The sequence below is a fragment of the Equus przewalskii genome, chromosome 1 (genome assembly GCF_037783145.1).
Source record: "Equus przewalskii isolate Varuska chromosome 1, EquPr2, whole genome shotgun sequence".
In the NCBI taxonomy this organism is placed as follows: Eukaryota; Metazoa; Chordata; class Mammalia; order Perissodactyla; family Equidae; genus Equus; species Equus przewalskii.
In genome coordinates, this window is record NC_091831.1 from 156,810,709 (window position 1) to 156,873,917 (window position 63,209).

A 63,209-nucleotide genomic window follows, 5' to 3' on the forward strand; every position below is an offset into this window, starting at 1 on the left:
AGCCTGAGGAAGTCTGTGCAAAGATAGGGACCTGGGTGCCTCGGGCCATACTGCCCAAAGCAGAGCCTGGCCCAGCACAGCCCTTGTGGTTTAGCTGCTATATAGTCCACAACATCCTGCCTGACAAACAGAAGGCCTGGGAAGGTCAGATTTACCCCCAGGTCACCACTGTCTGCCAGTGGCTTTCGGGTCCAGTGTTGATTTTTTCCCAGAGTTTAAATCCAGAAACCTAATCGGGACCTGGTTTTCCCTGGGTATTCCTAACTTAAGCAATGACTTCCAGGCCTGAAAGACATCTTCTCTTCAGCAGTAAAATGAATTGTTTGACTTAAGCTTAGCATTGTCCTCAAATATCCAAACTGGCATGGTTTGTTCACCCCGAGAACCATCCACTGACAGCCTGAGTAGGGCAAGAGAGGCAGTGAGCTCATTGGTGATATCACAGAGCCTCAGTTGCCATGGCACCAATTCTAGGAAGAAAACACAGACAAAGGGAGTCAGAGAATGGAAAGAAAAGAAAAAAAATGGAATAATAATGAAGAGTAAGAAAAAAATTATGGATTCAAATTTACATTTAAGGAATTTCTCTGAAACTGAAGCATCTAGAACAATTCATTTTTTTTCAGAATGACTGTCTTTCTTGGGGCAAGTGACATGTCAGGACTGGTTTCTGAGGTACTTCTGAAATTAAAAATTAAAAGAACTAATTTGGAAAGTTATGTCATACCTCTGTGTTCAAAGGAATTAAGCTTGGAGAAGAGAGAAGGAGCATAACACAAGTTATAGACAGTCTAAAAGAAGAAGGTAACATCAGAAACGGGTCTGGATCCCATCTTCCCATGAACCACACCCAAGAGTTCAAATGTACCTCACTGTCAGTATAAGACTACCATGCATCCACTTAAGCAGCAAAGAATAAAAAGGACCTAAAGTTTTGTCCTTGCACAATATTTTGGTTGGAACTTTTTCCAAGGTAGTTCATTCCCCTGAAGGCTCCTTGTGGGCAATGATTGTTTGGAATAAATCTTTGTTCACAGTGGGCACTCATTTTTCAGTGAAATTTGTTACACCAAGATAAACAGGAAGTCAAGCCATAGAGAACAACTTATGAATAATCTTATAAAGTATAGTGTTTGAAGTAAAAATGTTTAAGAAAAGAAGTCAAAATAATAATGTTAATAGCAGTTTCTCAGAGTGACCAAAAGGCATAAGAAGAACAGGCAGATGCCATAAGCAGATTAGATATATTTTTTCACTTCAGGCATACTATTTGTGGAAAGAAAATGAACCAACTTGAATTACAGCCAAATCTAAACTCTTACTCTCTGTAGTCTTCTGTTTAATCGTTTTAAATGGTAAGATTGCCTTCAGAGTATTATTTATTAGATAATGCATGTGAAATTTGCTGGCATGATAATTGGCAAATAGCAGGTACTAAAAACTATCATCTAAGCATGATACAAAGCTGGGTAGAGTGATTATATCCTTTGAGGTAGGAGAAAGAGAATTCAAAAATATTAAAAGATGTAGAATCCCTGGGGTTGAGGGTATGAGAGGAGACTCTGAGGTTAAATGAGACCCCAGGTTTTCTTACACTCATGAAGTCTGAAAGCCACTGGACAGTCCAGCAGGCATCAGTCTCTGCAGCCAGGAGTTTGCAGGGGGAGTAGAGACCAACTTTTAATATCTCTATACCAAGTGATAAAGATGGGCAGGGAGGTTACTTTTAGTGGGTTATTGGAAAGATACTCAGGATTTGGGGATTTCTTAAAGTGAACTTTAAATGTCACTTGAAGAAGTATATATGAAGGAAAGGTTGCCCCAGAGCGTTGAAGCAACTGATGACATCCAATATGAGGATGGTTTTTAAAATCCAGAACCAATCTGGAGGTGCCAGGTGAGCAGAAAACCAAAGGGCCATTACCAGGTGACAGTTTTACCAATGGATTCAGGGAGGCCCTTCATCTTTGAGCTCACCACTGAAAGTAAAAGACACCTGGGGATTGAGTGATGCACTCTGATTGTCCCTGCTTCTCCTGAGGGGTGGCCTCCAGGGGCAATATGTGGCCAGAAGGGGATGCAAAATAAAAGAATGGGAGAGTTGCCTGGCACTCTACTTCTTTTTGTATAAGGCTATAGAGGATCCTTTGTGAGACTCAGACTGTGGCAGAGGGTCACCAGGCATCCAAAACCCTGTACACCCAGGATCCCTAAAAGGGCACAGGTGGGAGCCCCTCGACTGCCTGCTGCAATGTCACTGTGTGTAATGCTGCTACAAAAAGAGGGCTGTGAATTTTCTTTTGTATTTTTATCTATAAATATATTCTATGTTATAGATAAAGTAGCATATAAAATAATACATAATTTTTTTACAAAGCCTTCGTTCTTTCGTGCAGGGACTCTCAAATGTCTATCCAGGATATATTTGTTTAATAATCCCAGCAGGAAAATCTGAGCTGACACTTCTCTTTTGCATTATCTTTCAGATAAAAAGATAACAGAAACCTGTGGGCTTTATATCTCTTCAGAGGAAATAAAACATTTGTAAGTGACAGGTATCTACTCTCATTAAGTATAATTAAGATGTAAGAATTCCCATATTTGCCACAAAAGGAAAAATCAACATGTAATCCCAAGTAGAATCCACAAGGACCCAAGGCAGGGAGAGAAGGAGCATCGGTGCTCGGCGTGTTAAATTTAGAGCACTGAGGCAGGAACAGAGGCGTTCTCAGGAAGCCCAAGAAGTCTGCTCCTGAATTGGGAAAGGAAGGAAGGACATTCAGAACTATTCCAAGTTGATTTTCAGATAAGAATTTGAAGGAAAATCTGCTGCTTCTTTCTCTTTCTGGACATTTGCTTTTCTCTTTCTTCAAATTTTGATGAGCAACTGCTAATCCCAGAGCCACCCTCAACACAGCAAAGGCTTCTTCTCAAGGGCTCTCTATTCTCACCTTAATTTTGAGGTGACTTTACACTGATTCTAGCCAAGAGTGAAAGAGATATTTCTCACCCAAAGACAACAACCCTGAAATATATCTTCCCTCCACTCTTGTTCTTTCCTTTCCATGTTTCTTTGCCCTATTTACATGCAGTCTTACCCAGCATAGTCAGTTCAACTGCGTAAGTAAAATTGTGGTCACACTGAAGAGCATGGGGCACTTACTACACACACTTCAGTTAAATCTCAAATATAGAAAATTTAGGTTGTCTAGTTCTAGTTTAAAGCATCCCTTCCAAGCACTGAATTTCCAGTCCAAAGCCTCCTCCATTGAGCCCATAACCTTGGATTTATAGTTTATAGTTTCTCATTTCAACTCACCAGTCTGTATGCCATGTTTAGTCTCTGAAGGGACAGAAAAATCTTTTCCTATTTGGCTTCCCTTTGGTATTTGATGGAAACTACTGACCTGGAAGATATCTGCCTCACCAGAGAGAAAATGGCTAATACAATGGTCTGTATTGCTCATTCCTTTCATAGATTAGAAGAATGCGTATCTCAGAAGCCAGTAATATCTCTGGGTCTGTGAGTGAGTTCATCCTCCTGGGCTTCCCCTGCCGCAGGGAGATCCAGATCCTCCTCTCTGTCATCTTCTCCCTCATCTACCTTCTGACCCTCCTGGGGAACACATCCATTATCTGTGCCGTGTGGTCAAGCCAGAAACTCCACACACCCATGTACATCCTCCTGGCCAACTTCTCCTTCCTTGAGATCTGCTATGTCAGTTCTGATGTGCCCAAAATGTTGGCCAACATCATCTCCCAGACCAAGAGCATCTCCTACACTGGCTGCCTGCTCCAGTTCTACTTCTTCTTCTCCATGTGTGCTGCTGAGGGCTACTTTCTGTCTGCAATGTCCTTTGATCGGTTCCTTGCCATCTGTCGACCTTTGCATTACCCCACCATCATGACTCACCATCTCTGTGCCCACTTAGTGGTTTTCTGCTGGGCAGGTGGCTTTCTATCCATACTGATGCCTGCAGTTCTTATGTCCCAGGTGTCCTTCTGTGGCCCTAACATCATTGACCATTTTTTCTGTGACCTGGGGCCACTGCTGGCACTGTCCTGTGCCCCAGTTCCAAAAACTACTCTAACTTGTGCTACTGTAAGCTCTCTTATCATCTTTATCACCTTCCTCTACATCCTGGGATCCTATACTTTAGTTTTGCCAGCTGTACTTCGGGTCCCAGCTGGCTCAGGCAGGAACAAAGCTTTTTCTACATGTGCCTCCCATTTCTTGGTGGTTTCTCTGTTCTATGGCTCAGTCATGGTCATGTATGTGAGTCCAGGCTCCAGGAGCCATCCTGGGACACAGAAATTTGTGACCTTGTTTTACTGCATGGCAACCCCATTCTTTAATCCTCTGATCTACAGTCTGCGGAACAAAGATATGAAAGATGCACTAAAGAAAGTCCTGGGAGCACCATCAAAAGAAATTCCTAAAAATATAGAGAAATGATATAAATTTTTCTTTCAGGAATATAGACTTTCTCTCATTAAAAAGAAAACTATTTTCTGGGCATGTCTAAGTGTTTGATTTCTTACTCTCATAAAAGTGTGACTCATTACATGCAAAGAACCCAAATCCTATCTCAAAAGGAAATAATCATAACCCTAACAGTCCATTGTAGGAATTTTCTGTACAGTTTCCATTCCCCAATGGATAATTTTTCTGTTCTGGAGATTTTTTGATGTCTTAAAACTAATATAATCAAGTTGGTATGTACAAATCTAAGATTCGTGTTTCCAACTCGTATCCCGGCGTTTATTCTAATACTATTTTATGTGTTTCAAATTTATCAACTATTTTTTCCTTTCCAATTACAGGTTTTTCCAAAGGGATACAGCATCTACTCACTGTACCACAAAAATTTCATTGCTTTATTTATAAGATCAAAGACCTAATGCCTGTCACTAAAACAGTAGCGTTTTTTCATTTGTATTTTCCTTACTACCAAGCATCAGTAAAGTGTCCATGGTGTGCAGCAAATGAAAAGAGGATATGGTATAGTTTCTTCTTAAGGGAAATTCTCAGTCCAACTTTGAAGAGGATACACTGAAGGACATGCACACATTCAAAGAAGCCAAATCACTAAGTATTCCTTACCCAAACCTGGATTTTTGCACCTTCTGAGCTTTTAGTAGAGGAGCATTTACTGTTACAGAAAATAAATATGAGAACCCAGGGAACAGACTCTGCCAACCAAAATATAAACTGCTTAGAGGCAGTTAGCACTTAACATAAACATTTTGACTTGACCTGATGATCTGTCTGTACTCTGAAATCTTCATACCTTAAACTATGGCACAAAATTTCCTTTTCTGGAGGAGGAAGTCATTTGTGAAGTTGTCATCTATATGTTGAAGAAAAAGCTAATGATTGGACTGACAATATCCAGTCCAGATCAGACCTCAATTCCAGTTGTCCATATAAAAATAGACATCTTAAAGTCCTCTTCCAAGTTATTCTGGATTTGGGGATATTTCCTGTAATAGAATATGCTTAGTGATGAAGCTTCCTGGATCACTTTAAAACTAGAGGGGAATTCAAGGCAACCTATAATCCTGAAAGGTTAGTTTCTCCTTGCCCTCTGCAGATTACTGGGATTGCACCTACCTGAGATAAATCTACTCTGATGTAATTATAACAGGGTTCTTACTTGCATATAACAGAAGTTAACTCCGGCAGATTAGGCATGACAATGGAAAATATTTATTGATGGGATATCAGGAATCTCAAAGAATCAATTAAAACTGAAGAAACAGAGTTGAGTCTCAGATTTAAAGATCAATGTGCAAACCCCAGTGGAACTGCTCTGATGAGAAATCACTATCACTACAGCCACACCACTGCCAGTGGCCACCAGATGCCACAGTTTCAACCACTGTCAATTCTGGGCTAGGAATTTTTCTTTCCTGCAATAATTGTGCTACGTGCTTCATTGCTATTTTTATGTCAATATTTCACCACTGCTTTCCCACCCTCACCCCACTTCTGCTTCTTACATCACTAGCTCCTGCATCAAAGTCTGATGTAGCTGTGTGGGCTTGGTGGAACCAATAATACATCCCTATGCTGTAGCTGCAAGAGAGGCTAGGAGAGCTGGTACCTGGCAATCAGAACTCCAATTATGCAAAGATAAGCTCCAAGCTTGATAGTAATGTGATTCTTCAAGCCGTGAAAAAGGATTGAGATACTAGGCAGCCAAAAGAAACAGACAAAAAATATCAACTATAATGTCCCAATCATATTGATTCCCCAATAATATCCTTGGGCTACGTTCAATCTAGACATTACATAGGATAGACTTTAGTTAAATGACCCACTCATCAATAGCAGTGAAGTAGAAGCAGGATGAGAAATGGGAATAAATTTCCCTAGGGTAGTTGAGGGCTTGTCTATCTCATGATAAGTGCTGTAAGAATATGTCATGATGCTTATTAGTTGTTGCTGTACTATCTGTAGTTCTGAGAGACAGAAGTTTACCTAAAGGGAAGGAAATCATCCATCATCTGGAAAAGTCTGTATTAGCTGCAGTGAAATTTAATGCTTCCCACTCTCTTTTCTTAGAACTGAAAAGGAGTAGATAAAGATGATTCATCACCTACTCTTTCTCTTTGAGCCAAAAATTTTTAGCCTGGGAGTCAATGGACCACAATTCACCACATAACCTAGATCCTCACTTATATCTAGGTGTTCGTAGAGTCTGGAAAAGATATTTATATATAAAACTAAGCTTTTCAAAATTTAGATTTGGCCTAAATATTGTATACATAGAATTTTCAATAACCAAGGCTTGCTTATGTACACTGGGATGAATTATATTCCATTTTCTATTTTTTTTAATTACACAAGTAATATATTTTAAAATGGATAAGTTTTCATTGTCAAAGACAAAATACTACAAAATAACAATAATCCTCATATCTCCATACTTCTGTACACCTGCTTGTCTCCCAGCAATGTGTCCAGTTTGATAGGTATACTTCTAGGCCTTTTTGGGTGAATTTATATGTAAAACTATAAATTCTGGGTTTTGAATGAGTATACAAATTGGATTACACGAAAGTATTGCTCTATAACTGTCTACCACACCCATCCACTATTCTCACTTAAAAAGCAAGTCTGAGAGGGGGCTGGCCCCGTGGCCGAGTGGTTAAGTTCGTGCGCTCCACTGCAGGTGGCCCAGCGTTTCGTTGGTTTGAATCCTGGGTGCGGACATGGCACTGCTCATCAAACCACGCTGAGGCAGCGTCTCACATACCACAACTAGAAGGACCCACAACGAAGAATATACGACTGTGTACCAGGGGGCTTTGGGGAGAAAAAGGAAAAAATAAAATCTGAAAAAGAAAAAAAAAAAGCAAGTCTGAGAGGGGAATTTCATCCAGATTCTGCCACAACTTCTGTCAGTCTGGAAGAAGTTAGGACTATGAAGCTGAAGATACAATTCTTCAGGAAAGACTCCTTACCAGGAGGTGGTGCATGGATGTGTGAGAGAACTACTCCCATGACACGGTGAACTCAGTGGGTTTTTTCACCACAAAATTAAGGTTTTGAATCAGGAAAACCTATGAAATAGGAGAATACTTCTAGGCAAAGAAACTTTAATCTGAAAAATAAAGACAATTCAATTATTTGTTTAGCCTCAACACTTTCTGAGCTCTGTATTTAGTCCTCAGACTTCTCTATCTATACCTGCACTAAACTACAATAGCCATGACCTACATGTGGCTACTGATCATTTGAAATGTGACTAGTCCTAATTGAGAAGTGCTATAAGTATAAAATTACGTAATAATTTTGAAGACTTAGTGTAATAAAATAATGTAAATATCTTATTAATAATGTTTATGTTGATTATATGTTGAAATGATACTATTTTGAATAAATTGGGCCAAATAAAATATATTATTAAAGTTGATTTCATCTATTTCTTTTTATCTTTATTAAAGTAGCTAATAGAATATTTAAAATTATATATGTGGTTCACACCTGAGGCTTGTGTTATATCTCTATTAGACAGCACAGATTTAGAGTGATCTCAAAGAATCTAACAGCCTTAAATGCCATTGATATGTTGATAATTCTCAGGTTTTTATCTCCACTCCCAACCTCGTTACATACCTCCAGACTTGCACATACAATTGCCTACTTGAATCTCCACTTGGATGTTTATTAGTTAATTTCTAAGTATGCACACATACAAAAATAACTGAAACAGGAGTTTCTTAGAATAATAATACCCTTATTACAAATTATGCCATACTATCCTCTTCTATTCCATTCCATTTTGTTTCTAAAGACACATCTTATAAAGCCCCAAGATGAATACGTGGTTGGGTGATGTCATTTCCTCTTGGTAGGCTGACAATATGTGTGGTCTCTGTAATTCAACTAACTCTTTTCTCGTCACCAGACTGGAAGAGATTATTTACATAGCCTTTGGGGGAAAATGGCTAAATTAGTTAGAGATGTCCTTTGGAAGACAATATTCACAGAAACTAGGACTCAAACAGCTTTTTCTCTTTAGTGTTTTCTCTTCCAAATTGTTTTCCTCATCATTGAACTCATAGGTGTCATTTTATTGGCAAATGCTATTTGTTCAGTATTATTCCAATCATCATTAGAACAGTTCATTATTATTCAAATTTAGTTGTACCAATTGTTTATAAAACATTATTATAATCAACAAAAATTGATTTTAAGTCGTTAGTCAATAAACCTCTCAGTCTATTTGCCATTAATCAGATTTATAAATGTGATAGCTTCTTGAAAGTTGGTATGCTTGTCTTCTTCAGCTTTTTCACACTTGTCAAAGGTCAGTGTTCTCAGTTGTTTAAGTTTCATTACATCTAAGGTGATTGGAGAAACTCTGCAGAGCCCTCTGTGGCAGGGACTGCTATTACCCACCCAGAGTGCATTCCTCTTTTCCTTAGTAAAAGAATCCTGATTTTATTCAGAGTAGCAATGAGTTCAGCTAAAAACACTTGCTTCTTCAGCCTCACTTGCATCTAGCTAGGTTGGTCACATGACATAGCTCTGGCCAATGAGACACAAATTGAGGATTTCTGGGAAGCCAGTTGCTTTCCTGAAACAAGAACTGCTGCTTCATGCTCCTCCAGACTGGAACATGGAAAATACCTGGATGTTTAGCAACCATCTTGCAAGTGTGAGCTAACAAATATAAGAAAGAGGATCTACAAGCTAAATGTCACAGATCCAGCACAGAATAGTGGTTAAGAATATGATGTGAGGAAAATATTAAGCCCCTAAGTAGATATACATGATAGATAGATCATGGTATATTATATATATATAAAGATATATATAAATATTATATATAAAATATATATAAATTATTTATTTTTTTATTGTTACATATAAACAATTTTTATATAAATATGCAAAATATTTATATAAATATTTATATAAATATATATAATATATATATTTTAGACTTTATTTTTTAAAAGAGTTGTTTTAGGTTCACAGCAATTTCTCATATGCCCACTGACCCCATACATGCATAGCCTCACCCATTATCAACATCCCTCACCAGAGTGGCATATTTGTTACAATTGATGAACCTACATTGACACATAATCATCATTCAGAGTTCATAGTTTACTTTAGGGTTCACTCTTGGTGTTGTATATTCTGTGGGTTTGAAAAAAATTTAAATGACATTTATCCACAAAAAAAGAAAAAGAATTTTGAATTTATCCAGTGTGTAAGTAGAGAGGAAATAAGTGTGGGGACTGAGGGAAAAGAGGTTTAAGATGATAATTCTAGAATTTGACATGGGAGATGTCAGAAACAGAACATTTATGAAGTTATTATGCCTTCATGGAATGCTAGAACCTGGACAAAAAATGATGAGTAAAGATGACAAAGCATCATAGGGAAGATGACACAGAATTTAATGACAGTAGGATTGGGTATGAGAAGGTGAGAAATTATAAAAGTTATGATTTTAAGTACAGATTATAGATCAGTGGATCCATTGGCAAATAAGGATGGTTAGAGCTAATTTAAAAGGAGATGAGCCAATTTAGACATAGACATTTGAATTTAAAGTAGATCTTCATGTAAAAATATCCAGCAGGAGGTTGCAGATGTTTGACTAGGGTTTGGAAGTAAAGTTAGCGCTGGAGTTATCCCAGAACAAAGTTTTAGCCCAAGGTTTCCTCATGAAGTGCAATACTGTAAATTATATTACTAGTCTAGAAAACAAGAAATTACAGAGTAGAAATTATCTCTGAGGGACATTTAGCCAGAATTTTACAGAGAAATACATGAAAATAAGTACAGCTTAGACCTAAATACTAGTGATTCACCAAGTCTATAGGTCTTTGTCTTACACTGAGTATGAGCTAAACTTCATGTGGCTGCATATAGAAGCTTTGGACCTACCTCCTAAAGTGACAGCCTTGGTAAAATGTGAGGAATCAGTCAAATCAACATAACTTTACTGAGGACCCATGTTGTTGCCCAAAACCATACTTGGAATTATGGAATATATAAAAGTAGTGCTTTAAATTTGTCCCTGAGGTTGAGAGTTTTTTTTTAATCTGGTTATCTAAAAGACTGTTGGTTAAATATTTGTGTGTTTGCAATACATTCAACATTTGCTATGCTCTGAAAAAGAACTGGATTTGATGAAGGCAGATTTTGAGGGTGTTGAAATACATCAAGTAGTATGTAATGAAAATCGAAACAGAAAATAGAAACTCAATTATAGAGAAATATATGAAAATCTTATTGTTGGATTTCAAAATAAACAAGTCTATCTAAGGTACAGAAATATCTGGAACATAACAGTAATAACTTCCTAAGACTTAAATTATAAATATAGTGAGTTTTTAAAAATCATCTGCCCAATATATAAAAATAAAAGAAAATGAAGAGAAAAAAAGCCTGATCTCATTTGTATCATGATCTTCCATCCTCCTGAACATTAATGATGCATTATATTAAATTTGACTTTTGAATCCTTTAGAGATTTTCCATAACAACACATTCAGAATTTTCCTTAGTTCCTCCTTCATATCTTTGTTCCGAAAGTTGTAGATCAAGGGATTAAAGAATGGGGTTGCTAAAGCATAGAACAGGGTCACAAATTTCTGTATCCCAGGATAGTCCCCAGAACCTGGGCTAACGTACATCACCATCACTGAGCCATAGAACAGAGACACCACAGCAAGGTGGGAGGCACAAGTAGAGAAAGCCTTATGCCTTCCTGAGCCTGAGGGCATCTGTAGCCCCACACTCAGAACACAGAAGTAAGTGCCAAGGATGTACAGGAAGGTGAGAAAGATGATTAAAGAGCTAATGATTCCACAGATCAGAGTAATTCCAGGTACTGGAGCACAGGACAATGCCAGCAAAGGTGCCAGGTCGCAGAGAAAATGGTCAATGGTGTTGGGACCACAGAAGGGCACTTGAGATATTAGAGTTAAAGGAGTCAGTAACCAGAGAAAACCACCAGCCCAGCAGAAAACCATTAACCTAGCACATAGGCGATAGGTCATTACAGTGGGATACTGCAAAGGTCTACAAATGGCAAGAAATCGATCAAAAGACATCACTGACAGAAATAAGCCCTCAGCAGCACACATGGAGAAGAAGAAGTAGAACTGGAGCAGGCAGCCAGTGTAGGAGATGCTCTTGGTTTGGGAGATGATGTTGGTCAACATTTTGGGCACATCAGAACTGACATAGCAGATCTCCAAGAAAGAAAAGTTGGCCAGGAGGATGTACATGGGTGTGTGGAGTTTCTGGCTTGACCACACAGCATAGATGACGGATGCGTTGCCCATGAGAGTCAGAAGGTAGATGAAGGAGAAGAGCACAAAGAGGAGGATCTGGATGTCTCTGTCACATGGAAAGCCCAGGAGAATGAACTCACTCACAAACCCAGAGATATTAGTAGTCTCCAAGGTCCTCATGAGTCAGACCTGTGGAAGTGACAGAGACAGTAAGAGCCACAGAAATAGTTGCACTATTTTTCTTCTTCTTGGTAAAGAGATATATGTTTATTTCCTCAATTTGGTTTTGCGATATTACTACTTCCCTTTGGAAGGGTGAGTTGTTCTTTCCTCTTTGTCTCCTTTCCTCCCTCATTTATTCAATAAACATTTATTTTGCACATATCCTTGTCACTGTTCTAGGAGATAGGGAAAGAATAATGAATAAAAAAAGGCAGAGTCCCTGCTCTTGTGGAGCTTATGTCAAATATCTTTTTCCAAAGCAACTTCAAACAATACATTATGGCTCTAGAATTTCTATAGAGAGGGAGTTTAGGAGCTTAAATCTGATTGGAAGAGATCTAAGGAGATTTACCTCAGGACCTAATTTGCATAGCAAGGAAACTAGTTTTACTTAGATTGTATGTTTATTTGTGGAACTTCATGGGAAACTGATACAGAATATGGAGTGGATGTTAGCATCCCTCTACCTAGAACATGGTGCTGCCACTGACACGGTAACAATGGGATATGACAAATCAAAATAAAATTTTTTGTTGTCATGTGAGACTTGAAGATTATGACCAGTTGGAAAAAATAAGGAAAGGCATTTGGGAGGGAGAAGGACCTTGGCAAAAGGCAGAATGTTCCAAGGGCAATGATGGAAGCAAAACATTAATAGCATATAACAGTAATGTGAAAAGATTTGGATACAAGACATTATGTTGAGAGAAGAGTCCAAAAGAATGGAAGTTAGAGTACTTGTAAAGGAATGATGAGATATAAGGTCCAAAAGCTGGGGCCACGTGGCAGAGCACTCACCGCCAGTCTGACTACTTCACGCTTAATTTTGTAGTCAGTGGAAAACAACTGGAGCTGGTCTAGCAGAAGAATAAAATGATCAAAGATTTATGGAAAGCTGCATTTGCAAGACAATTTTCCAGACAGTTACAGGGTAATGAAATTAGCAAGAAACTATTAGAAAGTCCAAGAAAAAGTATGAAGAGCCTGACGTAGGGTAATGTCTAAGCGAAAAGACACCAGGGATGGGTTTAAGGGATGTGCAATGGTAGAAACCTAATCTCCTGGTCTTTAAAATCAGCAGAGGCAATTAAATGCTGCTCAAGGAGTACAGAAGGAAGATACAGAAAAGAGAGAGCTCACTTTCCATGATTGCTCTTTCACCTGGAATGACTCACAATAGTCCCACTCTAAGGGCCTTTCTATTCCCACATAAACATACTGAAGCGTCATGCTGTTTTCCTTGCCATAGGGTATCTCTCAGCTCCCTTTTGATTCCTCAGTCCCCTGTTTTCTTTTGACTCTTTTGCATCTGAGTATTATTTCATTAAGTAAATTAGCTTCTACTTATGAAGTTTTCCCCTCCTACAAGCCACACACAATGGGTGTTGATTTGCTATGCTGTCATCTGTGTGAAAGAGAACAGTAAACAAGACAGTCATATAAATTACTGACAAAATCTTAAAGAAAAACTTTCCCATTTTCCTGTCTGCTAAGAATACAATTCTTTTGAAGATAACTCACAAAGACAAAATGTTTTATAGAAAACATTTCCTTAATCCTATGTCTAATAAGTTTTGTAAAATAGGAACTATGTTTGTAAAGGAAAATAATCATGAAAATGTATGCTCTTTTTCTCATATCAATGTATAAAATCAAATGGACATTGAGACATAGGAAAGAAGTTACTGTTCCATGTGCATATACCCACTTATTTTAATGCAGTCCAGGAGTCTAAGGTGTCTGCCCCTTGGTGAAACACCTTTTGGTTTCTTTCTTCACAAAGATCCCTTTCAGGATTTTTTACTACTCAAACAATAGAACATGTCACAAATCTCTCCATTCCCCATTACTTATCCCTTTCAGACTCTGAAGTCTGTCTCTGGAGACCTGAACCCCAGGAGTAATGGAGGCAATTAACATGCATCATACAGACTTGGGTAGGTTTCATCTTCAGTGATTCTCATACTGGAGAACTACATGACTGTGCACACACTCACATGTACACTCACACACAAACACACACATACACTCATGCACATACACACATATATTCCAGGCTAACAGAGTATTGTTCCCTCCAGAGTTGCCTCTCCTAAACTTAATAAATTACTTCTTAGCTAACAAATTTTTTGACATGAGATGCATCATTACCTTCAAACTTCATTAGACCTAGAGTCTTCCATGCCTGCTATGCAAAGGGCAGTTTAAAGATCTCATCCACTGTGTCCATCCCCAGATATTCACAGAGCTACCTATCTCCATTCTCTACATATATCTCCTTGTCTCCACATATAGATCAGACAGGATAGATGTTGGTCAACCAAGAAGTTAGGACATTAATTATGTGACAAAGACTAATCCATTTCCTCTTCTTCAAATCAAGACTACATTTATTCTAAGCCTTCCTTGCAGCTAGCTGTGCTCATGTGACTGAGTTCTAGTGAGTAGAATGGAATTAAAACTGAGGTGCGGGACTCCAGGCCTTTCCCATGCATGGTCCTTGATGATTTCTGACGTAATTAAGCATGTTGACCTAGCAAGTCAAGTTGTGAAGATGGTAAAGCCAAAAATGGAAAAAGCCTGAGTTCCAGAATCATCACTTGAAGAACAATCACTTGTCGATCAGGAACACCCATCCGGATTTTAAGTGAGCAGTAAATAAATGCCTTTCATATCTGATTCATTAAAAAAGAAGGTTATTTGGAGAACAACAATGTGACTAATTGAATAAAATATTTACATTTTGTTAAATGTATAAATAAAACAATGTGTGGGTGAGTATATCAAAACGTATATATTTACAGGCTTATTCTGTTTAGTTTTCTAATTCCAAAATAGCTGGGAGAAATTAAAGAAACAATATTTATGAAGGACAAATCCTGAGAAATGAAAATATTGAGCCATAGAATGGGTGTCTTTTAAATTTTGGCAGTGTGGCCTCATTTCCTTCCAAAGAGGTTTCAGACCTTTCTTCATACTGTTACTTTTCTCTCTATCCTTACCAGCAATGCCTAGCTTTTCATACTGTGCTGCTGGCCTAGTTCTTCAAACTGGGCTCATAAATGAATATAGCAACACTATTTGGTGCCTCTATTATGATGGCATACGTCAGTGTCAATTGAGAGCACATGGAATATATCCTTAAGTTTAAGAGTTTCTTAACAATCTGTATTTCATGGACTATGAGGCTGGAGAGGTAGGCAGGATCAGATCATCTAGATCTTCTAGGCGACAATAAAGAACGTTTCCTCTGAACTCCTGGGGAAGCCTTCTCAATACTACATACTAAGAGGAAGGCTTAATAAAAACCTTACCTTAATAAAATCCAGACCATCATAAGCTTTGCTTATCTTAGAGTTACTTACTCTATGTTCATATATATGTGCCTTTATTACACTATATTCCACCTTGTTCCATTAAGAATCTGAGATACCCCAAAAAGTGCACTAAAGAAAGAATAAGAGAAACATGAATTGAAAACAAAAAAACAGAATGATGACTTATAGATTACAAGATCTTATGCTGGTTAAAGTCACGCCTCTAAATATATTAACTCTCTTTAAAACAAAGTGAAGAATGGGGAAACATCTGTTATATGAGTTTCATTAAATGTCAGAAGAAAACAAGTGGGTTCACAGGGAAAGCTAAATTACTGGCTCCTAGTCCTATAACAATTTCTTTCACAGGGATTCACATTAAACCAAGAGACAAAGTGAACAGTGTTCCCCCAAAATATCTATTATATATTTATATCTAATTCAATACAGTTTAATTTTATAGCATTTCTCAATAAAATTCAAAGTCACTATATAGAAGTATAACTCAATAGAAGCAATTCTTCCCAGATCTAAGAATTGTAGTCCAAATAGCAGCTTTCTGATCATTTGTCTTAACCCAAAAGTCTGACCCCAAATATCCTAAGAATAAAATTTACAGCTAATTACATGTTCACCCAAGGCAAAGATTAATAACTCCTCAAGGGGCCAATCCGGTGGCACAGTGGTTGGGTTCGCAGTTCTGCTTCCGTAGCCCGGGGTTCGCCAGTTTTGATCCCGTGTGTGGACATGGCACCACTTGGAAAGCCATGCTGTGGTAGGCATCCCACATATAAAGTAGAGGAAGATGGGCACGGATGTTAGCTCAGGGCCAGTCTTCCTCAGCAAAAAGAGGAGGATTGGCAGCAGATGTGAGCTTGAGGCTAATCTTCCTCAAAAAAATAAATAAATAACCCCTTACATTTGGATACCAAAGTTCTCTTCTGTTATGCAGAAGTTTCCTTTGGAGGAGTGTTCACAAGAAGGGAAAGAATTGTTGATATGACAATATCTGTCTTAAAAAGTTTATTAGATTCTTTCTAGAATTAGATTCTTTATAAATTACCAGAAGCAATTTACCCGTACGGGGCTCCCACGTCTGCTCTTCAAATAAAAGTGAGAGGCTGAAGGAAAGGGTGACCCAGAACTGAAAGAGAAGTGGGAAGTTTGGGGACTATTCCTGACATGACTGAAGAAATAAGGGGGTGGAGGAGGGTACACGGAGAATGGAAAATGAATCCAGTAAACTATACTATTCAAACAAACTTCCAGGTAGATATTTTAATGTTCTTAGGATAAAATATTTGTATTTTGAATAAATGCTTTTTTCTTTTGTATGTTTTCTTTTTTCCTTATAAATTTTCCTTTTAAATGTATGCCATTATACACTGTCTGAAACAAGGCGAGAGGAGATTTTTTTTCCATAACTTGATCCTAATAGGGTACTGAGAAGAATTTGCAGGACACTAGAGATCAGATATTAAGGTGAGTGGCAGTGTGAGTGAAGTGCTCGCAGGATCCTGGAAGCAGAGAGAGAGAGAGAGAGATTAAAACGTAGCAAGTCGATACTCAGCAGCCCCAGGGACCAATTTCTTCCCACTTGTGTTTTCTCTCACCCAGTTTGGAGGGAACAAGTCAGCCCCGAGAGCAGAGGTAGCCTCTACAGGTGAATAGAAATCTCATGGGTGATGTGAGAGTGCATCCTGGCAAAGTGAACCATCTTCAGACCACACGCCAGAGGCTGTTAATACCTGCATTGTTGATAGTGTATAGATTCACCCTCTGTCTTCTGTAAGGAAACACAGATTTCATTGGCACGACCAGCGTATGCTGCCAAGAGAACACCAGGTGTAGAGAAAGAGGCTTTATTCTATCAGGCCCTTCTTAGGGCTTATTTATTGCTGATGTTTCTGTGATATTTCCTTTAAAATGAAACATTAATACAGCAAACTCTCAAATGACAATTAAAATGTAAGTTAAGGGCAAAACTTTTCTCAGAACTGGGTTGTTTGAAACTAAACATTAGTTTTCCCGTTTAAACTCTGATAGATAATGTAGTTAAATGCCTATGTTGGCACATAAACATCTAGGTAATACAAAATGTACCTGTACATATGCAACTATATTCTAACCAACATCCATTCCTGATCAAAGTTCTTAACAAACTGCAGACAGACAGAAACTTCCTTGATCTGTAAAGAATATTTTCAAAAACCTGTATCTAACATCACACTTAATGGTGAAAATGAATGCTTTCCCTCTAAAGTCAGAAACAAAACAAGGATGTCTGCTTTCATCACTTCTATTCAACATTGTAATGGAAGTGTTAGTGCAATCAAGCAAAAAAAAAGAAAGAAACGGCATCTCAATTGAAAGAAAGACTGTCTTTAATTAGAGATGACATGGTCGTCTATGTAGGAAATCCAAAGGAATCAGCAAAAAGGCTACTGGAACTAATAACAGAGTTTTGCGAGATTTCAAGATATATATACAAAAGATATATATATATTTCCAGATCCATATACAAATATGTATTGTATTTCTATAAGCAGATACTAGCAACAATCAGAAATTGACATTTAAAAAAAATGCCGTTTACAATAGCATCAAAAAGTATTAAATAGAGATAAATATGATATAGGATGTGAAAGACTTATACAATGAAAACCACAAAACATAGCAGAAGGAAGTTAAAGATGTAAATAATTGTAAAAATATAACTTGTTCATGGGTTGGAAAACTCAGTATTGCTAAGAAATCAAATCTTCCCAAAATGAGCTATGGATTCAATGTAATCCACATCAAAATCCCGGGAGACTTTTTTGGTAGAAATCGGCAAGCTAATTTTCAAAGTCCTATGGAAATGCAGAAGACTTAGACTAAACAAAAAAAAAAGTTGAATGAATAGCACTATCTGATTTTAAGACACACAAAGTTACGATGATCAAAACAACGTGGCATTGACATTAAGTTAAACAAATAGATCAATGGAACAAAATAGAGTCCAGAAATAGCCCTCTATTCATGGCAAACATTTTCAACAAACATGCCAAAACAATTTATTGGAGAAAGGAGAGTATTTTTAATAAATGGTGCTGGAATAGTTGGATATCTATATAAAAAAATTAACTTCAATATTTCAACACCTCATAAAATACACAAAAATTAAATTGAAATGGGTGATAGGTTATAAAGCCTAAAACTATAAAACATCTGAAAGAAAAAATAGAGGAAAATCCTTGTGACCCTGGCTTGGGCAAAGATTTCTTAAATACAACACCAAAAGCACCATCTATAAAAGAAGAAATTGGTAAACTGAACTCCACCAAAATTAAAAATACCTGCTCCTGGAAAGACACTATTAAGAGAATGAAAAGACAGGGGCCGACCCCGTGGTGGAGTGGTTAGGTTCACGTGATCCACTTCGGCCGCCCAGGGTTTCACCGGTTGGGATCCTAGGCACAGACATGGCACCACTCATCAGGCCATGCTGAGGCAGCGTCCCACATAGTACAACCAGAAGGACCTACAACTAGAATCTGCAACTATGTACTGGGGGGCTTTGGGGAGAAGAAGAGGAAAAAGAAAGGACATTGGCAACAGATGTTAGCTCAGGTGCCAATCTTTAGGGAAAAAAAAAGAGAATGAAAAGACAGTCCACAGACTAGGAGAAAATACTGGCAAAGCATATATCATTTAAAGGAATTGCATCGAGAATATATATATGAAGAACACTCAAAAATCAATAATAAAAAATCAATTAAAAATGGAGAAAATATTTGAACAGAATTGAACAGAACATATATGGATGGCAAATAAATGAAAATATTTTCAACATCACTAGTCAATAGAAAAATACAAATTAAAACCACAATGAGATATTGAAACCACTGTATGCATACCAGAAGGACTAAAATTAACACTGTCCATGCAAATGTTGTTGATGATATAAAGAAATTTGAACTCTCATACACTGCTGGTGCAAATGTAAAACGGTACAAGCACTTTGGAAAGCAGCTGGCAGTTAAGCATGTATCTACCACTTGAGAAAGCTATTTCACCCCTAGCTATTTACCCAGGAGGAAAAAAAGCATACGCCACATTAAGTCTTATACACAAATATTCCTAGCAGGTTTATTTATAATAACACAAAACTGGAAAGAATCCAAATATCCATCAACAGGCGAATGGATAAACAAATCTTGGTATGTCTATATAACAGAATATTACGCAGCAATAAAAAGGAATGATCTACTGATACACGCAACACCATGGATGGACCTCAAAATAATTGTGCTGAGTGAAAGAAGCTAGACCAAAAGAAAGAGTACATATGGTATGATTCCATTTATATAAAGCTGAAGAAAATTGAAACTCATCTATAGTGAGAGAAAGATCAGTGGTTCCCTGGGGAGTGAGGTCAGAGATGGGTAGGCGGGAGAGATTGCAAAGGGGCATGATGATTGGAGATGATGATTATGTTTACTATCTTGATTATGGAGATGGTGTCACAGGTGTATATATATTTGTGTGAAAATTATCAAATTACACACTTTGTATACAATATTGTATGTCAGTTATACCACCCTAAAACTGTTTAAAAAATAAAAAGTATTCTCAGATCAAGCCCAGAGATGGGAAAGTGATATGAAAAGGACAGAAAAGAGGCAGAGTAGAACAGACACTCTTGAACTCTATTAATTGATCAATCCTCCACACCTGCTTTTCTAGGTCATTTTCTACATAGGGCTTGACTCTCCCACTGCAAGTGAGTCACAGTAGGTACTATTTTTTCCAGAGGGTAAAATTACTCCTTCAAACCCTCATAGACTGCTGGTGGGAATGCAAACCGGTGCAGCCACTATGGAAAACAGTATGGAGATTTCTCAAAAAATTAAAAATAGAAATACCATATGACCCAGCCATCCCACTACTGAGTATCTATCCAAAGAACTTGAAATTAGCAGTTCCAAAAGTTGCATGCACCCCTATGTTCATTGCAGCATTATTTACAATAGCCGAGACATGGAAGCAACCTAAGTGCCCAGCAACTGATGATTGGATAAAGAAGATATGGTGTGTGTGTGTGTGTGTGTGTATATATATATATATATATATATATATACACAATGGAATACTACTCAGCCATAAAAAAGGATAAAATCGTCCCATTCACAACAACATGGATGGACCTTGAGGGTATTATGTTAAGTAAAATAAGCCAGATAGAGAAAGACAATCTCTGTATGACTCCACTTATATGTGGATGTTAAACACGTAGACAAAGAGAACAGATTAGTCGTTACTGGGGGAAACGGTGTGTGGGGGGTGGGCACAAAGGGTGAAGTGGTACAACTACAACATGACTGTCTAACAATAATGTACAACTGAAATTTCACAAGGTTTTAAACTATCATAGTCTCAATAAAAAGTTTTTAAAAATGCAAAAAAAACCTACTCCTTCAACACATTTTTTTTATGCTGTCACTGTGTACCTGAGGGGTTTGGTTTCACCAAGACAGAGACATCTGCAAGAAACTCTGGAAAGTAGGACATAAAAGTGAAAGAGTTTTCCTCCTAGAGTGCCCTGTTTGCCAGGATATGGATTCTGCAATATTTTGAAATATAAATGGTGGCCAAACAGGGAAGCAAGCTGAACTCATCAGTGTTTTAGACAAAAATTTCTGCCACACTAGAAAGGATGGAGAGATAGGAGATCAGCTGTGTTCAAAGATCTGCCCCTCTGTTGAGGTAAGTAAACCTTGGAGCCCACCTCCCAGCTGCAGTTGGTCAGAGAGCAGCTGCAGAATGACCCTGCTCTGACTAACCTTAGCCAAGAACATCCTTGGACCAGGAAAGTGTCCTTAGATGCAGCTGTCTTCTTAAAGATGTCCACATAATGTCTCATGGAGAAACTTCCCGTTTCACAGCCAACTTATTATATGTTAGTTTTGTTGATGCCCTTTGGCCAAAGACCACAGGAATACCTATAGACGAATGAGTTGGGTTTGTTACTCATTATAGCAGGGGACAACATACACCAGGAGAGAACCTTGGGATGTCTCAGTAAGACAGTGTTACAAGGAACCTATTATAGGACTGGTGCTTTGGTTGAGTGATCTTGGAGAGAATCTGAGAAGATGATTTGCTCCAAATTGGATGTTGTCAAAGCAAGGACAATTCTATGAGTAGGTATTTCAACAAATCTATCTATAGAGAGGACAGACAAAAAAGGAGAGTAAAGCTGTAATTGGCTTTTTTTTAAAAAGTAGAAGTCATTCATTTTAGCCAAGACAGGAAAATATTTGATATTGTATGGGTGGCACAGTGACTTTGTTTTTTCTGTGCTTAGACAAAATTATGAAGTAGCCTTGTTTTGTCCTGTTTTATCATGGTCTCTTAGTAACCTTGACTGAAGTTGTATTTTGTTGGATGGTTTATGTCCAATAACAGAATAGCACGGTATAGCTGAGAGTGTCAGGTCAGCTTGCAATAACTGAGGTCTGGTTGTGAATGTCAGATCAGTTATGGCCATCTGGGGCTGCTTTTATCCCCTTCAGGCTTGTAAGATTTTTCATTGGCCACGTGGTAGGCACACTTAGGGGAGCAAGAGACAGACTTATTGGTTGATTAATTAATCAAACAATCAATTGATTTGTTAAGATTTCATTATACCTGAGAGAGTTTTAAAGCAAAGAAAAGATATTATTTCAACTAGCACAGAAAAAAAACCCAACAGAAATTAAGGCAGGTCCCGAGGGAAGTGAATAACAAGCATATAAATAGATGTCTCTTGACACTGTTTTCCTGTTAGAAGCAGTAAACAGATCCTCAGGATCAGGAAAAAACAGGGCTTACTCCACGGCAGGCTCTGTTTATAACCCCTCCATCTCTCAGCAAATACAAAGATCCTCATCACAACCATTTGCACCTCTTTTCTTCTCTCTGGTTATCGCCAAGACTATGTCTCTTCTCTAAGAAAATAAAAAAAATAAACTTTTGAGAAGCTTCAGTTTGGAATTCCTTTGCTGATGCAGGTATTAAGATTATATACTGTTTAGAAGAGTAAAGAATCATAATCTGCCAGCTTTTACTCACAGCTCTCTTCGAAGTTGCTATAGCCATACACATACAACTAATATCTCTTAAGCTCTTACTGGTGAGGCAATGGTCGAGGTATTTACAGAAATTTGTCTCATTCAGTAATCTTTATAATAGCCCTTTAAAGAAGGCATAATTATGCCCATTTAATACCTAGGGAAATTGAGAATTAATTTCCTATAACTAGTAAAAGAAGCTTTTGACTCTAAATCCAATGCTTTTCTGGTATACACAGCTGCCTACCACTCATCCCAATCTGGAAAATTATCCTTACTTTTAAGTACTTTCCAGGAACAGATTACCCAATGTGACAGATGTGGCAGCCCCTCGCTGAAACTATACAATGTTTGTAAATCAGGGAACTGGGTTGTCACGAGACGTCTCTGGACTGGCTGTGGACAGAGGGCCAACAAATGGAGGTACCAAACTTCTACTGTACTGAGCTTTGAGGGAAAATTAAAATATCAGGGAATGTCTTCCTCACACTGTGTATGGCACAGCCTTGTTCCCTCAGCCATAGTCTATCTCAGCCTCTCCAGGGTTGATTAATTTAACAGGTAAACCAAAAAAAGTTGATTGTTGTCAATTAACTCGGTCCAAGCAGCCTGGGTACACAAACACAGAAATCGTTATACCAATGTTCACAGCGCCCTCTGCAGCCGATGCAGGGTGAATCCAGCAGCCTTTCTTTTCTTTTCTCTCTCTCTCTTTTTTTTTTTTTTTGACAGCTCCAGCTCAGACTTGTGGAGATAAACTTCATAGTTTCTTCCGTACAGAGGAGCTAAGTAATAAAAGGTGAGTGACAGTACAGTCTGGTTAAATATATTAGATTAAGCATAAAATTGTGGTGGTCATTTCTGTTATCTAGAACACCTTCCTGTTTTCTACAACAGCTTTGTGAAACTTCCAGACAGAATTGCTCTGAGAGTGAATGGTTTTGTTCAGAAATCTATAATGGTAGGTTTTTCCATTTTTAAAGAGTGCTCTGCAGCTACTTGGAAAATGGAGGGTTTAGTTACAAAAGTAGAAGTGAGGAGCTCTGTTAGGATGGTGCTGCAGAAGTCCAAGGAAGAAAGTATGAAAATTTGAACTTGGGAGATGAGAGGGAAGACAAAGGAAAGATATGAGCTGTATTTCAGAAACAGAAGCATCTTGCTAATGAATTGGATGTGAGGCATAAAAGAAAAGAAGACATGTAACATTAAAATAGACTAGACCAGGAAAAGTAAGTTCTTGAACATTAACTAAGTCATTCAAAGCGCAGAAAATATTTTGAGAAAATGAACAAAGTGATTATCACAAAAAATAACCTTTCAGAAATATCCTGCAAAACACTTTAATTAAAAATGCCCCAACCACAATTAGTAACAAATTATTTTGACCTATTGAAAACTCAGCGACTTTTTTCTAAGTTGGTATTACACCTGTAGGCCTATAAAGGACGTTTTTTAACTTCATGGAATTTAAAGTCCAAAAGCGACCTTTACATGTCATAGCAAATTTTCTTTTGAGTCACTCCTTCCATTCACCAGCAGTTAATGTATTCTCATGGCTCCAACATTTGTTAACAGCCCCTTTCAAAGAACAGGGCATTTGGAAAAGTGATGGCTTCAGAAACGACCACATTCTGAATATTTTCATCCTGAATGAGAACAGTGCATGTAAAGTAATGCAAACATATATTAGATATTTAATGTCTGGTTTAAGTTTACCTACAAATGATGACTATATAGTATCTGAAATTTAGTCTCAGTCCTTAGTCACACATCCTTAAAATCAGAGAGGAAAGGGTATTCATAAGTTTATGGTACAAGAACAAGAATCTATACCTTCCACAGCTGAGGCACTAAAAGACCAGAGGTAATATAAGTTAAGACATAAACTATCAGGATCTTGGGAAATTTTCTTGACCACATGAGTCCCCCAGGTCATGAAAATCAGATAAAATCCAGAACTAGATCTATCTCAGAGAGGGAAGCTTTCATACACATTTTATAAGCTCCAAAATATTAATCAGTTTGCTAGTCCCCCATCACAAACTTTCTTCCTCTCCAAAAACAAAACAAAAATATATTGTAATCAACCACCTTTTCCCTGACACCTTCTGCCTTTTATCCATGGATGTCTTACTGTTTTTGAATATTCCAAATAGAATATTTGAATATTCCAAATAGAACATTTGAATATTCCAAATGGAACATTGTCAGACTCCTTGGATAATTATGCCAACTCTCAAAAATAAGATCATTGCTTGATTGATTGATGCTGTATTCCAGATAATGGAAAATACATATTTTTTTGTGTTCCTTATGCATACCTTATTTACAGAGCCCACAATAACCAAGTACAAGATCCGAGTGCAGGATCATTTAACAAAGATTTCTGTCTGTTTTTTTCAACTCAGAAAAACATAAAGCCATTATGCAAATATATAACCGTCCAAAGTCATTCTGCCTTGAGATGCTCCCAAGGAGTTACTGGGAGAGGGAGCAAAACTTTAAAGTTTTCCCTGCTTTTCAACTTTCCAGCTACATCTACCTTAACATAAGATCAATAATATCAGGTTGCAGAGTTTATATAACTGGAAAGGAAACAATGGATTTTGCAGAGTCATATTCCCAACACAGACAATCAAGGACTTGTTTCAACAAGAGCAGATTAATGCTGATCCTATCCCTAGGCTGGATCTGCCATGGATGGCTGGGGAACTGTATTAACAGAAGTGAGCTGCAGCTATTTCCTGCAATTAATTTGAATGTTTTACTCCTCACATTGGTAGATTGCATTACCAAACAGAATCCACAAAGGAGTTAACCACCTCAAAAGAGAAAAGTGATTCTGGTTTTCCCAAGTGTCTCTTCTTCCAGAGCCACACAATCTAAGTCAGCTTTGCCCACAAGTGGCTCTGTTGATGTGCTCTCCTTCTGGTAACTGAAAAAGTGTATTTATTCATTCATTTTATAAATATTTATTAAAATCTATGGAATTACAAAGCATTATGCTAATTCCCAATCACTTCTGGTAAAGTAACTGAGATAAATTGTTTTCAAGTCTATGATGAAGTTCTGTTTGAAACTTCTTGCTCAGGAAGATGCTCCTGAGTGAGCCACTTCAAAGAATTCTCTCTTGGGAGAGTCATATAGGAAAGTAGGAAATACAGTGAAGAAACATCTTGTTTAAATCACAAGGCTGATCATGACTCAAAGCTCATATAACATGCATAATGAACTTCACAGAAGTGGCTGTAAATTACTTCATGCATTAAAATGTTCTCCTAAACTAAATTTGGGGACAGTTTTCTTTTTCATTTCCAGAATACTCTCTCTTGAGAGCAGAGTAGTTCTGATATAACCACCTACTCTGAAAAAAAGTACTGCCAAGGAGAACACTGCCTAGTTTGATATTACCAGAAGGAAAAAAATAAAAAGAGCTGCTGGTAAAACGCAGTCTACATATCATTCCCCAGGCTCTGACAAATAAAGACCTTAACATTAAAAAAGAATGCTGTCAATCAGAGCTCTCATATATCATCAGTGGGAATAAAAAATAGTGCAATAGTCATGGAACACTGTTTAGCTTAATCTACTGAAGTTGAAGATACACACACCCTATGATCCAGCCTACAGATACTCACGCACGTGTGAACCAAGATAAATAAACAATACGTTCATAGTAGCATTACTCCTGATTGCCCCAAACCAGAAATAACCAAGATACTCATCTATAGTAGAATACTTAAAAAAGTACTGGTTTATTCATAGAATGTAATAGCATAGAGTGCAGTAAAAATGGACAAGCTACAGATCCATGCAACAACATGAATTTCACAAACTTACTATTGAACAAAAGAAGCCATCCAAAAGTACTACATATAACATGATTTCATTTATATAAAGCACAAAAACAAAACTAAATACTTTTTTTAGGAATGCATACTTTGTTATTAAAATAAAGAAAATAAGAGTTGATTACCACAAGAAAAGGAGAATGTTAAAACTGGAGGGTCAGAGAGAGGTAGAGGATAGTGATTGGGATGGAGCATGAGGGAAAGTTCTAGGATGCAAGTGATATTGTATTTCTTGACTTCAGTGGGAGTTACAGTGGAGTTTTATTTATAATGATTTCATAAGCTGTATGTTCTATATTAAGCATTTTTCCATACATTTCTCAACAAAGGAATGTCTCTGCCTATCCACTGATATTCACTAACTTCTAGTGTTTTTACAGTCCAACAACTAACCCAGGACAGCATTGTAGGATCAGACAAAAATAGTAACTATTGATATATAAGTGTTTATTGCATTCCCCAGGTTGGCTTCAATACATATCAGGGTTCCCATCTGTCTTCACATAGTCGTTCAATAATTTGATGGTGTTTTTACAGCTCATAGATCCATGAAAATCTCCAACACCCCCAATAACTCCAACGCCATCACTGGCTTCATCCTCCTGGGCTTCCCTTGCCCCAGGGAGGGGCAGATCCTCCTCTTTGTGCTCTTCTCTATTGTCTACCTCCTGACCCTCATGGGCAATGGTTCCATCATCTGTGCTGTGCGCTGGGATCAGAGACTCCACACCCCCATGTACATCCTGCTCGCCAACTTCTCCTTCCTGGAGATCTGCTACGTCACCTCCACTGTCCCCAACATGTTGGCCAACTTCCTCTCTGACACCAAGGTGATCTCCTTCTCGGGGTGCTTTCTCCAGTTCTACTTTTTCTTCTCCTTGGGTTCTACAGAATGCTTTTTCTTGGCTATTATGGCATTTGATCGATACCTTGCCATCTGCTGGCCTCTCCATTACCCCATTCTTATGACTAGATGTCTCTGCACCAATCTCGTGGTCAGCTGCTGGATACTTGGTTTTCTCTGGTTTCTGATTCCTATCATTGTTATTTCCCAAATATCTTTCTGTGGATCCAGGATCATTGACCACTTCCTGTGTGATCCAGGTCCTCTGTTGGCCCTCACCTGTACCAGAGCCGCTGCAATAGAGTTAACTAGCTCCATCTTAAGTTCTCTGCTCTTATTTGTTCCCTTTCTCTTCATCATGGTGTCCTATGCTCTGGTCCTGACAGCTGTGTTGAGGGTCCCTTCAGCAGCTGGGAGAAGAAAGGCTTTCTCCACCTGTGGGTCTCATCTGGCTGTGGTTTCTCTTTTTTATGGCTCAGTGATGGTCATGTATGTGAGCCCGACATCTGAGCATGAAGCTGGAATGCAGAAGATAGTGACTCTGTTTTATTCTGTAGTTACTCCACTCCTTAACCCTGTGATATACAGTCTGAGGAACAAAGATATGAAACATTCTATGAAGAAATTATTGAGAACATAAAAGTAAGAGTCTTGGTTTAAAAGATTTTAGGGGGCAGAATCTGTTTTTAATTTCATGGCTAAAAAGGAAACTGACATCATTTAGAAAATTGTTCATATTTTTTTGAACTTTACACACCATAGTGATTTTTTTTATCTCATAGAACTTATAGGGTTATACAGGATCTCAAAAAGATGCATCTCCCTAATTTTACAAATCATAGAGCTATAGATTGAAAAACTGAGTTGAGTTTGTTCGTGAAATATAATTAAAAACAAATCTCCTGCCAACTCAGAAAATCTCTCTATTTGTAGTTGCCCTTACAAATTACACGAAGTTATAACCGTAGGGAAAAACTTAAAGTTTTCTTTTACTCTTCAACAGCAACAAATTGTCTTTGCTCTTCTAGTTGAGCTTTGTCCTCCAAAACATCTGTCATGGTAGCATCAATTATAGACAAAAAGATTAATATATTTGAGAGGGATATGTATATAAATATCTTCAGATCAATAAGAAAAATAGCATTAGCAAACATATGAAAAAAGTAAATAGGAAAGGCTTTTAAATATCTGAAAAGACATTCTATTTTATTCAGAATTAGATAAATACAAAGAAAAATGTATTAAATGTACTTATTTTGCCCCTAAATTGACAAAGATCAAAAATGATGTTGGGGAAAAAAGCGATCGCATCCTTTGCTAGTAGAGCATAAATTGGTACTATATCTATGGAGGACAGTTTGCCAAAAACTATCAAAATTTAAAGGGCATTCACTTTGACTCAGCAATTCCACTCCTAGATATTTATCTGACTACTATACTTACACACAAAAAAATGGCATATGTACAAGAATACAACTACTGTTCCTACTAGTAAAACATCGGAATAACTTAAATTACCATTCATTAAGGACTGATTAGATAAATTATTGTACATCCATAGAATAGATATAGTATATATCTGTTAAAAATGAAGATCTGTACCTGTCTATGGATCTAAAACTATCCTCGAAATATATCATTAAATGAAAGGCAAGATGAAAGAGATCTGTATCTTGGGCTATCTTTAATGTGAAAAAAGATCATATAGATATGCATATATTTATGTTCATTATTACATTCTATGCTTCTTGAAGGAGAAAGAAGAAACTAGTAACAGTTATTGCTTTTGAAAAGGAGAATTGGGTGTCTGGGGACAGGGAGAGGAGACATTTTCACTCTATATGCCTTTGTATTTTTAAAATTTTGTGCTATATGTATGTATTGCATTGAAACAACATTTAATGCTAACATTAATAAATAAATTTTAATAACTATTTCACTATGAAGTTAGAACCAGAGAAACATTTCTTCATAATTCTTTGATTCTTTTGGAAACTAGGAAGAGGACTGATTGTTGATGGAAAATGAAAAAGAAGAATTCTGACAACCTCTTGACGTCATCTCACTAAAATTATTTGTATCTGTTAGAACAAAATAAGAAGTGTCTTCCTCTTCTGAGGAACTAAGAGAATAAATATACCGTGAAAAATTGAAAGTATTTTTTATATAATTGTTAATTGCTGTATCATCTTCCTCCATGGTCACTTAATTATTAAAACAATTAAACACATTCAATATGCTAGGCACTGATCTAGAAGGTAAACCATATACAGAAGTGAATAAGACACATTTCCCTCTTGTGGGGCTCATAAACAAGTGTTAAATGGAGCAAGGTGTGTTATAACCAAGGGAATTGCAAGTTTCTATGGGAGCAAGTGAAAGAACAGCAAAGATAAAAGCCAGGAGTATTAAGGGATGAGAAAGCATGGTAAGTTCTGAACAGTGCATGTAACCATTTACAGATCACCGTCTATTTACAAGTATACCACAACACACAGAAAAGAAGCGTTTCTAGAACAGGTGTCCATGGGGCATTTATTACCCATCATAATTTATAATTGGCCACACGTTGATATATTAATGAGCTTCCTTGATCAAAATAAATATGGCTCCAAGAGGTAATATAATTCACAATTCAACAAACAATAATAGATATAGCTAGAGAGCTGTAAAAAGAAATGGAAAGCAGTAAAGAAATATATCATTTGGGAAAACAAAATTTCAACAAGATACATATATGAACTCCCATGTTTATCACAGCATTATTTACAATAGCCAAGATGTGGAAACAACCAAAATGGCCATCAACAAATGAATGGAGAAAAAAGATGTGTACATATACACAATGGAATATTATTCAGCCATGAGAAAGGAAGATACCCTCCCATTTGTGACAACATGGATGGACCTTGGGCATATTATTCTAAGTGAGATAAGTTAGACAGAAAAAGACAAGTATGGTATGACATCACTTATGTGTGGAATCCAAAAAAGTTAAACCTGTAAAAAACAGAGAGTAAAATGGTGGTTACCAAGGGACAGGGGGCAAGGGATAAGATTAATGATATTTAAGCATACAAGCTTGTAATGAGTAGTAAATAAGCTATACAGATCTAAAACACAGTATAATGAATATAGACAATAATATTGTACTACAATTATGTTACGTGATAAATATCACTACAATATCAATTATATTACAATATATAAATGTATCAAAGTAACGCTTTGTACAACTCAAACTTACACAATGCTACATGTCAGATTCATTCAATTTAAAAAATAAATATGTCATTTGGGTTTTAAAATATAAAAATAAATCTTCAATAAACAAAAACGTAGATAAAGGGAACAAATTAGTGGTTACCAGAGGGGAAGGAGGTGGAGGGAGGGTGAAAGGGGTAAAGGGACATATATGTATGGTGATGAATAAAAACTAGACTATTGGTGGTAAATATGATGCTCTCTATATATAAACTGATATATAATAATGTATACCTGAAATTTACACAGTCATAAGCCAATATGACCTCAATAAAATAATTTTTTGAAAAATCAATCTTTAAAGGATATCAAAGTACAAATATCATACTGATTTTAAAATACTACCCTCAGAACTTATGTTTTGAGCCAGAAACACATTAGCTGGAATATACTTTGTATTTGACCTGCTTTTATGAAATCAGATTTAGCTTTCTTTTTAACTCCAAGGAATACACCGACATTTATTTCTATTCAAGAAAGATTTATTTAATGCAATTGTTTTCTTCCACAATAAAAAAAAACCTTGATCTTTTCTCAATATAAAAATAATAAATTCTCACTGTAATAATTCTCAAACAATATAGAAAAATATAAAACTATTTAAAAAGTTATCTAAAATCCCACCACTCTGAGGTAACCAGCATTAATATTTTAGTGAACAATCTTTCATGTATTCTTTTATACACATACACACACACTCACATATGTCAATTTTATATGAATGGGATAATGTACATGCTGGTTTGACAGTAGACTCCTTTATCTTTTCCTCACTACTCGGCACCACCACCACTTCACCCTCAATCTACTCTTCACTCCATCACACCCCATCCCTACTAGATAAACAATATTAACAACGTAGTACATATGTTCATACTATTCTCCATACTCCTAACTATATAAAAGTATTTATAACCATATATCAGGGTTTTTTCATTCTTTATTTTACAAAAATCAAATCATATAACATAGACTTCTCTATATAGTGCTATTTCATTTCGCCTTATAACATGCAACTCTACCCAAAGTAAGATTAGATATATCAAATATTTTCATTTTTCATAGTAGGGCAGAGATGTATAATTAATAAAACCAGGGTTCTTCAATAGGGTCCTTCAATAGGAAGAACTATTCATGAACTGTGGCTAACATTCATTCCATAAAAGACATGACTGAGAACAGGTTTCATGTCCTTATTGAGCAGGCTGTCACTGAGGAAGTTTAAGACCAGAGTCTTCAAAGAAGATATCATTATAACGATGTGATTCATTGCCTTCATTTCTACTAAATGGCCAGATGTGGGATTCATATACATTACCATTGGGGTTTCACAGAACAAAGACACTACCACAAAGTGAGACCCACATTTAGAGATGGCATTTTGATGACCAGCTGCTGAAAGCCTGAAGCATAGCTCTTAGCACCAAGGTATACGGTCCAAGGACATGGAAAATAGTGAGAATGATGATGAATACGAAGTACATGATCTATGATGTGGCAAAGGTATAGAACACATAGTACACATAGTACATGTTCTGTGATGTGGCGTAGCTATAGGACAGGCCAATCAGTGGGCCCATGTGTAGTAGATGCTGTAATGTGCTGTCTGGATCTTGCCTTCAAGACTGATACATTCATTCCCTCAGCTGCCAGAGGTCTGGCATACTGGTGACTGACTCACAACCAAATCCCTAGCCAGAAATTACCTTAAGCCAAAGACACCAGCCTTTTCCTTGATCACCTCCCCTACCCAGGGTCAGCCCACTTTCAGAGATTGGTCAATGCTGGTGTACAAAATCCTGACACTCTTGCCTCAATCAGTCACAACTCTGAACAGTCATCCTAGCTCCACAGTTCCACATGGCATCAGCTGAGACTTTTGTTTCAACTTTATCACAGTTCAACTTCTCCTTCTGCTGCAGCCTACTTTCCTCACTCTTGTACAGCTATTGTTCCCAAAAGAACTCTACAACAAAACTTCTGCATGAAATCTTGGCATCTGTTTCCAGGGAACACAACCTACAACACTATATACTTATAAAGAAAATAGGGATTGAGTGTTTGAGGAAATCAGTGAGCCAAGAGAGACCCGTCAGCCTACCACAGATCTTGTCATGAGGATGGGGTAGTACAGTGGGTGGCAGATGGCCAGGTGTTGACCATTTCCTATGACAGAGTAGAATAACCATGTGGTTGTGCTAAGAGACAAGTAGAGCAGAGTGAAGCGACCAGAATATGAAAAGATCATGGTTTTAGAAAGAAAATTGTCCAGCATGTTGAAGACTGTACAAGAACATAAAAACTCATGATACCTACACCAGCTAGCTCACAATGTATGTAAGTTTAACTTCCACTTTAGCCATTCAAGAATTGTGCAACCTCAGGCACACTGTTGGTAACTTCATTTTATAGATGAGGTAACTAAAGCCTAGACTGATTAAACAAGTTGCCTAAGGTTAAACAGTTAGTGTTGGAAGCAGGATGAACTAAATAATTGTAACTCCAGAAACCATGCTATTAACTGTTATGTTATGCTGTCTCCTAACGTTAGGTTATCATATGTGAGCTTCTGAGCTAAGCGTTTTGTATGCACTATCTCTTTCAGTCCTCATTACAACGTTATATGAGCTGTTACTGTTTTACTTGTTTTACAGAATAGAAAGCTAAGAGAGAACACCTGGAGAGAACAGGTGAAAACTTGCCTGTAGTACAGTCTAACACTAACTAGGAAAGCAGGGACTCAACCTGGCCTCTCTGAGTCCAAGGCTCATCTTCTTCATCATTATTAACTTGCCATAGCAGAGTTATAAAAATTACTGAAAAATAGGGAAAATTTTCTATGCACCACTAAAGCTGAAATAATATTCAGCTTTAGGAAGTGTTTTTGGGAAATAGCTGATAGAAATTAGTGAATAAGCACAGTACAATATTGTAAATACGATACCATACCTCTGTGCAGAAACACTAAAATCTAGTCTTTAGAAAAATTACAAAAGGGAAGCATACCAAAATATTTTGAATGGCAATGTTTGGGTAGTAATATGGAGGGGTTTTTTCTGTTTTTTCTTTTGTTCCCAATTTTATGCTTTATTTTCAAACGTTTCTATATCAAATAATAGTATGTTAATAATTTTGAGGGGCTGGCCCCATGACCAAGTGGTCAAGTTCGTGCACTCCGCTTCAGCAGCCCAGGGTTTCAATGGTTCAGATCCTGGACGTGGACATGGCACTGCTCGTCAGGCCATGCTGAGGTGGCGTCCCACATGCCACAACTAGAAGGACCCCCAACTAAAATATACAACTACACACTGCGGAGATTTGGGGAGAAAAAGCAGAAAAAAAAAGAAGATTGGCAAGAGTTGTTATCTCAGGTGCCAATCTGAAAACAAAATAATTTTGATTCTATAACAAATTATCTTTTTTAAATAATACTAATGATCGATCTCACTCAGAGTTTCTCAGTTTAAAAGAACTGGAATACCTTAAGGATATTCACCAACCATATAACACCTCACCAACCATGCTGTCCCTTACCTTTTCTAACAAAGCTTATACTTGTAACTTCAAGAAAGTATTATCTTAAATTTCTCAGAATTAAATTAGGAAAGAGCCACTGTCCCTTGAGTGAATGGGGACAGGAGCAGGAAGGTTGAAAGGTGTGCACTTGGTAGTGGACAGAAGAAGAGACCAGGCCTATTGGCCCATCTGGTTTTATTTCAGCCAGTTTCATTGGTGCTGTACAGAACAGGGGAAGTTTCTTGACTCTAACACCAGCTGATAAGATACAAATGTGACGAAGTCATGCTAGCAATACTTCAAACTGAAGACTGTTATCAATCACGTTGTACAGTTTCTTTTGTCTCATATTTCTGAGTTAACATGCCTCCAAAAAGTTGGCAGAACATTTATATTGCATTACCAATTAAATTATCTTACAAGTGTGAATGAACTCCTAGAATGAAGTAAGTGGGTCTGAAAAATGTAATACAAATCACAATACAGAACCCAGTCTATTTATTTAAATACAGACATATACATACATATAAAAATGTATATGTATACATGTGCATACACATATTTGAGAAAATACAAAAAATAATTCTAAAGAAATGTCACAAAGTGGAACTATATTACTGAAGAAGTTTTCACATTTCACTTCAGTGATAAATCCACGTGAAATATGCTTTGGGTCAAGAATGGATATTTATATTTAGACTATAACTCTTTTCCTATCCCAAAGAAAATATGCTTTAGAGCTCAAAAATTCTTACTCACTAAATAATTTTATAAAGTATCTTATCCATGTCATTGGTTTCATATTCATTCTTCTAGAAAATTCCTGCTAATTTTCCCATGATAAATGATGACAACTGTGAGGACAATCTTTTCAGTTCTTTGCATTTCTCTACTTTTCTAATTCTCATAGTCATTCACAACCCAGAAGAGTGGTAGATACATAGTGAATGTTGATTAACCAGCTATTGATGGATTTCTGGAAGTTGTATGCTCTGTCAGCCATAAACCACAAAAGATCTGAAGCAGAGAGCAGAATTTCCTCTACCTACTTACATGTTGCTAGAGCCGAAATAATTCCCTAAAGCTTTTTCTCCTTCCTTTTATCTTATTTAGGACCCAGTTAAACTATGAGGAGAGTTGAATTTTATGTGCAAATGTTTGAAAAGACTATGTGCTTCCAAATATGAACTTGAGAAACTCCCCAAAAACCAGACACATACCTGATAGCTACAAGTGATCTGATGATTTATTGTATTTTTTATTTTAAAATAATTTCAGTTTTACAGAAAAGTTGTAAGAGAAGTAAAATATAGAAATTTATATGCCCTTTATCCAGATTCCAAATTGTTAAAATTTTACCACAATTGCTTTATTATTCTTTCTCTTTTTATCTCTCTCTCTCTCTCCTTCCGTCAGTCTGTCTTTCTCTACATATAACCTTTTGAGAGTAAGTTGCAGACATCTTGCCCTTTTACATCTCAATGTTTCACTGTATATTTTCTAGAAATAAGGAATGGTTTCTCACAGAACCACAGTATAATTTACATTGCTATACTATGATTATCTAATTTACAGACCTTATTTTGGAATGTCCCCAATTATCCTACTTATACTTTTTATAGTGGGAGTGAGGAAAAGAGTTTCTTTTCCCAGCCCAGGATCCAATCAAGCTTACAAATTGACCATTTTTAAAATAAAGTGAGCCTTCATGTGTTAGTAAATTGGTGAAAAGTTCAAGGTCCTAAAGGAGATTTCTAAAAGCAAAATCATTCTTTCAATAGAATTCTATGGAAGGAATTTTTTCTTCAGAGTTGAACTGTCATGTCTTAAAATTACATTAACTACTTTGTAGAACAAATAAATTAAGAAGCATTGAATGTTAAATTATACATGCTTATCAGATTCTACACAAGATTTTTAAAAAATTTTTTCTACAGGAAAAAACTTAAAAATGATTTCCAGTATTCATCTGAGCTCAGTATAAGCACTAAATTGAGCTGCTGGGCTTGTATAAACTCATAATTCACAAAAAGAGAAACAGAGAATTTAGTTACAGCCTGATCTTTGCCTGCTATTACTAACAGTATATTATGATGGACAAATATCTTGAATTTCATCCTTAAAAGTAGTTGACTGGAAATGTGAAGGAAAAGGAAGAATATAGAATACCATGTAAATAAAAAATAATCAACTCTTCTGAGATTGATGTTTTTGTTTTGTAGCCTTTTTTGTGGAAAGTTTCCCATATGAAGTATGTACTTTTTAAGTAATCACTGCTGGAAATGTAAATTCAAACCAAGACTGATTAAATAGGCAATAGCTTTTTTTTTCATCTAAACATTATAAACGGTGATAAGGTGCTTTAGTCAGCACGTGATATCCTATTCAACACATAATACATCTGTTCATAATATCAATGCATTCTGAGATCTAATCACAGGTACCAGGAGGGGTAGGAAAGGCAAATAAAAAGGAAGAAAAATAATCATAGCAACACATGGATAATCTTGCATGCAATTAACTTCTAAACCCCCTACACCTGAATGTGTGAATTGAGCTCTTTGGTGTATCACTCCACAGAGGTGGGGTGTCCTACTTTCAGAGTCAAAGCATTCTTTCATGACTTTCAGAGGGCAAAATGACTCACTGAAAACTACATGGCTAGAGTTTTGTGTGTGCATAGGTAACTACAGTTGGATCATAGGGAGAAAAGCACAGGAAACTCAGAGAGGCAAGAGTTGACAGATAGGGCAGGGCTGTGTTGCAGGGACCTTTCTGACCAGGATACGAACTTTGAGTTTTATGCTGTGGGTAAGAGAAACATCAAAGTGCTTAAACAAGATGTGAGATGATTAAGATGAGAACTCCTTCAAAAAGCGTGAGAGGACAAGTGAGGAGTTGTGCTAGAAGTCCTGCTCTTTTGTTGGGGATGAAGAAAACTTGAAGTGCAATCCCCAGTTGAAGCTGCACGGTGCCACTGCAGAATGACCCTGCTCTGTGGCCCCTTGGCCAAGAGTATCATCGGGCCCAGTAAGTGCCCCTCCCATGAGGGGCAGGGTTCTTCAGGGGAACTGTTGTGACACAGAAGCTCTAACTGAAAAGAGACGGAAAGATCACTGAGGAGGCCAGGGCGGGTTGTGGGAAGAGAGCAGCTCCACAGCCCCCTTGGCTGTCCATTACTTCCCCCAAGGGTCTCCTCTTTCTGGTAGAGAGAGAGGTATCTGTGCCTAGAACCCACAATTGACAGCAACTTATCAGAAGACCAAAACATAAACTCCTGCAATACAGATGCCTTATCTTGTGCCTTGTTTGACAGAACTTTCCTTGAGCGGATGATAGATTTTCAGAACAGATTTGGTGAGTGATGGATGAGTCTACTGATTGCATCTCTGGCCACCTCTAAGAGATTTAGATCCAGTGGAAGATATTACTTCCTTCACCACTGGGGAAAATTGTGGCAGAAATGAAGGCACAAGGGACTCCAGAGAAGACAGGGAGTGAGCAAGGGAATAACTGGCACAGCCTTGTCTCCTGGTACTTTTCTCCTTCCAGAGACAGTAAATGAATCCCCCAAAGAGCAAAAGACACGCTCTGCTTATAATCCCTGGATCCTACAGCACATACATTCACTGATCTTCATCCCAATCTATTTTTACACCTTCTCTCCCAGCTAGTTACTACAAAGACAACTACTTCCACTCTCAGAAAATCTTACGAGAAGCTGACTGAGAAGCTTCAGTTGGGATTTCCTTTCCTGCTTCAAGAAAGAAGGTAATGTAGTCCTTAGAGGAGAAAAACTATTCAAATATAGCTGGAGAATCTACATCTCTGAAAACAAAATTTCCTGCTAACTCCGCTACAGTTTTAAGCAAAATGTCTAAAATTTATTATATGTCAGATATTGACACAGGGCTTTCTTGTCAATTCATTATCTCATTCATCAGTCTTTATAACAATGATTCACAGAAGGCATTGTCATCTCCATATGAAATTTGAGGAAACTAAGAGACAAGAAATAAATGCCTTGCAGAATTTCCCACAACAATGCAATGTAAATTCTGGAATTCAAATGCTGGGATCCCATATGCAAATCCAGTACTACCCTAGTATAGCACCATTGCCTGCCACTTACCAGCAATTGATAAGTCTACTTACGTTCAAGGGCTTTCAATAAAGTTTATACAAGGAGATAGAGGGCTCTATAGCACTAATTGGTTGCCAGGAATTTTACAAATATTCTTTATTTAATCCTCAAAACAACCTCTGTGGTCAGTACTCTTTGTCTCTCCACCTCACAGAAAGAAAACGAAAGCATACAGAGGTTAATAACCTGTCCAGCATCCACAGCTAGAAAGTGGGGGAGGCATGATTCAAACCCGGATGGTCAAGCTCTGGAAGCTGTCCTCCTCCACGGAACAGCTTGTCCAGGCCAGGGAGGTGGAGCACTTTGTTCACAGGGGAATTGTCTGGACTGCTGCTGAGAGAGTTAACTAGTGAGCACACCAAGACTTCCACTCCACTGGGGTTTCTGTTGAAGGATCAGCTTTAGGGAAAAAGAAAGCATCAGTTAAAAATATCCAGATTATTAAATTAGCATCCAAAAGTTGGAAGTTCGGATATGTGTGTAGCTTCCAGACTTCTGGAGACTAATTTCACAAGTTTGAGAGTAAAGCTTGTTTGCTTTGTTTGGTCAATCCTCTGTCCAAGCAGCCTGAGTGCAGAGACACAGCCTTGAGGCCCCGTGCTCATATTCTCATCACTTTGGCCACAGCACTCACTGCAGCCAATGCTGGGGGACCAAGCCAACTTAGACTAACAGGTTAACACAGCAGCTGCTTTCTACGCTTAGGAGCTAACTGACAAACGATGAGAAACAACAGAGCTTAGTGGAAATATCTCTACCTTTATCCACACTTAATTTTATTAAGTTTAGCATAAAATATTTTTACACATTTCCTATTTTCCAGGACAGTTTTGTCAGACTTGTACTTGGCAAACTATCCTGAAAGGGGACTGTCCTGAATTCTGTACCTTCACATCTAATTAACACAATATCCAGCATAGGTTTTCTTTCCCAGATGATATATCACTTCTAGATTTGCAAGTCTAGCTGACCCGTGTAGTCTGGGCATTCCTCGAATAGCAATAAACATCTCAGAAATGAATGGGATTAAGAATTATGTAGTACAACTCCCATCTAAGAAACTAAAATTTAAAGGTGTTTAAAAAAAAATGTTCGATCCATAAAGCAAGTTAATTTAAAAAGAAATTAATAGAATTTAGGCCCTTGTCTGTCCACTCTGCTGCCCATCTGTTGGCAGTTGAAGGGATAATCATTTCGAATCAAATAGCATCTGTTACCAAGAACATTCGATCTCTCAAAACCACCTTTCAAATGAATTCCCTGAATCTATATCTGTACTCTAGTAACTTCAAAAAATAGAGAGAAGCTCTTAAATTACACATTCCTGCAAATCTTACTCACATCATTTTTTAGGTTCACATGGTATAAAAATAATTTTCATTAAATAATGTTGTTTTAAAGCTTGGAACACATTTCTCTCAAAATGTCTTCTATTTATAGACATTTTTAAAAGGACCTTTAATTATGTTCATTACAATTCATCCATTTTCCAAAGTTTCTATGATAAACATATTTTAAAATTAGAAAAATATATTTAGGGAAAAAGAGAGCAGTTACACAAAAATTTATTAAATGCCTACTATGTGCCACAACTATAATAAAGCCCTGAATTCAGCAGACAGGCTCCCTGCGCTCATTCAACTGGCAAAGGCAACAAATAAGTAAAGAAATAAAACAATTTTAGATTTTGATAAGTACTAGGGAGAAAACAAATAAAATTTTATGAACAAAAGAATAGCAGGGGAATTTACCGGGGATATTCAGAAGAAAAGAATAACTAGTCTGGACACTGAAGAATGGGCTCTAGATGAGATTTCCAAGCAAAGAGAACACCTAGAGCAAAGAACCTGGTTAGAGAAGGACTTGCTTATTCTAGGATAGAAAGAAGGCCTGTAAGAGAAGAAGGAGAAAGAAGGAAAGGTAGACCAGGAAGGGGGAAGGAGAAGGGAAGAAATTCATGAAGTAGGTGGAGGCCAGATACTTCAGAAGCCCACGCGCCAAAATGGAGCTTGGATTTTATTCTAGAGAGGGAAGTTACTGAAGGGTTTTACACACACAAAAAAAACTGATCTTATTTACATTCTGAAAATGTCAGTACGGCTGCTGTGTAGAGAAGCAAAGGCAGGAAGCAGAGAGGTCGTTCAGGAGGCCTTTGTAGTCATCCAGAGAAATAATACTGATAGCTGGAACAAGGGGAGTGCAGGGGAAAGAGAGAGAAGCAGATGAATCAAGTTCTCTTTCAGAAATACAGCAAATAGGAATTGCAGCTGTATTGTGTATGAAAGCTAAGAGAAAGGGAGATGTAACATAAAAACATAAGGGAAAAAAGAAAGTCCTCAAATATTTACTCAACTATCCACATAGCCAGGAACAAGATGGTCAAATAGATGACTGCACATAAATTGAGATTTGAGGAAAACTAGCAAAATAATCCAAATCAAAAATACACAACTACTCTTTGCAACAACATAGATGGACCTGGAGGGTATTATGTTAAGTGAAATAAGACAGACTGAGAAAGACAAACACCATATGATTTCACTCATCTGTGGAATATAAACAAACACATGGACAGAGAAAACAGCTCAGTGGTTACCAGGGGAAGGGGGATGGGGTGGGCACAGGGGGTGAAGGGGAGCACTTATGTGGTGACGGACAAGAAATAACGTACAACTGAAATTTCACAATGATGTAAGCTATTATGAACAAATAAAAAAATATGTTCAGTTAAAAAAATATATACAGCCACCATTAAGCAACAGATTCCTTGAATTGATAAAAGCCAGGTGTCATTTCTCAAAGTTAATAGTACAAACTCACAATCTTCATAAAACGTTTGTTTTGTTTTGTTTTAACTTCTGAGAGCAAAATAACCTGTGTTCATCAGTTATACCAAATCTTGCCTTCTTCCATATATGAGTAAGCAGTGTGCCAAATGACCCCAACATTAGTTTTAAAACATTCTACAAAGAGATAAGGCAAATTGGTGAGGGGGGGGGGGGGGGTGGGAAGTAAACTTCTTCAACAAAGGCAAAGTCCTGAATATTTTAATCCCAAATGAATATAGCAGAGAGTCATTTCACGAATATGAGATATTTTCATAATATCTGCTTTCAGCTCTCTTTCATGAGAAATAAATATATTATCACTTGAAGCTTAATCTGAGCCCCTAGACAGATGAATTTAAAAGCTGAGCAAAAACATATGGAAGACAGAGCTCCTAACGCAATTACCTTCACCTCACCATCCCACCCTAGACGAGGCGGCAAAGTTCTGTGGTGATAGACATCAAGGCAGAGACAGTTAGAATCACAGGAGCTCTTATTGGACACATCAGTGCCCCTTGACATGGAATCAAGTAATGTCATAAACAAACTTGACCTAGAGAAAGGGTTCTAGCACACCCCTGCCTCCTTATCCCAGAGAAGAGACCTATCTCAAGATGGTCAGATTACTGATGTTAATGTTATCTTTCAGGATACCTATCCAGATGGCCTTATGTGCTATGTTCCAGGTAGTTTTCCCCAGAAAACTTTGATGCATTTATTCTTGAGTTGATAGATAGTGGCATTAGAGAGAATAAATCAACAGGCTAGCTTGAAATACAGTCTACTACTAAGTAATTTCTAAGTGACATCAAAAGTCCTGCCTTTTTCCTGCTCCAGAAAGACATGATCCAACAAGGTACCTGCCTACAAGCAGATGCATTAGGAGAGTACTCACAAGTATTTAGAAAATGCACTTAACCATTCATTTAAAAAAAATTACAGAAACCTTTCTAAATGCAAGGATCTTGTGTGTCCCCAGTCACTTCTATGACACTGCTGTTTGACGTAGCCATAACCTCGGCCTACTCTTAAAAAAGTATTTGCCAGGGGGGCTGGCCCCGTGGCCGAGCGGTTAAGTTCGCGCGCTCCGCTGCAGGCGGCCCAGTGTTTCGTTGGTTGGAATCCTGGGCGCGGACATGACACTGCTCATCAAACCACGCTGAGGCAGCGTCCCACATGCCACAACTAGAAGGACCCACAACAAAGAATATACAACTATGTACCAGGGGGCTTTGGGGAGAAAAAGGAAAAAAATAAAATCTTTAAAAAAAAAAAACAACAAACAAAAAAAAGTATTTGCCAGGAAAAGAGCTAACCCAGTATATTTAAAGAGGGGATAAAAGGAGAATTATACATTGTAATGTCAGTCTGCGTTGCATTCTCCTACCTGGGGTAAGCTCCATGATATAGGGATTTTCATCTATTTTGGTCACCACTGTATGCGCAACATCTAGAAAAAATACCTAGCAAATAGTAAACACACTATAAATATTGAATTAATAAGAAGAAAACAAACAAATATCAGTTTCCTGTATGGACAAAGAAAATGAAATCCCTCTGCTTTCCATGGGTATTTAGTAATTTTGGGTCCTTTCACAGCTCACAGACCCATGAAAATCCCCAACAACTCCAGCACCATCACTGGCTTCATCCTCCTGGGCTTCCCTTGCCCCAGGGAGGGACAGATCCTCCTCTTTCTGCTCTTCTCTGTTGTCTACCTCCTGACCCTCATGGGCAATGGTTCCATCATCTGTGCTGTGCGCTGGGATCAGAGACTCCACACCCCCATGTACATCCTGCTCGCCAACTTCTCCTTCCTGGAGATCTGCTACGTCACCTCCACTGTCCCCAACATGTTGGCCAACTTCCTCTCTGACACCAAGGTGATCTCCTTCTCGGGGTGCTTTCTCCAGTTCTACTTTTTCTTCTCCTTGGGTTCTACAGAATGCTTTTTCTTGACTATTATGGCATTTGATCGATATCTCGCCATCTGCCAGCCTCTCCATTACCCTACTTATATGACTGGACGTCTCTGCACCAATCTTGTGGTCAGCTGCTGGGCACTTGGTTTCCTCTGGTACCTGATTCCCATCGTCATTATCTCTCAGATGTCCTTCTGTGGATCGAGGATTATCGACCACTTCCTGTGTGACCCAGATCCTCTTTTAGCACTGGCTTGCGAGAAGGCTCCTGGGGTAGAGCTTGTCTTCTCCACTTTAAGTGCTGTGCCCATCGTCATTCTCTTTGTCCTCATCATGGGATCCTATGTTCTGGTCCTAAAAGCTGTACTGAAAGTCCCTTCAGCAGCTGGGAGAAGAAAGGCTTTCTCCACCTGTGGGTCTCATCTGGCTGTGGTTTCACTGTTCTATGGCTCAGTACTGGTCATGTATGGGAGCTCAGTAACTGAGCAAGAAGCTGGAACACAGAAGATCGTGACTCTGTTTTACTCTGTCGTGACGCCACTCCTTAACCCTATGATATATAGTCTTAGGAACAAAGATATAAAAAAGGCCCTGAAGAAATTTCTGAGAATATAAAAAGTGTTCATCAAAAAGGCTTTTGGGCTCTTAGAGCCCAAAATTATATTTAACTTATTTACAAACATTTACAAAAATTGTATTTTACTCATTTTCAAGTTAAAAAAAAAATGTTGTTTAAGATAATTGTTCATCCTAGTATTGACTAAAACTTCAATCACCTGTGAGCATGATTTTTGTTTATTTCTTCTCTTGGTCCTTCATCATTTGTCCTGTTTCCTACCATGCCTCAATTTTTTTCATTAAATGATAAACATTATATTTAAAAAATTGTAAAGAAAATTAGTTTAGTAACTCAAGAAAAATTAAGTTTTCTTCTTGCAATAGATAGAGGCAGATCACTTTGATCTCACATAAGAACTATTTTTAGCTGTTGTAAAAATAGTCTACACCAATTTTGCTCTTATTTCTGGAATGTAACCCTTACTCCAGGCACATTGCCTTTCTGAGATCTCAACTGCAAGCCTGGACTGTTTCAGGACCCCTCCCCCTTAATGGGCCTGACTTCCTATTTCTGTGCTCCTTGAACCCCGTGAATCCTGAAACCTCTGCTCAGCTCTTCAGATTTCCAGTTTCTGGTTTCTTCTAGATTTCTTGAAATCTTATCCTGCATATAAATGGTTTAGAAATCCCAAAATGACTTGAATAGGTATTGCATTATATTTTGAGCCTCACTTCTCTGTGGTCCTCCTCTCTTCAGGATGTGTTTCTTAAACCCCAGCTGCTTTGGCAGCCATAAACACCAAATTTTTTATTTCCTCAATGCAGTGAAATGACTGCTTTCTGCTGAGACTTTATTCTGCCTACCCCCATTCCTTCCCTCATGCCTCCATATGCCCATACTTCCCTGACCAAGTGAATTGTCAAGTTTCCTCAGGGAAAAACACCCAAGGTAAATGTGGACCTCATCTCCTTGACCCTCCCTGCCTGGAAGTGTAGCTCCTGAAGTCTTGTCTATGTTGACTGCTCTCTAGTGCTTTCAAATGGGTTTTTTATGTACTTTGTCCAAATGCTATAGTTACTTTTGGTGGATGGGTTAGTTTCATGCAAGCTTACCATAACCAGAATTCTTTTCTGTTATATCTAAGTTCATACATTCTCACTTCTTCCCTCACATTCAGAAGATGATCTTGTATCATAACCATGCAAAAACCCACAAATCAGAGACAAGTGGATATAGGGACTGTTATAAACACAAGTCTGGGATGTAGACCTGCTTTTCTTTTCATTGCAAGCAGCTCCATATATTCAAGGATTCTACCCTTGAAAGCAGGGTAGGGTGGAGGGGGCTCACAGTAAAATAAGAGGTAAAACCAGGACCACAGAGATCAGATTTAGGCCATATTTTTAAAAACTATTTAATTAGGATTAGTATTAGTAATGGGCTAGTTCTTCAATTTCCTGCTTGCCCTGAACGAAAGGTCTTCCTATTATTGCAGTGTCTTTACCATTTCAACTACTGGATTCTGCAGAGAAGAAAATGAGGATTGAGAATCAGAAGTGATTTGCTGAAGATATTAACTTTAATGGTAAAAAACAAAAATTTCCTATCTACCAGCCTTTTCACTAGCCCAAGTTACTTTTTTTTCCTGACTAATCCTATACTTCTGTCTTTAGGATTTCTCAATTAATTGCCAGTTAAACAATGTTCGTTTCCTTAACATACATAAAGTTCTGTAGACAGTAAGACAACAGAGCAACATCCCAAAAGGAAAATGAGCAAAAAGATATAAACAAATAACATACAGAAGAGACTTTTAAACATGTGGGAAGAGCACCAATTCATCCATGAAAAGAAAAAGGCAGAGTAAGCCTATAATTGGTGAGAACAAGGAGACAACGGGCCCAAAATGGAATCACTTGTGTTAGGCCTTGTGGCAGCAAACCAAGACTTACAACCTAACATGATTACAGTTACAACCTCCCTCAGAAATGCGGCTTTTAATCAGCCAACTTGAAATTTCCTGGTCAGCACGAGGAAATTTAGTGACAGACCTCTTCCATTCCCCTTAGGAGGGCCACCTTGCTTAAAACAATGCATTCTTTGCTAATAATTTCCTTTTCTCTGCTCCCTCTATTTTTAAAAACTTTCCTTTTTTGTAGCTAGATGCAATTCCTTTTTTCTTTGCTAGATGGGATGCTGGCCAATTCATGAATCACTCAATAAAGAATATTCAAGAATATTCAATGTAGTATTGTTGTAACAGCCAAATGTTGAGGAAAATATCAGTTCCCACTAAATTGGTTAAATGAGCTACGGTTGTCTAGCTAACTGAGCTATGGTTGTCATACAATGGAATACTGTTTCTTCAATTTTATAAAATATGAAGTAGCTCTATATGTAATGTAATGTACTATCTCCAAGATATATTGTAGAGTGAAAAAAGCAAGGTGAGCAGCAAAGTGTGGCTACTTTTGATATAAATGTGTACAATGTCTCCTGAAGAAGATCCAGAAACTGGTAACAAGGGATCTTCAGGTGAGGCGAATTTGACGTCTGAGGAACAAGGGAGTAAAGGAGATTTATTTTCTTCACACCGTTTTTTGAACTTTTTCAATTCTTTGCCATGCACCTGTATTATTTATATAAAAATAATAATAATACAGTTGTTTTTAAACAAAGAATAACTTGCTAGAGGAATTTTCTGATAATTAGATCTAGAAATCCTTTTTCCTCCCACAATTCTAGGGTTCCTTAGGAGCCTATTGGTTTATAGAAAAGTTGAAGGAGCACCCTAAGAACACCTTAATATGATTTCATTCAGACTTTTTGGTACTTCAGAGAAAATATGAGAAATGTCTTTCTCCTCTTAGGACTTGTACAAATATACTGTGACAAACTGTAAGTAGTTTATCACCTTTATACTTAGCCATCCTCTCCCTCATTATTCAATTATATATTTTTATTGTTGTTGTTGGGCACCTACAATACTGGACAAGAGCCAGGAAATAAATTTGATACAAAAGTACATAAGACACATTGTTTTCCCTCACAGGACTTGTAGTCTCACGGTAGAGATATACAATAAAATTGCAAAGGTTTTCTTTTTATTTAATGGTAGAAGTGCAATGATAGGGGAAAGAATATATACTGTGGAAGATCATGAGAAGGACATTTGTGTAAGTATGGATTTTGGTCATGTGAAAGAGAACTTAAGCATAGCTAATTATACAGCAATGCCTTTTTGCAAGTGTACCTCAGGTTACAGAATAGAAGTGTTTCTAGAAATTCTCTGTAAGCCACCACATAACCAACCACTCCTAGAGATTATTAATTAGTTCCCCAAAACAAAATAAGTATGACTATAAAATATAGTATAAAGTCCAAACTGAAATATAATTTTAAAATTTTAAGTAAACACAGGTTTTAGTAATAGAAAGCTGGATTACTTCAATTTACCATCCTGCCAAAAATAAAGTACTAAATTAAAAGAAAACAACAAAACTTGAAAACACTGAAAATCAGAAAAGACAATAGGAAATTCCTAAGTCAATGTTTTTATGAAAATCTGAGTGGCAAGTACTAAAGTCATTCATGTTCAGAGGACACTTGACCATAGTTCAAATCCTTATGCTTCATAACAATGCCTAGCTGGGAAAATAGAGAGGGGAACCCAGGGCTCACATAAATTTGGATCCCTTAATGGTCTTCATCCTCAAGTAAATATGAACCAGAACTAAACCTGACACCACTGAGAAGGAAAACCAAAAATTAGCTATCCCTGGAAGTTTGTGACCATGGTTCAGCTGTGGCCCGGATTGACACACACCATTTTCTTGAATTCCCCCAATATATTGCCTGCGATATATTCTCCTTCTGGTCATATTTAACTTTCTAATAAAAGAGCTGTCATCCCCTTCACTTTGTCTCTCTTCATAAATGGACAAACACACACATACATACACACACACACACACACACACCTTACAGCCCATGGTTCTTTTTTTTTTCTCTCATTTATTTATTTTCAGATGTACATCATAATATATTTCAAATTCTGTGTAGATTACATCATGTTCACCACCCAAAAGCCAATTATAGTCCATCCCCTCACATGTCAGCTTAATCACCCCTTTTTGCCCTCCCTCCTCCCCCCTTCCCCTATGGTAACCATCAATCCAATCTCCAATGCTATGTGTTTGTTTGTCGTTATTTTTATCTTCTACTTATGAGTGAGAACATATGGTATGTGACTTTCTCCCTCTGACTTAATTCACTCAGCATAATACCATCAAGCTCCATCCATGTTGTCACCAAGGGCCGGATTTCATCATTTCTTATGGCTGAGTAGTATTCCATCGTGTATATGTACCACATCTTCTTTATCCATTCGTCCCTTGATGGGCACCTAGGTTGCTTCCATGTCTTGGCTATTGTGTATAATGCTGCAATGAACATAGGGGTGCAAGTATCTTTATGCCTTTGTGTTTTCAAGTTCTTTCGATAAATACCCAGCAGTGGAATAGCTGGATCATACGGTAGATCTATCCTTAATTTTCTGAGGATACTCCACACTGCTTTCCATAGTGGCTGGACCAGTTTGCACTGCCACCAGCCATGAACAAGGGTTCCCTTCTCTCCACACCCTCTCCAACATTTGTTGTTTCCTGTCTTGTTAATTATAGCCATTCTGACCGGAGTGAGGTGATATCTCATTGTAGTTTTGATTTGCATTTCCCTAATAGGTAATGATGTTGAGCATCTTTTCATATGCCTGTTGGTCGTCCGTATATCTTCTTTGGAGAAATCTCTGTTCAGATCTTTTGCCCATTTTCTAATTGGATTGTTGGTTTTTCTGTTGTTGAGCTGTATGAGTTCTTTGTATATTTTGGATATTAACCCCTTATCTGATATATGGTTTGCAAATGTCTTCTCCCAATTGTTAGGTTGGCTTTTTGTTTTGTTGATGGTTTCCTTTGCTGTGAAGAAGCTTTACAGTTTGATGTAGTCCCATTTGTTCATTTTTTCTTTTGTTTCCCTTGCCCAGTTAGACATGGGACTTGAAAATATGCTGCTCAGACTGATGTCAAAGAGCATACTGCCTATGATTTCTTCTAGAGGTTTCATGGTTTCGGGTCTTACATTCAAGTCTTTAATCCATTTTGAGTTGATTTTTGTGCATGGTGTAAGGGAATGGTCTACTTTCATTCTTTTGCATGTGGTTGTCCAGTTTTACCAACACCATTTATTGAAGAGACTCTCCTTTCTCCATCGTATGCTCTTGGCTCCCTTGTCAAATATTAGCTGTCCATAAACTTGTGCGTTTACTTCTGGGATCTCAATTCTGTTCCATTGATCTGTGTGTCTGTTTTTGTGCCAGTACCATGCTGTTTTGGTTACTATGGCTTTGTAGTATATTTTGAAATCAGGCAGTGTGATATCTCCAGCTTTGTTCTTTTTCTCAGGAAAGCTTTGACTATTCAGGGTCTTTTGTTGTTCCATATAAATTTTAGGATTCTTTGTTGTATTTCTGTGTAAAATATTGTTGGAACTTTGATAGGAATTGCATTGAATCTATAGATTGCTTTAGGAAGTATGGACATTTTAACTATGCTAGTTCTTCCAATCCAATAGCACGGAATATCTTTCCATTTCTTTGTGTCTTCTTCAATTTCTTTCAACAATGTTTTATAGTTTTCGGTGTACAGATCTTTCACCTCTTTGGTTAAGTTTATTCCTAGGTATTTTATTCTTTTCGCTGCAATTGTAAATGGGATTGTATTCTTAATTTCTCTTGCTGCTACTTCATTGTTAGTATATAGAAACACAACTGATTTTTGTACATTGATTTTGTATCCCACAACTTGACTGTATTCCTTTATTGTTTCTAAAAGTTTTTTGGTGGAATCTTTAGGGTTTTCTAGATATAAAATCATGTCGTCTGCAAAGAGTGACAGTTTTATTTCTTATTTTCCAATGTGGATCCCTTTTATTTCTTTTTCTTGCCTGATTGCTCTGGCTAGGACTTCCAATACTATGTTAAGTAAGAGTGGTGACAGTGGGCATCCTTGTATGGTTCCTGTTCTTCGAGGGATAGCTTTCAGTTTTTCTCCATTGAGAATGATATTTGCTGTGGGTTTGTCATATATGGCCTTTATTATGTTGAGGTATTTTCCTTCCATACCCATTTTATTTAGAGTTTTTATCATAAATGGGTGCTGTATCTTGTCAGATGCTTTCTCTGCATCTATTGAGATAATCATGTGATTTTTATTCTTCATCTTGTTAATGTGGTGTATCACGTTGACAGACTTGCGGATGTTGAACCATCCCTGCATCCCTGGAATGACACCCACTTGATCATGTTGTATGATCTTTTTAATGTATTTTTGTATTCGATTTGCTAGTATTTTGTTGAGAATTTTTGCATCAATGTTCATCAGTGATATCGGCATGTAATTTTCTTTTTTTGTGTTGTCCTTGTCTGGTTTTGGTATCAGGATAATGTTGGCTTCGTAGAATGAGTTAGGAAGGCTCCCTTCCTCTTCAAATTTTTGGAAGAGTTTGAGAAGGATAGGTATTAATCCTTCTTTGAATGTTTGGTAGAATTCATCAGGGAAGCCATCTGGTCCTGCACTTTTATTTTTTGGGGAGGTTTTTGATTGCTGTTTCAATCTCCTTACTGGTTATTGGTCTATTCAAATTTTCTACTTCTTCTTCGTCTGGTTTTGGAAGGTTGTATGTTTCTAAGAATTTATCCATTTCTGTTGGTTTATCCAATTTGTTGGCGTATAGCTTTTCACAGTTTTGTCTTATTATCTTTTGTATTTCTCAGGTGTCCATTGTAATCTCTCCTCTTTCATTTCTGATTTTATTTATTTGAGCCTTCTCTCTTTTTTTCTTGGTGAGTCTAGCTAAGGGTCTATCAATTTTGTTTATCTTTTCAGAGAACCAGCTCTTGGTTTCATTAATTTTTTCTATGGATTTTTTTACTCTCTATTTCGTTTATTTCTGCTCTGATTTTTTTATTTCCTTCCTTCTGCTGATTTTGGGCTTTGTATGTTCTTCTTTTTCCAGTACCTTTAGGTGAACTTTTAGATTGTCTATTTGGGATTTTTCTCGTTTGTTGAGGTAGGCCTGAATTGCTATAAACTTCCCTCTTAGATCCACTTCTGCTGTATCCCACAGATTTTGGCATGTTGTGTTTTCATTTTCATTTGTGTCCAAGAATTTTTTTATTTCTTCTTTGATTTCTTCATTGACCCAATCGTTGTCCAGTAGCATTTTGTTTAATCTCCACATCTTTTTGGCTTTTCTGGTTTTCTTCCTGTAGTTGATTAGTTTCATACCTTTGTGGTCAGAAAAGATGCATGGTATTATTTCGATCTTCTTAAATTTATTGAGACTTGTTTTGTGGCCTAATATGTGATCAATCCTGAAGAATGTTCCATGGGCATTTGAAAAGAATGTGTGTTCTGTGGTTTTTGGATGGAATGTTCTGTATATATCTACTAAGTCTATCTGGTCTAATGTGTCCTTTAAGGCCAGTGTTTCCTTATCGATCTTCTGTTTGGATGATCCATCCATTGGTGTAAGTGGAGTGTTCAAGTCCCCTACTATTACTGTGTTACTGTCTATTTCTCCTTTTATGTCTGTTAATAATTGCTTTATATATTTAGGTGCTCCTATGTTGGGTGCATAGATATTTACAAGTGTTATATTTTCTTGTTGGATTGTTCCCTTTATCATTATGTAGTCCCCGTCTTTGTCTCTTGTTACAGTTTTTGTTTTAAAGTCTATTTTGTCTGATATAAGTATTGCTACCCCTGCTTTCTTTTCTTTGCCATTTGCATGGAATATCTTTTTCCATCCTTTCACTTTGAGTTTTTGATTGTCTTTAGGTCTGAAGTGTGTCTCTAGTATGCAGCATATACATGGGTCTTGTTTTTTTATCCAATTGGCCGCCCTATGGCATTTGATTGGAGCATTTAGTCCATTGACATTTAAAGTAGCTATTGATAAATATGTATTTATTGCCATTTTGTCACTTTTTTTCTGGGTGTTTTAGTAGTTCTCTGTTCCTTTCTTTTTCTCTTGCTCTCTTCCCTTGTGGTTTGATGGCTATCTTTAGTAATATGTTTGACTTCCTTTGTCTGACTTTTTTTCTTGCTTGTCATAGGTTTCTGATTTGTGATTACCATGAGGATTCTATTTAATGTACTATGCATGTAACAGTCTATATTGAGTTGATAGACTCTTTAGCTTGACCTCTCTCTAAAAGCTCTACTTTTTCACTCCCCTCCTCCCACATTATATGTTTTGCAAATCATATATAGTCTCTTGTTTAGTGTGTGTCTATCCATTACCCTCTTATCATTGAAATAGGTGATTTTAGTACATTTGTCTTTTAACCTTCATATTATCTTCACAGGTAGCTGATCTGCTGCCTTTGCTATATTTTTACCTTACAAGTGATTGTATTGCCTGGTTTTTTGTTGCTGTTGTATTGGGTTTTTTTGATAATTTATTTTTATCTCTGTTTGTGGTCATGGTCATTGTTTTCCCACTTAAATAAGTCCCTTCCACATTTCTTGAAGAACTGGTTTCTTGGTGATAAACTCCTTCAATTTTTGCTTGTCTGGGAAGCTCTTTATCTCTCCTTCCATTCTGAGTGACGACCTTGGGATAGAATATTCTTTGCTGTAGGTTTTTTCCTTTTATCACTTTAAATACATCATCCCATTCTCTTCTCACCTGTAGGGTCTCAGCTGAGAAGTCTGCTGATAACCTGATGGGCTTCCCTTTATATGTCACTTGTGGCCTTTCTCTTGCTCCTTTTAGGATTCTCTCTTTATCCTTAATTTTGGACATTTTAATTATAATATGTCTTGGTGTGGGCCTCTTTGGGCTTATCTTGTTTGGAGCTCTCTGTGCTTCTTGAACTTGGATGTCTGTTTCCTTCCTCGGGTTAGGAAAATTTTTGTCTATTATTTCTACAAATAAATTTTCTACCCCTTCGTCTCTCTCTTCTCCTTCTGCGACACCTATAATCCAAATGTTAGCATGCTTGATATTGTCCCAGAGTTCCCCTAGACTCTTATCATTCTGTCTAATTCTTTTTACTCTTTTCTGTTCTGCTTGGGTGATTTCCTCTAGTCTTTCAGCTAGCTTGCTGATCCGTTCTTCTGCTTCCTCTACTCTGCCATTGAGTCCTGCTAGTGAATTTCTCATGTCCAGTATTGTATTCTTCATTTCTGATTGGTTTTTAAAATATCTTCCAGTTCTTTACTGATGTGCTCATTGTGTTCATCCATTCTCCTCCCCATGTCTGTGAGCATCCTCATGATATTTTGTTTGAACTCTTTGTCAAGTAGGTCACTTGTTTCTGTTTCATTTAGTCTTTTTTCTGGGGTTTTGTCCTGTTCCCTTGCTTGTAAAGTATTCCTTTGTCTCCTCATTATGCCTCTTTCTCTGTGCTTATTTCTATGTATTAGGTGAGTTGGCTATGTCTCCTGATCTTGGAGAAGTGGCCTTACGTATGAGATGCCTTATGAGGCCCAGCAATGTGCTTCCCTCTCGTCACCAGTCCATAAGAACCAGGAGTGACGCCTTTGTGGCCTACTTGTGTCCTTCTGCTGTGGCAGTGTTGCTCCCACTGCAGGTACCCAGGGAGTCTAATCTCTCCTTCTCTGGCCAACTGTTTATAAATCTGGTTTGGGGAGCCTCAGCACCGTTAGCTACAAAGTCTATCAGCACACTCCTATTGCAGTTTTCCTCTTAATTGGGTTGGTAGCCAGTGTAGCTGGACAATCTAGAAGAAATGGATAAATCCTTAGACTCTTACAACCTCCCAAGACTTAATGAAGAAGAAATAGAGAATCTGAATATACCAACCACAAATAAAGAGAAGGAAACAGTTATCAAAAACGGCCCCAAAAATAAAAGTACAGGACCAGAAGGCTTCTCAGGAGAATTTACCAAACATTCAAATAATATTTATTACCCCCTCTTCTCAAACTATTCCAAAAAATTGAGGAAGATGGAAATATTCCTAACACATTCTACAAGGCCAACATCACTCTGATACCAAAGCCAGATAAGGACAACATAAAGAAGGAAAATTACAGGCCGATATCGCTGATGAATATAGATGCAAAAATCCTCAACAAAATATTGGCAAACTGAATACAGCAATACATTAGAAAGATCATATCCCATGACAAAGTGGGATTCATACCAGGGCCACAAGGATGGTTCAACATTTGTAAATCCATCAAAGTGATTCACCACATTAACAAAATGAGAAAGAAAAACCACATGATAATCTCCAAAGATGCAAAGAAAGCATTTGACAAGATCCAACATCCATTCAAGGTAAAAACTCTCAACAAAATGGGTATAGAAGGAAAGTACTTCAACCTGATAAAGGCCATATATGACAAACCCACAGCCAACATCATACTCAATGGGGAAAAACTGAAAGCCATCCCTCTGAGAACAGGAACAAGACAAGGGTGCCCAATCTCACCACTCTTAGTCAACACAGTACTAGAGGTTTTGGCCAAAGCAATTAGGCAGCAAAAAGAAATAAAAGGAATCCAAATAGGCAATGAAGAAGTGAAACTCTCACCGTTTGCAGATAACATGATTTTATATATAGAAAATCCTAACGAATCCATTGGAAAACTATTAGAAATAATCAACAGCTACAGCAAAGTTGCAGGGGACAAAGTCAACCCACAAAAATCAGTAGCATTTCTATACTCAACAAACTAACAGAACAAGAACTAAAGAATACAATTCCATTTACAATTGCAGCAAAAAGAATAAAATATCTAGGAATAAATTTAACCAAGGAGGTGAAAGACCTATACAATGAAAACTATAAGACATTACTGAAAGAAATTGATAATGACATAAAGAAATGGAAAGATAGTCCATGCACATGAATTGGAAGAATAAACATAGTTAAAATGTCCATACTACCTAAAGCAATCTACAGATTCAATGCAATCCCAATCAGAATCTCAACGACAATCTTCACAGAAATAGAACAAAGAATCTTAAAATTCATCTGGGGTAACAAAAGACCCCGAATAGCCAAAGCAAGACTGAAAAACATGAACAAAACCGGTGGCATTCCAATCTCTGACTTCAAAATATATTACAAAGCTATAGTAATCAAAGCAGTATGGTACAGGTACAAGACCTGACACACAGATCAATGGAACAGAACTGAAAGCCCTGAAATAAAAGCATACATCTATGGACAGCTAATCTTCGACAAAGGAGCCAAGAACATACACTGGAGTAAGGAAAGCCTCTTTAATAAGTGGTGCTGGAAAAACTGGACAGCCACATGCTGAAGAATGAAAGTGGACCATTATCTTTCCCCATGCACAAAAATAGACTCAAAATGGACCAACGTCTTGAAGGTAAGACCTGAAACCATAAAACTTCTGGAAGAGAATATAGGCAGTACACTGTTTGATATCAGACTTAAAAGGATCTTTTCAAATACCACGTCTACCTAGACAAGATAAACAAAAGGAAAAATAAACAAGTGGGGTTTCATCAGACTAAAGAGCTTCTGGAAGGCAAAGGAAACCAAGATCAAAATGAAAAACAATCACCAACTGGGAAAAAATATTTGCAAATCATATATCCAATAAGTGGTTAATCTCCGTAATATATAAAGAGCTCACACAAATGAACTACAAAAAAACGAACAACTCAGTCAAAAAGTGAGCAGAAAATATGAACAGACATTTTTCCAAAGATATACAGATGACCAATAGATGAAAAGATGCTCAACATCACTAATCATCAGGGAAATGCAAATCAAAACTACACTTAGATACCAGATTATACCCATTAGAATGGCTATAATCACCAAGACAAAAAACAACAAATGTTGGAGAGGTTGTGGAGAAAAGGGAACCCTCATCCACTGCTGGTGGGAATGCAAACTGGTGCAGCCACTATGGAAAACAGAATGGAGATTTCTCAAAAAATTAAAAATAAAAATACCATATGACCCAGCTATCTCACTCCTGGGTATTTACCCAAAGAACTGGAAATCAACAATTCAAAGAGACTTACACACGCCTGTGTTCATTGCAGCATTATTCACAATAGCCAAGACATGGAAGCAATCCAAGTGCCCATCAACCAATAATCGGATAAAGAAGATGTGGTATATATACACAATGAAATACTACTCGGCCATAAAAAAGACAAAATCATCCCATTCACAACCACGTGGGTGAACCTTGAGGGCATCATGTTAAGTGAACTAAGCCAGATGGAGAAAGACAAACATCATATGACTTCACTCATATGTGGAATATAAATAAACTTACAGACAAAGAGATTAAATTAGTGGTTACTGGAAGAAGGGAGGTGGAGGGTGGATACAAGGGGTGAAGGGGCATACTTATGTGGTGTGTGACAAACAATAATGTACAACTGAAATTTCACTATGTTATAAGCTATTATGACCACAATAAAAAAAATTGAGGAAATAACTAATTAATTAATTTACAAAGGTAATAGAGAAAAGTGAAACAGTCAAAATACGTGAATAATCCAAAAGAAAACAAGAAAGAAGAAATAAATGAACAAAGAACAGATAGGACAAATAGAAAACAAATAATCTAGCAGTAATTAAGAAATAGAAGCAAAAATTTTACAGATGTCAAATGTGTGAAGAAAACACAGTTCCAGAGAGTATAAACAATGTACATTGTAAACATTCTCTACATTTCACAGTGAAAAAGATTTTCCAGAAAACAAAAATAAATCTCTGGAAATCAACACAGACATCTCACCATTGCATTTAAGACATCATTCCTGCCTTCACTCTGGGAGCCAATTTAACATAAACTATAAAAAAAATATGGATAAGGCATGAACCCAAAGAGGCTTGAGGCAGTTGTAATTTAGCCAAAGGGGAGACCGAAGACTTCACAATAATCTCTAAGATGAAACTTTAATTGCACCCTTGGGAGTCTCAACAATACTCCCTTTCCCTTCATTCACTTGTACCCATTTTTGAAATCTCCTAATGAGGTTCATATCTTACTGCTTTCAGCTACTCTACAGCAAAAGTAACCAACATAAACAGTTCACCTGTTTAATTTCCTCTGCTGAGAAAGACAAGTGAAAGGTCTGGGTGCCAGGGGGTGAGTAAGATCTATTATATTGCCTTTGATGAGAATATCAATATGTTCAGTTGAGGCCCACACCTCAAGGACTGATTATAGGGCTATGCTTCTTTTCACTGCCTACCGTATTGCCCAACAGAAGTACCCTACTGCTGTAATTGTTGGGTTTTTTGAGCACTTCTGCAAGGCAGGAAAGGGAGTTTCAGCAGTTAACTTTTTTTCCTGAGGAAGATTAGCCCTGAGCTAACATCTGTGCCCATGTTCCTCTATTTTATATGTGGGACTCCTTCCACAGCATGGCTTTATAAGCAGTGCATAGGTCCGCGCCTGGGATCCACCCAACTCAGGCCGCTGAAGCAGAGCACTCAACCTTAACCGCCATACCACCAGCTGGCCCCAGGGAGGTAACTTTATATATCCCCAAATTCTCAGGGTCAAGTCCCTGGGTTTTGATTCCATGTGAAGAAAAGGGAGACATCAATGAGAAGATACAGATTCAGTGTTTATTCCCCGCTTTGTCCACATTTAGCCCTATCATGAAGGGTAAGTAAATTTTCTCCTTGTCTAGGCATCACTGCATTTTTTCCTAAGCTATCTACAAATAGATGCTACCTCCAGTGGAATCTCATTTTAATACTAATACATTTTTGTAAACTTTTGTGGGTTTTATATTTCTGGATACGTAATTTTATCCACAGTATCCACATAATAATGTTATGTTATATGAACTGTTGGCTCCAGTACCCAGCTAGTCAGATCTCCCTCAGATTAATAACCCCTGAAACTTTCTTGCCTAATGATTTACAAAGGAATGCCTCATTATCCAGAAATTTGATAAATTATGTAAGCTGATATTAGAAAACTGTTTAGCGTTGCAGTCAATAACTCATTATATATAATGCCCCCAATTAAATATAACTTTTTCCCACTTACTCTTACATACATCTCAGGTACTGTAATGTCCTTCCTTTAGTCATTTATTTTCTGTATCTTGAATTATTAACACTACTATGATTTAATGTCTTCTTCCATTATATTAGACCAAGCTGTATGTTTTTAAGTGCCAGAATATATAAGAAGGACAGTAAAATAAATTTCAGCACCCAAAGAGTGCCGACTATAGCTTTGCTGTGTAGTACATTGGAACTGGGTGAATTTTTAATCTAGTCTTTTAGGTTCACTTAAATTTATTGATTTTCATTTAGGTTTTTAAAGGATGCTAAAAAATGTATTCTAGTTACTTAGTAATCCTATTTGTTCATAGTAGTACTATTAACAACAACAGCTATAAATTTCTCAGGTCTTGGATATTCCAGGAACCGTACTAGGCATATGTATTTAACAGTACTTTCTCAAGAGCCCTGAAATATAGCTGTTAACTTACCCAAGAGCACATAGTATATTATATGGCATTTCAGCCTAAATCAATGTGACGTTATCATTTATTTTCCTTTAACTACAGTGATATAACAGTACTACTGAATTAAGTATTATTGGATTGAGTCAATCATTTGTGAACCTGATCCAGCTGTGGTATGTCAACATGTAGATTGCCTGAGTGGGGGATCTCTTCCTTCTTCACCAAACCATGTGCTTTCCTCCTAAAACTACATTCTCAGTCCTTCCTAAAAAGGCCCATTTTTCTTTCTAGGTTATATGTGTACCTCCTCCACTCCACTACTGGACCATCCAAATGAAGAAAGCCCTTACATTGATCTCCTATGTGCCCATGATAGATTTGAAGAACATTTGGAAGGGAGAATCAACAGGATTTGGTGATTGATCACATATGGGAGGTGACAGAATTAGAAGCGTCTTGAATGACTCTCAGGTTTCTGGCTTTAGCAAATGCTAGATGGACTGGTGAATGGAGAGTGGAGCCATTCACCAAGAAGCAAGTACAAAATGAGGAGAGAGCTCTTATTAAGCAACAGATGGAATAAGAAGTACTGAGCACAATGGTCATTATAGGTTTGAAAATAAAAGAGGGTAAATTATGAGGGAGGCTTATATTTAGACTGGACACTCAAACATGACTGGGATATGAGGCAAGGAGAGACTTCTGGGTCACAGGTTTAAATGTGACCTTGCTACAAGTTTGGTCAGAGTCACATAAGACTGCTTGGTGATGTTCAGATTGGGCGCTTGGTGGTGGTGATGTTCGTAAACTCAGCAGATTAGCTTTTTGGTGACAGCATTGGCAAGTCAGAAACTCATTCAACCATTAATTCATTCAATCACTGCCTACTATCAACCAGAAACTCAGTCAACTGAAAATATAAAGGTAAATTTAACATAATTCAAGAACTATAGAGTTTTCAGTCTGGAGAGAAACATATGATTTGGTCATTATGGCACATGCTCTAGTAGATACATATATACCATGCTATGGAAATATTAAGCAAGAATTTATCTTATGCATAATAGAGTTTGACTTGATGACTTTAGTAAATGATAGGTATCAAAAGGATATCCAAAATCTTCACCAAAGACTGATAGTACATTGATATGTCTAATTGTTAATTTTTTAAATCTTTATAAGCTCACTTTATGGGTCAAGTATATGAAGACATATACCTTCTGCTACATTTAGACCTATGTAATGTTTACTTTTTTGTTTTTATGTCTAACTTTTGAGAATAGAACTTTCCCAGCTTATTAAGATTCTGTTTCCTCCAGGTGGGCAGGTGAGATTACAGGCAGAAATGTTGAAACCCATCATCTGCGACACATGGACAACATAAGAGTGAATCCTTTTAAGTAGCTGAACCATATATTTTGAAGCAAATTTTTTTAAATGAGAGATTTATGGTATAATTATTTAAAACACTTTATTTGTTTAGGATCCTAGAGATTCAATCCACAAACTAGGGGAGCTTAAAATAAAAGCAGAGAGTCAATTCAAGGAATATCCTGAGGTAAAAATTAACTCTCTACTCTCCAGAAAAATATTACTATGACTGCTCCTCTTGCTTTCTATGCTGAGACATAATTCATTAACATGTTATGAGAGGAAATATTCTGATATGAACAACTCAGAGTACATAATGGACACACACAGCTCTTCTAGAGAAGTATGTCAAGTACTTTCTACTTGGGGTGAGATGTCAAAAAATAGTTATTTGACTCCTAATTCTTGGTTAAAAAGTTAATGCAGACTAAAGCCTGTTTTATTAGAAATAATTCCACTATGGATGGGAAAAATAAATACAAACTGATAACCACTTTGCTGCCTTTCATAGAGAATGGTACTTCTGAGTTTCCAAAATTTCAAAGGAAAGAGAAGATTTTTTTAACCTAATCCATTGATAAAGAAAATTCGAATAACATAAATATTCCATTGTTATGAACTCAAGTATATTGAAATTTGTGATCACCAGGATTGTTGATTGGTGGCTTTTAAATAAGACCTAGGAGTTAATGGATGGGTTATTACAAACTAATTGCAAATTGCCATGGTATATACCTTTCATGGGTTTCCTAAAAGTTTTCAGGAAAGAAAATAGCTCATATAGTGATGTTTTCTGTCTTCTCTGCAGCCCTGGGATTCATGAACAATTCAGCGACAAGAACTGTGACTGAGTTTTACCTCCTGGGCTTCCCTCATTGTCAGAAGTTGCAGAGTTTCCTCTTTTTGTTGTTCTTTGGGGTCTATATATTTACCACGATGGGAAATGGGACCATTATCTGTCCTGTGAGGTTGGACCAATGGCTCCATACCCCAACATATCTTCTCCTAGGGAACTTTGCTTTCCTTGAAATCTGGCATATTACCTCCACTGTGCCCAACATGCTAGTCAACATCTTCTCAGAGACAAAATCCATCTCTTTTGTTGGCTGCTTCCTCCAGTTATATTTTTTGGCTTCCCTTGCCAGAACTGAGTCGTATTTCCTCTGCATCATGGCGTATGATCTGTACCTCGCTATCTGCCGCCCATTGCACTACACAACGGTCATGACCCAACGACTCTGCTATATCTTGATGTCTCTTTGCTGAGTGTTTGGGTTCCTTAGTTACTCTGTCTCCACTGTGCAACTCTCTCAATTACCTTTCTGTGGGTCCAACACCATCCATCACTTTGTGTGTGATGTGGACCCACTGATGGCTCTGTCCTATGCCCCAGCTCCTGTCACTGAGATCATCTTCTATGTCCTGAGCTCCCTCATTATCATCCTCACTCTTCTGTACATCCTTAGCTCCTATTCCCTTTTACTGATAGCTGTGTTAAAAGTCCCTTCAGCAACTGACCAGCAGAAGGCTTTTTCCACCTGTGGATCACATCTGACAGTGGTGTGCTTATTCTTTGGTGCCCCTTTGCAATGTATGTGACCCCGACAGCTGATAACTCAGCTGAAATGCATAAGATTATAACTGTTATATATCTGGGTGACTACCTTCTTAAACACTCTGATTTACAGCTTACGAAAGAAGGAAATGAAGGCTGCACTGAAGAAAGTCCTGAGGATAAAACGAACATAAACAAATCTACATGAGACCAAGCAAACCATTTTTCAGACATAAAAGATTAAGAAAATCTTGGTTAACTGCAGCTAATTTTCCAATGTACACTTTAAATAAGATATTTTTCAGTGGGATTTCTCAATGTTTTATTCTTCAACTAACCCGGACAAAGCTAAACCATAGTTGATACATATTACATTCCAAATGTAGCAACAGTATTTTCAACATGGATAACTCCAGCACACAGTGATATTAGGACATTATATCTACTATTTGATACTGTTTTCATTTTGATTACTGGGGGATGCGGTGGAAGGTAGAACAAGAACAGTAATCTCAGGTGAATCATCATTGGTGTACTCAAGGCATTTCTTAAGACAGTCCAATATTTTCAAAAGTGAATAAAGAATCTAATTGAAATGTCTAATGGATACATACCTAAAGGATTTAGTAACAACAACTTTCTTATCCCCTTGGCTCTTCATAGTTGAGAATCTTCCAGATTAGGGGTAGACTGAAAGTTTCATGCTTATATAAGTGATATATGTTTTAACATCAGAAAACAACGTAGTAATTCTTTCAACAAATATTTAATGAGTATTTACTATGTTCTACGCACTCTTGTAGGTACTAGAGATACACCATGACCAAAATGGTCAAAAACCACTATCCATGAGGAGTTTACTTTCTAGTGGGGGATAGACACTAAAAGAATAAATAAAATATGCAGCATCAGAGAATGATAAGCATTATGGCGAAAGTGGAACAAGGGCAGGAACCATGGGAGAAAAAGCAGAAATTCTAAATAGGACGATCAGGGAAGGAAACACTGAGAAGGCAATATTTCTGCCAAAGCTGGAAGACAGTGAGAGAATGAGCCATGTAGACAGCTGAGTGAAGAGCATTCCAGACAGAGGGAAGCGAGTTCTTTATAAGATCCTGAGGCAGGATTGTATTCAAGGAACAGCAGTGTTGGTCTGGCTGGAGTAGAGAGATTAAGGGGAAGAATATAGGAGATGAAGTCAAAGAGAATGAACAGAGGGCCAAATTCTGCAGGGCCTTGTAAGCAATAGTAAGGGCAGTTAGTTCTGCATGAGATGGGAAGCCTTTGGAAAGTTTTGAGCAGAGGAATAACGTGGTCCTATTTACAATATAAAAGGATCATCCCCATGATTGTTTTGTTGATAATAGACTAGAGAGAGGCATGGGCATTTTAAAACTCTTATTTCTAGTTGTCAAATAAAAAATTTTGTTTCTTTTTAAAAGAATTTGTATCTTAATGTGTCATTGTGGATATACATCTGGGAAGGGGACAAGCTCATTTGCCCAAGAGGAATGGAAAGTCCTCTTAGACCCCATGAAAAGAAATTCTAATTCTAAAATGATGGTTTCGTGACAATCTTAAGAGATAATGGAAAGTTAGGAATCTACTCCTGAGGCTTTTGAACCACATTTCATCTTATTATGATTATATAGACATTTACAAAATATTTTCATATTTATCATCTCATTTCATTCTCATATCAGCCCCACAGGGTACACAACAAAGGTGAGTATGTGGCTAATATTTAAAGAAATGAGCTCACCAAATCCTCACAGCTATTAAGTGAAAACTCTCAGGCTAGGACCTAGATTTTCTTTGTCCTGGTTTTCTATCTACTACCCCAACACACCCTCTTCAGTTCCACTCTGCCCCCACATAGTGCCTTCTTCTTATCCCAGGTCACTCCCATTGATGCCTGAATAATCTTCTCCCCCATTTCCCTGCCTATGCCAGAACTCTTTTGAAAACCTCTCACATGCTTAAATCCAATCCTGCTTTTCCAGATACAACATTACCTATAACTCAGCCTCAAGTGCCAGTTTCCCCTATAAATATCATTCATAACCCTGTCTCCAAACTATGCTCAATTAATTCCTGATACTAGTGAAATCTCTATCAAATTAGAAGCTGTTTCAAACATACCCATCCTTAACTCAGACTCTAATGTTCGATCATCTACATAGTGGGTCTCAAACTTAAGCATGCATCAGATATACATGGAAAGTTTGTTCAACCAGATTGCTGGCCCCACATTCAGAGCTTCTGACTCAGTAGAGCAGGGTGGGGCCTGAGGACTTGAATTTTAACAAGTTCTCAAGTGATGTTAAAACTGCCAGGACAGGGACTACATTTTTGAGAAACTACTCTATCCTTACACTGCCTCACTCCTAAACTCAGTGGTGTTCTCTACTGAGCTCTTGCTGTGATTGA

At 37.4% G+C, this 63,209-nt stretch overlaps 4 protein-coding genes, 1 long non-coding RNA gene and 1 pseudogene across 6 annotated transcripts; 5 read left to right on the plus strand and 1 right to left on the minus strand.

Annotated features, from left to right (window-relative positions):
• Positions 1 to 443: 443 nt before the first annotated feature.
• Positions 444 to 4,993, plus strand: LOC139084206 (uncharacterized). The gene is made up of 3 exons (XR_011541601.1): positions 444 to 1,355; positions 2,487 to 2,544; positions 4,825 to 4,993. It is a non-coding gene; the product is annotated as an uncharacterized lncRNA (long non-coding RNA).
• On the plus strand, positions 3,483 to 4,526 carry LOC103562234 (olfactory receptor 11G2-like). The gene has a single exon (XM_008537221.2). It carries the CDS (start codon positions 3,488 to 3,490, stop codon positions 4,454 to 4,456), a length of 969 nt encoding a protein of 322 aa, XP_008535443.2. The 5' UTR covers positions 3,483 to 3,487; the 3' UTR covers positions 4,457 to 4,526.
• Positions 4,994 to 10,974: 5,981 nt separating the features above from the next.
• On the minus strand, positions 10,975 to 11,949 carry LOC103543312 (olfactory receptor 11H12-like). Its single transcript, XM_008510203.1, has one exon. The coding sequence runs from the start codon at positions 11,947 to 11,949 to the stop codon at positions 10,975 to 10,977; it is 975 nt and encodes a 324-aa protein (XP_008508425.1).
• Positions 11,950 to 23,120: 11,171 nt separating this feature from the next.
• On the plus strand, positions 23,121 to 29,733 carry LOC139077350 (olfactory receptor 11G2-like). Its single transcript, XM_070584763.1, has one exon. The coding sequence runs from the start codon at positions 26,802 to 26,804 to the stop codon at positions 27,735 to 27,737; it is 936 nt and encodes a 311-aa protein (XP_070440864.1). The 5' UTR covers positions 23,121 to 26,801; the 3' UTR covers positions 27,738 to 29,733.
• A 10,760-nt stretch (positions 29,734 to 40,493) lies between these two features.
• On the plus strand, positions 40,494 to 43,386 carry LOC103543315 (olfactory receptor 11G2-like). 2 transcript variants are annotated; one of them, XM_070584767.1, is made up of 2 exons: positions 40,494 to 40,513; positions 42,483 to 43,386. In XM_070584767.1, exons 1-2 carry the CDS (start codon positions 40,494 to 40,496, stop codon positions 43,384 to 43,386), a joined length of 924 nt encoding a protein of 307 aa, XP_070440868.1. The 2 variants fall into 2 exon arrangements, with proteins under 2 accessions (XP_070440868.1, XP_070440869.1); XM_070584768.1 differs by lacking the exon at positions 40,494 to 40,513 and having other exon boundaries at positions 42,436 to 43,386.
• Positions 43,387 to 60,037: 16,651 nt separating this feature from the next.
• LOC103559541 (olfactory receptor 11H4-like) lies at positions 60,038 to 60,973 on the plus strand (annotated as a pseudogene).
• The last annotated feature ends 2,236 nt before the right edge of the window (positions 60,974 to 63,209 follow it).

Coding starts and splice junctions, on each gene's coding strand:
- LOC103562234 (XM_008537221.2), top strand. CDS start 3,488: ATGCGTATCTCAGAAGCCAGTAATATCTCTGGGTCTGTGAGTGAGTTC.
- LOC103543312 (XM_008510203.1), bottom strand. CDS start 11,949: ATGAGGACCTTGGAGACTACTAATATCTCTGGGTTTGTGAGTGAGTTC.
- LOC139077350 (XM_070584763.1), top strand. CDS start 26,802: ATGAAAATCTCCAACACCCCCAATAACTCCAACGCCATCACTGGCTTC.
- LOC103543315 (XM_070584768.1), top strand. CDS start 42,460: ATGAAAATCCCCAACAACTCCAGCACCATCACTGGCTTCATCCTCCTG.